This window comes from Phyllobates terribilis, unplaced genomic scaffold (assembly GCF_046119375.1).
Source record: "Phyllobates terribilis strain yellow unplaced genomic scaffold, ASM4611937v1 Scaffold_3__8_contigs__length_932513732, whole genome shotgun sequence".
Lineage (NCBI taxonomy): Eukaryota > Metazoa > Chordata > Amphibia > Anura > Dendrobatidae > Phyllobates > Phyllobates terribilis.
Genome location: NW_027362763.1, coordinates 306,321,261 through 306,393,349, shown reverse-complemented (window position 1 = coordinate 306,393,349; position 72,089 = coordinate 306,321,261). Strand labels below are relative to the sequence as shown.

At 41.1% G+C, this 72,089-nt stretch overlaps 2 protein-coding genes across 2 annotated transcripts; both read right to left on the bottom strand.

The window, feature by feature from the left end:
* Window positions 1-1,828: 1,828 nt before the first annotated feature.
* On the bottom strand, window positions 1,829-24,273 carry LOC141259272 (actin-like protein 6A). The gene is made up of 14 exons (XM_073674959.1): window positions 24,086-24,273; window positions 22,262-22,338; window positions 21,806-21,944; window positions 18,602-18,702; window positions 14,545-14,642; window positions 12,679-12,773; window positions 9,138-9,244; window positions 8,964-9,047; window positions 8,818-8,879; window positions 8,626-8,740; window positions 4,712-4,792; window positions 4,311-4,403; window positions 4,113-4,202; window positions 1,829-1,954 (listed from the first exon to the last, which is right to left on the bottom strand). Exons 1-14 carry the CDS (start codon window positions 24,093-24,095, stop codon window positions 1,877-1,879), a joined length of 1,230 nt encoding a protein of 409 aa, XP_073531060.1. The 5' UTR covers window positions 24,096-24,273; the 3' UTR covers window positions 1,829-1,876.
* A 21,323-nt stretch (window positions 24,274-45,596) lies between these two features.
* On the bottom strand, window positions 45,597-71,713 carry LOC141258080 (actin-like protein 6A). The gene is made up of 14 exons (XM_073673087.1): window positions 71,493-71,713; window positions 67,714-67,790; window positions 65,525-65,699; window positions 63,251-63,351; window positions 63,049-63,146; window positions 61,822-61,916; window positions 58,911-59,017; window positions 58,435-58,524; window positions 58,291-58,352; window positions 57,863-57,977; window positions 57,375-57,455; window positions 56,597-56,692; window positions 55,590-55,676; window positions 45,597-46,096 (listed from the first exon to the last, which is right to left on the bottom strand). The coding sequence occupies exons 1-14, from the start codon at window positions 71,515-71,517 to the stop codon at window positions 46,016-46,018; spliced, it is 1,290 nt and encodes a 429-aa protein (XP_073529188.1). The 5' UTR covers window positions 71,518-71,713; the 3' UTR covers window positions 45,597-46,015.
* Between the last annotated feature and the right edge of the window lie 376 nt (window positions 71,714-72,089).

The following is a 72,089-nucleotide window of genomic DNA, read 5'->3' as shown; positions in this document are numbered from 1 at the left end:
ATTTTCTCTGTGTGACCCATATACCCAGCCAAGTTTGAGACCCCTGTTCTAGAGTGAATTCCCATGTTGCAGGTTTTGTTGCAGAAATGTCTGTTTCTGTGACTGAAAATGAGTTCCATTCATCTGTTTTAGATTGTTTCAGATGAATGGAACCATTGCAGAACTTTCTACAACAAAATCTGCAGTGAAGGAATTCACCCTGAATTTTTTTGGATTGCAGCATGATGTCTAGCTTTTGAGGATCTTTTGGTCTACTTCCCTTTGTCAGGCAGGTCCTATTTAACCCCTTTACAGCCTGGGACGTATTAGTATGCACCAGGCTGTAACCCCCGGTTCAGTGAGGGCTCCGGAGCTGAGCCCGCACCGAACCGGGCACATGTCAGCTGATTATTACAGGTGACATGTGCCCGCAACAGGCGCGGGTGGAATCGCGATCCACCCGTGGCTGTTAACATGTTAAATGCCGCTGTCAATATCTGACAGCGGCATTTCACAGCGCCGTGCTGGAAGCGCGTTACTTTCCTCGCCCATCGGTGACCCCGTCACGTGATCGCGGGTCACCGATGGGTGGTCATGACAACCGTGGGTCTGCAGCAGACTCCAGTGGTTGTCATGAGCTGATCTCTCTGAGCGCCACCTAGTGGTCGGCGCTCGTAGCACAGGAGCATTTCTGCTGCATACAGGGGATCTATTCGTCCTCTGTATGTAACAGAGGCGATCAGACAAGTGCTGCTCCTAGTCTCCTATGGAGACTATAGAAGCAAGCAAAAAGTGAAAAAAAACATGGTTTTAAAAATATAAAAAAAAATATAAAAGTTTAAATCACCCCCCTTTTGCCCATTCAAAATAAAATAATTAAAAAAAAAAAACACATACACATATTTGGTATCGCCGCGCTCAGAATCACCCGATCTATCAATATAAAAAAATAATTAATCCGATAGGTAAACGGCGTAATGAGAAAAAATTCTAAACGGGCGATCAAAGCATCAAATCTACCCCAAAATGGTATCAATAAAAACTTCAGCTCGGCGCGCAAAAAATAAGCCCTCACCCGGCCCCAGATCCTGAAAAATGGAGACGCTACGGGTCTTGGAAAATGGCGCCATATTTTTTTTTTATTTTTTTTTTTTAGCAAACTTTGGATTTTTTTTTCACCACTTAAATAAAAAATAACCTATACATGTTTGGTGTCTACGAACTCGTAATGACCTAGAGAATAATAATGGCAGGTCAGTTTTAGCATTCAGTGAACGGCGTAAAAAAAATCTGTGGTATTGCACTTTTTTTTTGCAATGTCACCACACTGGGAATTTTTTCCCGTTTTCCCGTACACGATATGGTAAAACCAGTAATGTCGTTCAAAAGTACAACTCGTCACGCAAAAAATAAGCCCTCACACGGCCATATTGACCAAAAAATAAAAATGCTATGGCTCTGGGAACAAGGGGAGCAAAAAACGAAAATGCTAAAACGGAAAAGAACGGATTGAGAACAGGTGTGGCTGTAATCAGGCCTGTGTGTGGCTAGGGAAATTGAACTCCGCTTCCCAAAGATGTGATAAACCACAGTAAATTTATGTTTTAAGGGGGAGGGGGGGAATCACTTTTTCGCAAAGGGTCATGTAGGTTTGGATTTCTTTTTCCCTTAATAAAGAATTTAATTTAAAAACTGCATTTTGTGATTACTTGTGTTATCATTGTCTAATATGTAAATTAGTTTTGTGATCTGAAACATTTAAGTGTGACAAACATGCAAAAGAATAAGAAATCAAAAAGGGGGCAAACATGTTTTCACCCCACTGTAACTGGTAAATTACACTACAAAAGAAATTACTAGATCGATTTAATGATTTCTTAAGTTCTCTAATTCCAAGTTAAGGGCATTTGGTCTGCACACATTGTTTTCCTTTTTCTTCATATTCCTTTTTTGATATCCAGCTCTGAAAGGTTCCCTGTAAGAACAGACAATAACCATTACTAGGCTTGTCAGCATTTTACACTATTTCAGTTGGCCAATCTTGGTGTTGGCCAATGTATGTGTCAGCGAAGGCAAAACAGATGTTACAGACCTTGCTTTTTCTATTTATTTTACTTGCTTACAGTTATATGAAAAAGTTTGGGCACCCCTATTAATCTTAAGCTTAATGTTTTATAAAAATTGGTGTTTTTGCAACAGCTATTTCAGTTTGATATATGTAATAACTGTTGGACACAGTAATGTTTCTGCCTTGAAATGAGGTTTATTGTACTAACAGAAAATGTGCAATCTGCATTCAAACAAAATTTGACAGGCGCATAAGTATGGGCACCTCACCAGAAAAGTGACATTAATATTTAGTAGATCCTCCTTTTGCAAAAATAACAGCCTCTAGTCGCTTCCTGTAGCTTTTAATGATTTCCTGGATCCTGGATGAAGGTATTTTTGACCATTCCTCTTTACAAAACAATTCCAGTTCTGTTAAGTTTGATGGTCGCCGAGCATGGACAGCCCTCTTCAAATTATCCCACAGATGTTCAATGATATTCAGGTCTGGGGACTGGGATGGTCATTCCAGAACATTGTAATTGTTCCTCTGCATGAATGCCTGAGTAGATTTGGAGCGGTGTTTTGGATCATTGTCTTGCTGAAAGATCCATCCCCTGCGTAACTTTTACTGTGGGTAGCAAGTGTTTTTCTTGGAATGCTGTGTTTTTTTGCCGCCATGCATAATGCCTTTTTGTATGACCAAACAACTCAATCTTGGTTTCATCAGTCCACAGGACCTTCTTCCAAAAAGAAATTGGCTTCTCCAAATGTGCTTTTGCATACCTCAGCCGACTCTGTTTGTGGCGTGCTTGCAGAAACGGCCTCTTTCGCATCACTCTCCCATACAGCTTCTCCTTGTGCAAAGTGCGTTGTATAGTTGACCGATGCACAGTGACACCATCTGCAGCAAGTTGATGCTGCAGTTCTCTGGAGGTGGTCTGAGGATTGTCCTTGACTGATCTCACCATTCTTCTTCTCTGCCTTTCTGATGTTTTTCTTGGCCTGCCACTTCTGACCTTAACAAGAACTGTCCCTGTGTTCTTCCATTTCCTTACTATGTTCCTCACAGTGGAAACTGACAGGTTAAATCTCTGAGACAGCTTTTTGTATCCTTCCCCTGAACAACTATGTTGAATAATCTTTGTTTTCAGATCATTTGACAGTTGTTTTGAGGAGCCCATGATGCCACTCTTCAGAGGAGATTCAAACAGGAGAACAACTTGCAAGTGGCCACTTTAAGTAGCTTTTCTCATGATTGCATACACCTGGCTATGAAGTTCAAAGCTCAATGAGGTTACAAAACCAAAAAAAGGGCTTTAGTAAGTCAGTAAAAAGTAGGTAAGAGTACTTAAAACAAGAAAATGATAAGGGTGCCCATACTTATGCACCTGTCAAATTTTGTTCGAATGCAGATTGCACATTTTCTGTTAGTTCAATAAACCTCATTTCAAGGAAGAAACATTACTGTGTCCAACAGTTATTACATATATCAAACTGAAATAGCTGTTGCAAAAACACCAATTTTTATAAAACATTAAGCTTAAGATTAATAGGGGTGCCCAAACTTTTTCATATAACTGTATATAGCGCCTAGTCATTGTCCCCATTGGGGCGCACAGTCCTTTCAATATTTTTTTTCCTTGGTGGGATTTGAACCCAGGCCCCCAGTGCTGCAAAGCAACAATGCTAACCACTGAGCCACCTTGCTGCCCCATTGTGTGCCTGCATACAGACTTTAGTAGGGTTTTCTACATGTATACAACTCATTGGCCAGCATTTCCCAAAAAAACTGTGGGTTTTTTTTGGCCAATCTAAGCAAAGGAAATAAAATGATGATAGTGTACATAGGCCAATGACCTTATTATTTTACAGTATTTGTACACGTATTAATTGATTAAAAATAGACATTTTTAACCACGTCCAGTTGGGTAAATATGCAAAAACAATAGATTAAAAAAGCACTTTAGGCAAATAATATAGGTATACATAGACCTAGTCAGACAGTGAGGGCACCAGGCCCTGTGCTTGGCATTTTGATGTAGACTTCATAAATCTTACGATACTTTTAAGTATTTTTCACTCACCAGCGAAGCAAGAGTGGAGCCGCCAAGCCACGAACTGAGCCGCCTCCTCTCTACCACCAGCTCATTAGTGACCAGCTTCAGTTTTATGTTCTGTAATATAAACATTTCATTACGGCTCTCCTCCTATATGGATAATCTGGACAATTAGAAAGGCAATGAGTATCAGAGTCCCAGAAAACGATTATATATCCATGTTACCTTTGTTCTATTTGAGAGTTCTCTTGCGAGTCTGTCAGTAAATCCTGGTAATAAGGAATTTCCGCCTGTGACAATGATGTTGCCATACAATTTCTATGAAATAAAATACATTATTATTTTACATTCCCTGTTAGCGCGGTCAGTAGGCAAAATTACCATTATATTAATAAATAAATGAATGCATGAATGAAAAATTATTATACTATTTAGTTTTAAGTGATAGATCACCAGAGGAACCTCCATGGGAGCAGTGGGTGTTCATGTAATTACCTATGCTAAAATGCACCCATATTACAGCCATCTGAGAGTAACTGCTGTGGCCCCATAGGAAACAGGCATACATTTTTGTTGGCACTTACTGTGCATATTGATAACTTTTTACTTCTCACTTTTATACTTACCGCACTAATTTTACTATCGCACATGTCAATACTTTTCAACACAACTTGGCTAACTCCAAGAGCGGTATCATCAGCCAAGCCCTAAAGAGAGAATATATTGCAATTATTCTTTTATACCCTACATAAAACACAAAAGAGACACATTTACTGGTAATTGTAAGATAAGTGTTACAGATCAATAACCACATAAAGAAAACGGTCTCGAAGTGCATCAGCAGGAAAATGCTGTTTTCATTATGCACCAATTACAACTTCCAAGGAAATCGGTCATAAATGAAAAAAGTGAGGAATGTGATTAAAACACAACGTGCTGAATCCTCTACCATCCCATTACTGTCACCGTAGTGCTCTCCATTGGTCACAATGCTGTATACCAGACATGGCAAGTGCAGGTAATCATTGGCCTCAGCACTATACAGCACAAGACCGCTTACGACAGTCATTAGCTGCAGCTTACACGTGTAGTATAACAGTCCATAAATGAATACCGGTTCTCTCAAGGTAGTAATCCCCAATTACTTCAGCAAAAGGTTGTGCAAACAGTCTGTAAACCATGCATAAAAGAGGAACATTGTTGAGTGTCGCTGTCATAACAATTCCATGACTTTATTTAAAAAAATCTGCATATGCAACACTATAAACCACTGTCAACAGCCGTTTTGCGCTAGGTACGTTCTTTTTCAACTCTAGGTACTCACTTCTTCCTGGTTTAGGTAGATGCATGTACCTAGCGTGAAGTGGCTGTTGTCTGTGTTTTATAGTGCTGCACATGCCTCTCTGCTGTGTTTTTATTTATTTTTTTCAATAAATGTGGGAATTTTTTTTATGACTGGTGAGTGCTGCTACATGGCCCTCCATCCTGTTATATATGGCCCCCCCCATCCTGGTATACATGGCTCTATCACCATCCTGGTATATATGGCCCCCTCAAGCCGCACACATAAAATAATAATGGATTCTACCCACCTTCCCTCTGCTCCAGCGGCGTTCTGTTCTGATTCAAACAGCACATGACATCACTGACATGCGCCCTCACATGCTGAGTTCATCTGCTGGAATATTCACTGCCCCCCACGCCAATAGTCCCTCCCACACTTATGCACTGAAGCCGGCAGTAGGAGGGACTATGGACGTGGGGAGCAGTGAATATTCATGCTCTTTAGTAGAGGGCACACATGATCACCGAGCAGCTGCAGGAGCCGCCTGCTGCGGATAACAGTGTGTCCGCTATTAAGGAAAATGAATATTCACTGCTCCCCACGTTCATAGTCCCTCCTACTGCCGGCTTCAGTGCATAGAGGTTGGAGGGACTATGGGCGTGGGGGGCAGTGAATATTCATTTTCTTTAACAGCGGCACAGTGTTAGCTGCAGCAGGCGGCTCCTGACTCCTGTGACCCAGTCCTCCGCCGCTGCTGCTGTTCCCTCCAACTATCCACAGCCAAACTATAAGTCGCACTCCCCACTTTCCAACAAAATTTTGGAGGCAAAAAGTGTATCTTATAGTCTGAAAAATATGATATTTGTTTTATTACAACTCTCCTTCTAAATTATTTTACAACTCAGAAAACCCTTACCCAACAGGATCCTTGTTAGCTGCCTGCGATAATGACGGGCCAACTACCCACACGTCACCCCTGCCGCTAATCAATGATCTTTTCAGTCATGTGCCAACCATGCTATCATGTCCACTCAGGCCAGTGATGTCTCAGCGGTCATGTGCAGGTAGTTGACACTTCATTGCTGAAGATTTACCAGGTCATTTTATTTTATCAAATTCCTAACTATCCTGTCATATAAAATCCTGAATCTGTAAGCTACAGCAAAATGTTGAGTTTTTCTCCATGAACCATATTCATGGAGATATCAAAAATAACTATTACAAGTTTTTCTGAACTATAGCATTATTCAGATGCACATTATGTTCCCTTTAAGCCCCCTTCACACGTCTGTATAAAACCAGTATACGGAAAAACAGTACCTGTGTCATCAGTGTTTAGGATCAGTGTGCCATCTGTGTTTTTCTGGTACAGCTAAAAAAAAGAAATTACAAAGTTTCTCCTATACTTTGCAATCAGGGCCGGCTCCAGGTTTTGTGGGCCCTGGGCAAAAGAGTCTCAGTGTGCCCCTTTTAACACATACCACGATTCATGATGCACAGATACCGCAGAGAAATCTATATATATATATATAGTACAATGCCAAAGATTTCACTTACTTCTTACATTACATGAGTGATATCGATTGTAAATTCTACAATAGCTCAGAAACCGGCGAATCCTCACAGTGCACAGTGCAGACCGGACAGTATAGTCCTCCATACAGAATGCTGGGCCCCCATATAATGTCCTCCATGCAGAATGCTGGGCCGACCTATAATGTCCTCCATACAGAATGCTGGGCCCCCATATAATGTCCTCCATACAAATGCTGGCACCCATATAATGTCCTCCATGCAGAATGCTGGGCCCCCATATAACGCCCCCGTGCAGAATGCTGGGCCCCCATATAACGCCCCCGTGCAGAATGCTGGGCCCCCATATAACACCCCCATGCAGAATGCTGGGCCCCCATATAACGCCCCCATGCAGAATGCTGGGTCCCCATATAACGCCCCCACGGAGAATGCTGGGCCCCCATATAATGCCCCCATGCTGAATGCTGGCCCCCATATAACGCCCCCATGCTGAATGCTGGGCCCCCATATAACACCCCCATGCAGAATGCTGGCCCCCATATAACACCCCCATGCAGAATGCTGGGCCCCCTTATAACGCCACCACGCAGAATGCTGGGCCCCCATATAACGCCCCCATGCAGAATGCTGGGCCCCCATATAACACCCCCATGCAGAATGCTGGGCCATAAAAAAGTAAAAAAAATCAAATACTTCTTCTCACCTGCTGCCACTGCTCTGCTCTGGACTCCTTAGCCATGTCGCCGTCTTCCCGCTCTGCGCTGTGACTGCTCAGCAGAGGGCACACTGGAAAGACGTCATCGCGCCCTCTGACCTGAGACATCACAGTCAGGAGCCACGGAAAATACAGGACCTGCTGCGGAGGCACGAGGAGGGGTAAGTATTGTGCCGAAGCCCTGAGCAAGCGGTGAGGGACGGGAGGCAGTCGCGGGCGCTGGCATCGGACTTCTCCGCTGAGGGGTCCTATAGTGCGGCAGGGTGCCCAACGGCAAGTGGGCCCCCCTGCCTGCTCAGGACCCTGGCACTTGCCCGGGTGCTGACGTCGGGCCTGTTTGCAATACTTTGCAATGTTAAAGGGTTTGTTCTAGTAGCTGCAGCTGATCTCTGACTTCCTCTTAATGTTCAATTTGTACGACGGCAGGGACAGTGACGCCAGCGCTGATTGGGCACCGGGGTCAAGTTTCATTACCACACAAAAGCCCTGGGACCGCGAGTGCTGACACCACTGCAACGGCACGGAAGGTGAGTATAGGCTTTTTTATTTTATAAGGGCCAAACATTTAGATCAAGAAGGGGGTTGTCTTAGTAGTGGAGAACCCCTTTAGACACGAATGACATATGGTTGCCATCCGTGTGCTTTATGTGTTTTTCATGGACCCATAGGCTTGTATTGGCCCTTGTCATCCGTGCTGCTGGTAAAAAAAACAGACATGTCTCTGTGTGATTTTCACGGACACACAATCTGTGTAAAAACACAGACATGTGCACTGTAGCATAGGGTATAATGAGTACGTGTGGCAAATGTGAAAAAAACAGATACCACATGTACTGCAAACATGGACATGTGAAGGGGGCCTAATACTTATGCCAGGACAAAGGGCATTAACCGTATCATTCTGTTCTAGCTGTAGTTGCATCATTTAGGATTCACAAAATTGGGATATTAGTATGTCTGCTAATTAACAAAATACTCAGCACTAAAAATACACAATAACCGACCTTCACTCCAGAAGTATTAAATAATCCCTCCACAACGCTTAGTCGCTCAACTCCGAACTTGCGGTTATAGCCATTGGGAAATTCATAGTGGACTGTCGGCATCTGGGCTGCTACACTGGAGGAGTGGAAGAGTTTACACTGATTAACTACATATGTGTCCAGTACATGGCCCGACATTACAGACAGACTCACTTCTCATGGTAAGCAGTGCTGGAGACTTGTAGCACAGATTTCTTAAAGTCATGGATTACACTCTGTAAGGAAGTGGTAGAATTGAATTCTTTTCAATCATTAGTTTTCCGGATTCTGTTTGTTTCATACATTAATGTTGTACTTACACCGCACATATGATCATGCCAAGACCGGGTGACGTGAGGCAGCGCTTCCTTTTTCTGCCAGTTTTCTTCCTCAGGTACCACCTCCTGAAATATGCCCCAAAAAGTCATACTATCATTATTAATACTTTAAGACTATTTTAAAACCTCTTCATTTAGCATAAGAAATCTTCTCACCTTAGAAGCAATCATATATGGAGGGATTAGATCCACATTCATCTCTCGCAGTAACTCTCTACACTGCAGAGTAATGAAGTCTCCAGCCAGAGGTGACCTTACAACGCCTGGAAATGGCACACAGTAAAGGTAATCCAAAAGAATTTAGCCAATAAGTATTAATTATGTTATATATCATAGAGAAGATACTGTGTTGTGAATTTCTCTGAGTAAGCTGCAGACAACAATCAAAAGCAAATCTGTGTTCAATTTAATGTGAAGGACCAAGTGGAAAAGAATAAAACAATTGGCAAGCAAAATATACTGTATTTTTTATTCTGGTCCTGCTAATGGACAGTAAAAAATGTTTCGTCGGAGTTGCCGATCGGCACTACTGCTGACATGTCTAGCTTAACACTGTATTCCCATCTCATACATTCATGGCATAGCCACAGGATATGCCACAAATGTATAGTAGATGTAGGTCCCATCAGTGAGACCTATACCTTTCTGAAAACCGGGGCCCTGATGAGCGCCACTGTCAGTAGAGAGATGAGCAAAGAATTTATAAGGGCACCATCCAATAATTGGGATCAGCCTAGCACATACTTAAAACAGTAGTAACAAACAAGGAGAGAAAAACATATGCAAATGCTATGGGATCACCATATAAATGTTTTATTTATTAATAAAATGACACAAAACTAGTGAAATAATACACAAAGAAATGTTTAACCCCTTAAGCCCCGGAGCATTTTCCGTTTTTGCATTTTCGTCTTTGCTCCCCTTGTTCCCAGAGCCATAGCGTTTTTATTTTTTGGTCAATATGGCCATGTGAGGGCTTATTTTTTGCGGGACGAGTTGTACTTTTCAACGCCATTACTAGTTTTACCATATCCTGTAAGGGAAAACGGGAAAAAAATTCCAAGTGCGGTAAAATTGCAAAAAAAGTGCAATACCACAGTTGTTTTTTATTTATTTTTTTTACCACGTTCACTGAATGCTAAAACTGACCTGCCCTTCTTATTCTACAGGTCATTACGAGTTCATAGACACCAAACATGTATAGGTTCTTTTATATTTAAGTGGTGAAAAAAAATTCCAAAATTTGGTAAAAAAATAAATAAAAAAATAGCGCCATTTTCTAAGACCCGTAGCGTCTCCATTTTTCGTGATCTGGGGCTGGTTGATGGCTTATTTTTTGCGCACCGGGCTGACATTTTTATTGATAACATTTGGGGTAGATCCGATGTTTTGATCGCCCGTTATTGCATTTTATTGCAATTTTGCGGCGACCAAAAAACATAATTCTGGCGTTTAGAATTTTTTTCTCGTTACGCCGTTTACCGATCGGATTAATTCTTTTTTTATATTGATAGATCGGGCGATTCTGAACGCGGCGATACCAAATATGTGTATGTGGGGTTTAGTTTTTATTATTTTATTTTGAATGGGGCAAAAGGGGGGCGATTTAAACTTTTATATTTTTTTATTTTTTTTTATATTTTTAAAAACTTTTTTTTTTTACTTTTTGCATGCTTCTATAGTCTCCATAGGAGACTAGAAGCAGCAACTGTCCGATCGCCTCTGCTACATACAGGGGACGAGCAGGTCCCCTGCATGCAGCAGAAATGGTCCTGCGCTATGAGCGCCGACCACTCATGATACAAAATATGTGAGTGAATCCTTCAGAAAAAGGCAATGTCAGTAGAGAAGTGGTCAGAGTTCCAATACGTTTAGTTTACTGGTCTGTAAAAAGCAACCATGCTGTCCTTATATTTTTTTATCTAAAGTAAAGGTTTATAAAACATTTAGAACATAAAATTTGACCTTCATCTTTCACCCCAATTTAACGTGTGTGTCTGGAAATAAATTAAACACTCGAAGATCCATGATAAACCATACATTACATCATGGAGGAGGTATGGGTTTACGGAGCAGGCTCAGGAACTGAGAGTGCGCTACACAAGGCCAATGTCAGCTGTGTTAGGCTTTATTCATACATCAGTATTTTTGATCAGTATTTGTATGCCAAAACCACGAGTGTCTCCAAAACACAGAACAGCTGTCAATCTTTCAATTATAGTTTTTCTTTATAAGTTCCACTGCTAGTTTTGACATACAAACCCTGATACAACATACTGACCTGTGAATAAGCCCTTACACAGCCAGCATCTACCTGTAACAGTCGCAATCGGAGCAGAGCTCCAATCGCTCCTGTTAATATCTTAAATACCTTCTGGTCATCATTTACGGCGGTATTTAAGCCGTGTAATCCAGCTTGTGTGTTAGTTCTACACTTCCATCATTTCCACAGAACCATGGCCTGCTGACAGCCCTGTCACTGCCATGTTGTGTACTTCTACGAAGCACAGCCTGTAGGTTCATGGCTCCTATGGGGACTAAGAAGTGAAAAGCTAAAGAAAAAAATATTTTAAAAGTATTTCAAGAAAAAAACTTACAGTTTCTAAACTTATTTGTTTTCCTCAGTTAATAATAAAGAATTAATAATCATAAAAAATATAAATACAAATATGTAAGAGTCTGATCTATCAAAATAAAAAATTGTTAAACCTGTACGGGAAATGTTGTAAAGAAAAAAAAAATCAAAACACCAAAATTGCCTTTTTTTGGTCAACACCACACCGAAAAAAAAAAAAGCAATAATAAACAATAAAAAAGTAGTATCTACCCAAAAATGATACCAATAAAATCTTCCAAAACAAGTCTTCACAGAGATCTATCGACGGAGGAATGAAAAAAAAAAAGTTATAAGCAAGTTGGAAAACAGCAACACAAGAATTTTTTTAAGCCACTGAAATAGTAAAAACCTATACAGGTTTGGTATGGTTGTACTCATACTGACATGGAAAATCATATTTCCTTGCCATTTTTACTACAAAATGAACATCATGAAAATTATAGTGCAATTATCTTTTTTTAGAATTTCTGGTTACTTTTTTTCCCGTTTTTCAGTACATTGTATGAATGGTGGCAAGCAAAAATACAACTCATCCTGCAAAAAAAAAAAAAAACTATTGTACAGCTATGTCGACTAAAAAGATAGAAAAGTTATAGGTCTTTGAAGAAGAGGAGGAAAAACAAAAATTGGGTGCATCCTGTACACTTATGGCAGATCTTTAGAACACGCACTTCTGACTTGAAACTGGGGTGCTGATGCCGACTGCTAGTAAAGAGGTGGTCGGAATTCTAATATATTGGAAATTCCGACCACCTCTCCTCGTACATAACATAATGGCACCATTCTCGAAAGATTGGAATAATCCTTTACTCTTTAATTTATTTCCAGACCCACATCTTATATGAGGTGAAAGACAAAGGCTACATTTTATGCTCCAAAAGTCTTGCAAAGCTTTGCTTTTGGTGTTGCTTTGACAGAAAGTGCAATAGATAAATAATAATAGAAATATAAGGACAGTATGCCTGCCGTTTACACTCCAGTCCTGAATACTATGTTAGAGCGCTTTTCCCAATACAAAGGGGGCTAGTTATGGTTTATTACTATACAAGTAACATTTCTTATGCCAAAATCTTATTCTACCTTGTTGAATTACTCGTCCATCTAGAACCGGTGTAGCCGTAGTATATGTGGCACCACTATCCAATATCAAAGCAGTAGGTCGCCCATTAGAAAATCTAATTGCAGCAGTCAAGAAGCAAATTTTCTTAAAGAACATTTAGCATTAATGCTTTATAAATGAAAAGTAAGGTCTAATAAAGAAATCTGGCAAACCCGATCTGAGGATGGGCCGTGATTTCTGGACTGACTGCATGTCTCTTGAACAAAACCCAATTGTCTCATAGGCTTATATGAGGCTGTTGCGATCAGGTCAGGAGTCCTGTAGTTCCTGGACATCACGGCGAATACTGGGATTATGTTTAACAGATGTCTGAATTAGGCTATACTCGAAATGGTAAACCTAGGGCTCATTTAAATTAGCCCAAGCACTTTTCAGTATGTAGTACCCCCTTAACAACTTGTATGCTACTTAACTGCTAGTATTACCACTATAAGCTACTAGTACAATAACATAGGGTACCTACTTAACACAATTTTGATCAAAAAGGCATAAAAGCCATCCCACCGCGACAAGGTGTACCCAATCGAGGCAGTCCTATCCTGTCTCTAGTATTAAAACCCCACCTTGTGTCAGCTGACCTCAATGTAGATAAGAGCAAAGCAAGGCAGCGGCAGGTGTCTGAACAGTTGGGACCCTGCCTTGCTTTGCTCTTATCTACATTAAGGTCAGCTGACACAAGGTAAGGTTTTAATATTAGAGGCAGTATAGGACTGTCCTGATTAGGTACACCTTGTCGTGGTGGGATGGCTTTTACACTTTTTTGATCAAAATAGTGTTATCTAAGTACCCTGTGTTATTTACATGTACTATTACTATTTACTTACTACAGGGTACATGCTCATTTTGTTTTATTTTTCCTTTGGTTAAATCAAACCTGTCAGCCAAAAAGAAGCAAACAATATTTTCCTGTAGCCATAGTGAAAACCTGCAAGTAAGTATCATTTTAAAAGTGTGCAGCAATCTAAATGGAACTGCGGCTGCAGGGAGAAAATAAAGTTATAATCTCCCTGCAGCCACATGCATCCAGACATCAGGGCTGCTGGATTACAGCACTGAGCGTGCTGTAATCACTCCCTGCTCCTTGACTGACATCTTGCTCTGCAGGGAGTGATAACAGCGCGCTCAGTGTGTAGAGAGCGATGACTGGTTACTGGCTGTAAGCTGCCTTGATAAAAAGAAACAAGTGGCTGCAGGGGGAATGTAACTTCATTTTTTCCCTGCAGCTGCACTTCCAACTAGACTGCTAAACTGTATTAAAGGGTAATTACCTGCAGATTACCTCTATGTCTGCAGGTAAATACTGTTTTGTTTGTTTCTTGTTTTGCTGATAGGTTCCCATTTACTGTACTCAGTCGCTCTATATTTTTGTTATCAATTGTAATTATGGTATGTTACATTTTCTGTACTTTTCACTCTAGATGTACCCTACTGTCAACAGGCTGTGAACAACTTCATTGTTTGCTTGCAAAATTAAGAAGAAAAAATGCACAAAAAAGTGAACCACGAAAACATTTCAAATTCAGGGAGATCTAAGTGAACGGAGTTGAGTTGCAATATAAAACCTTAACCTTGGACATGTATGCTGCGGATCCTGGAAGAAAGCAGCATTGTTTTTCTAATCATCTACACCCCTACCTCTGATGCCCTGTAAGTGGAGGGGAAACCCAAGCAAACAAGCCTTACTTTTTATTCCTGGAAGCAATCAAGAAAAATAAATTATAAAATCACACACAATTTTGTAATTACAGATCATTAGTAAACATCCTGCACATGTTAATAGTGTAGGACATATAAATTATTCACAATTCAGTACTTAACAAGGATACGTGCTAAGAACTGCAGATTTACAGAGGAAAAATGCTGGAATGTTGTAGTGCTCAAACATCAACTCTGTCAGTCTCTCCCTTTTCTCTCTTGTATTCCACTGCAAAAAAAAAAAGAGGAAAATATTTCACCCAACATACAATCAGTATTTAGAAAATATTTTAACTACTGTCCTGGCTCCATAGAAATCAACATAAGGGTGTTACATAGAAGTCAACATTAGGGTGTGTTCACACTGTGTTTTTTGCTGAGAACAGAATTCTCCAATCAAAACGCATGTTTTTTTAACTGGTTTTTGGAGAGTTTCTGCTGCAAAAAACTGAATACACCCTTAGGGTATGTGCACACGGCATATACCTTCAGGGTGTATTCTGTCCAGAATCCCCCCTGTAAAAGCACACTGATCCACAGAGTTTAATGAAACAAAAATCTGTTTTTCTGTGTGTTTTTAGAACTGACCGATGTGTCCATTCTTTTAAACTCTGTACAAGTCCTATTCGCATTTGTGTTTGTGGATCAGATTCTGCTATTCAAGTATATGGGGATTTGATAAATTGGATGAAAAACAGAAGACATTCATTTTTATTCATTTATAAACTGATTCATTGCTGTGACAACAGAAAATAATAATTTAGGCACTTGATCTCCATCTGCTTTTAAGGAGGAAACAGATAAAAAGAAAGTGAATACAAAATAGAATAAAACAGTTGCCACATGCAAGAAAAACATGCTGAAATAGAAATAGATCTGGGAATGTGCCTTATGTTTGTGGTGACAGCGATGACAGTCTTTAACTGAACTGCTCGATGAAACTTTTCACCTAACTGAAGGCCTGGTCACATCAGCCACCATCAATTACACAGGTCTTGGGTTACAGGCAGAAACACTTTCCTTGCCCTATGGGGAGTGTGATCCTCAGAGGTGTTACATTTTGTCATAGAAATAATCTTTGCTGGGTTTTTTTCTACAATAAATATGGTGAAATGCTGCCCTAGATGATGTCCTTATTGATGTAGTGCTATATATGTGGCCATGTAATTTATTTTATCTAAAAATAAATCTATCCAGGTCCAACATTTTGTACTGATTTCATTTTTATAATATATCTTATCTTACTATTGGTTGGAGCTCACGTTTTCTCTTACAGAGACCTATATCCCTTACTCTTCGCAAAGACAGAGTTACATGACAACTGTTCATCTGTCAACAGACATCATCATAGAGATCTCAGAAGCTTAAAGTGTCTGTCCACTACAATTTATCAGGTTTAAAATAAGCCCATGGTGGTCCTAACATATAAAAAAAAATACATACCCACTGTAGGGTTTCTACTCACTTGGGTGCGTCGGGAAGCAAAACAGGAAGCGTTTCTGTTTTAAATGTCTATGTCGGTTTATTACCCCATAAACCGTCCACAAGCAAAAGGAAAACAAACAGCCTTCAGTGCAGACAAAACAAAGAAAACAGTCCTTTAGGCAAAGTCTCTGGTTAGCCAGTCCTGTGGGAACACAGGCTGGATAGCATCCAGTATATTGGCTCAGTCTGGAGATGATAACACACAGGAGGACTTCTCCCTCCATACACAGACTTGTGTGTCAAACAAAGGACTCTATTTTTAACCTTTTAACCATACCCACAGGTGAGGTATGTGGGCAGCCAGACCTGCCCGTCTCTCAGGCTGCCAGTAAAACCTGGGCCCGGATGCACCAAACAATCCTCTTAGTGCTATGTGCACTAGAGCAACACTCCAGAATTACATCACAGATGACAACCATCTCTGTGATACATACCTCCATCAACTATGTGTCCAAGAGCTATCTTACACCACCTAATGGGCCCCTGTCACTCCTCCATACTTTTGCTGGTGTCTCTGGACAGCCTCCTTGCTTCTTCATCTGACAGGGGGCATTAGGTGACTGCTACAGCCAATCAATGGCCATTGATTGGCTGCAGTGGTCACATTCCATCTGATATGGAAAAAATATAAGAGGTGCCATCTAGAGGGGTGGTTATACGCAAGAGAGGCACCTAGAAACACATGGTGCACTACAGTTGGACTCTGCAGCATTAGATTAAGTATCCCTTTTTCTTTGCTTATCCACCACCCTGGCCAGTCCCTTAATGAACCATGTATAGATACAGAGAGAGACGCATTGTAATTTTTCCTATAGCATACAGATATACTAAAGTGTCCATATACAGCAGACAGGGCATTATCAGGGCAATAGTCATGTTCTGTTGGGAAAGGAGAGAGTTGTACTAGAGTAAAACAGGACTAGAGAAAAAAAAGCCTTCCTTGGAATCTAGGTGGCCACCATTGTGTTTCGAGCCTCCTGCCTCTGATGACTCTGTCTTTAAAGAAGCACTTCCATCAAAATTTTTATCCTCTTAATATATTGCAATCATCATACTATATAGCACTGTGTACTTACAATTGCTAATTTGCCTTTCTACCCAGCTAATTGTTCTATTTTCCATTAGGTCTATGTCATCAATTGATTAAAAAGTGACTAGCTGAATCCTTCTAAGCTCTATGTAGAAACAGGATGTACATTTTTCCTGTATGACTCATGAGTCACTGCAAAAGTGCCTGGCACGTGGGGAGGAGTGAGCAGCTGGGTCAGGAGTTGAAGAGAGGAATGATAAATGCAGGAACAAGAGACTTCCTGTTTCTACACAGAGCAGAGAAAAGAGAAGAATTAACTGGGTAGAAAAGCAAAATGAGCAATTGTAAGTACACATTGTTATATAATATGATGAGTGCAATATATTAAGAGGATAAAAGCTTTGATGAGAGTACTTTTTTAAAGGGAAACTATAATTGGAAAATGACCTTCTGCTTAAATCAGGTTTTTGTGTTACATGTGTTTTACACACACACATACCCCGATTAAAAAAAATTAAGATACACTTTGTAGTAAATAAATAAGTAAATAGTAATAGCACATGTAAATAACATAGGGTACTTAGTTAACATTATTTTGAGCAAAAATCATAATAGCTATCCTACTGTTACAAGGTGTACCCAATCGGGACAATCCTATCCAATCTCTAGTAATAAAACCTTACCTTGTGTCAGCTATATAGGTGAAATGCCCAACTTAAAAAAGCGTAAAAGCCATGCCACCGCGACAAGGTACACCCAATCGGGGCAATTTCTTCTGCTGAATAGTCCTGCGCTGCCCTTATCCACATTGAGGTCAGCTGACACAAAGTAAAGTTTTAATACTAGAGACAGGATAGGACCATCCCGATTGGGTACACCTTGTTGCAGTGGGATGGCTTTTATGCATTTTTGGTCGAAATAGTAGTAACTAGGTGCCGTATGTTATTTACATGTACTATTACTGTTTACTTATTTACTGCATGTTAAATGCTCATTTGGGGTTTTTTTTGTTTTTTTTTTATTTCTTTTTTTTTATTTATTAAGGTTTTTAATGAGATTTGTGGATGTGCCATTTTCCTTCTATCTGCAAAAATTTACCAAGCATTGTACACTTAGCCTTATGTGTTCTTTATCCTTACATACTGTCGTTATGCCCCTGTTAACAAACAAAGCAGCACACTGTAACACTAAGTATGCGAACATGAAATATGTGAAATTTGAATAGCATTACTGCTGTAATGAATGAATTGGCCAATTTATGCGCTAAGATTTCTCATTTATTTCTATTTTCTACAGCAGTAATGCTATTCATATTTAATATTTGCATACTTTGCGTTGCAGTGTGCTGCTTTGTTTGTTAGTTGTATATGGAACTAGCTGCTCCTAATAAGCACCTGTTCACACCTATTTCTTGTTTTGGAAGTGCCGGCCAGTTTTTTCTGCTTCTCTGTATAAGCTTTGACTGAGCACTCCACCCCTGTTAGACCATCACCTCAATAACATAACTGTAACATCTTTTCCAAATGTCCTCATATAACATTTACAAAGCTGGCTTTAATTTGGACTTATGAATTCTATAGGTAACACAGAAAGAGTAATGTTTTGAGCTTATTTATTTCTCGATACATATTAATACTGTTATTACTTTTTGTGATTGAAAAGTAATTACTTACGGCGGGTTCAGACATCATTACCCTATGTAGACTAGATTTGGACTTGATACAGTTTTGATATGTGTGATCTAAAATTGCCTGGAAACCGTCCCAGTCGTCAACTATAGAAAGTAAAGAGAAATTTAGTTTAGATATTAAAATATGCCTTTAAAAAATAATGAACTCACCCCCAGGTAGTTACAATGGATTCTTCCTACTTATATTACTAGAAAAGTCATAAAAGAATTTATAGTAGGTTGTATACATGGTTATCTGTTCAGCGGTTACAGATAAAAATGTAATCCTTCCCAATGGAGGCGTTAGCCGGTCCTAATCCTTCCCATGTAAGAATACAAGTCATATAACCGGTTCAGTAATGCGCCATGCCTGCTATATATGGTAAAAGCTGCAATCTTGATCTTGCAGGAGTCTCATCTATGCCTTAAATGGAGTCTCCCGGCGCAATTTATAACCAGTTGCTAAAAAGTAATTTTACTTTTATGCCCATGAAGTCATTGTTTGTCAGAATGCCACTTGTTTTTTACATTAACTGTTTAAAGCTATGCTCACACGTTGCTTTTTTGCTGCGACCAAAACCTGATATATATATAGATATATATATCTATATATATACAGTATATATACACACACACATACATAAACAACACAATGTAACTCCAAGTCAATAACACCTCTGTGAAATCTACTTGTCCAGTTATGAAGCAAAACTGATTGTGAATCAATTTCTCCTGCTGTTCTGCAAATGGAACAGACAACTGGTAGAAATGATAGGCAATTATATATGTTATATATATCATATATATATGCACACACACATATATAGAAATAGAAAAACTAGGCAGCACTCTAATTTTTACCAAAAGCAAGAGGACTTTAATTAGCCCAGGTGGCGTGGCAACGTTTCGATTCAAGTGAACCTTTCTCAGGCCATATATTATATATGTATATATACAGTTGAAACCAGAAGTTTACATACACTATATAAAAAGACACATATGCATGTTTTTCTCAATATCTGACATGAAGTCAGAATAAACCTTTACCATTTTAGGTCAATTAGGATTACCATAATTTTTAATATTTGCCAAATGTCAGAATAATGCGAGAGAGAGAATGTTTTAAGGCATTTTTATTACTTACTGCAAAGTCAAAAGTTTACATACACTAAGATTACTATGCCTTTAAACAATTCTGGACTGCCCATATGATGATGTAATGTGTTTGGAAGCTTCTGATAGTTTTTTTGGCAAGTTAATTAGAGACACACCTGTGGATGTATTTTAATGCACACCTGAAACACACTGCTTCATTGTGTAGCATCATGGGAAACTCTAAAGAAATTAGCCAAGATATCAGAAAGAGAATTGTGGACTTGTACAAGTCTGGCTCATGCTTGGGACGAATTCAAGATACCTGAAGGTGCCTCGTTCATCTGTACAAACAATTATGCGCAAGTACAAACAAGGTGGGAATGTCCAGCCATCATACCGCTCAGGAAGGAGATGGGTTCTGTGTCCCAGAGATGAACGTGCTTTGGTCCGACGTGTATATCAACCCAAGGACAAAAGCAAAAGACCTTGTGAAGATGATGGCGGAAGCTGGTAAGATTGTGTCAATATCCACAGTGAAACGAGTACTGTATCAACATGGGCTGAAAGGCCTCTCTGCCAGGAAGAAGCCATTACTCCAAAAGAAACATAAAAAAGCCGGATTAATGTTTGCAAATGCACACTGGAACAAAGACCTTAATTTTTGGAGACATGTCCTGTGGTCTGATGAAACTAAAATTGAAATTTTTGGGCATAATGACCATCGTTACATTTTGGAGGAAAAAGGGAGAAGCTTTGACGCCTAAGAACACCATCCCAACTGTGAAACACGGGGGTGGCAGCATCATGTTGTGGCATTTTGCTGCATCAGGGACTGGTGCACTTCACAAAATAGATGGCATCATGAGAAAAGAAGATTATGTGGCAATACTGAAGTAACATCTCAAGACATCAGCCAGGAAGTTAAAGCTTGGGCGGAAATGGGTCTTCCAAATGGACAATGACCCGAAGCATACTGCCAAAATGGTAACAAAGTGACTTAAGGATAACTAAGTCAATGTTTTGGAGTGGCCATCACAAAGCCCTGATCTCAATCCTATTGAAAATTTATGGGCAAAGCTGAAAAGGCAGGTGCGAGCAAGGCGACCTACAAACCTGGATCAGTTACACCAGTTTTGTCAGAGGAATGGGCCCAAATTCTGACCAACTATTGTGAGAAGTTTGTGGAAGGATATCGCAAACGTTTGACCCAAGTCATTCAGTTTAAGGGCAATGGTACCAAATACTAATGAAATGTATGTAAACTTTTGACTTTGCATTAAGCAATAAAAATGCCTTAAACCATTCTCTCTCTCTCATTATTCTCATATGAGAAGATCAGTTCTATTAAAAGGCCCATGATTGTTGGGGGCCCTGTTGGAGATTTTGCCCTGGTGTCCAAAAGCTTCAAATTACACCACTGCCAATGTTTATAAGTACTTTTAATAGAGCGGTTCTTGGAGATTCACATTTTAATAAAAAAATAAGTCACTCATTGGTTGATAAATATCTTTTTTATAAACCTCGTAGAAGGGGTTTGCAGATACTAATAATCGTATTGTTTAAAGGAGCACTATGGCAAATTTTGATTGTCCTTTCTGTTAGCAGTCATTAGTTTATGTGTATGCAGTGTATGCAATTTCAGTGTCACACAACACGTCGTCATGTAGCCCTAAGCTTATGGTAAATCATCTACACATACAGGTAAGGACTGCAACTTCAGGATTGTCTGAACCCAATAGCCTTCGTATGGGTCTTTGAGGCTGGTTAGTTTGGGTCAGAAGACCTATTGTCAGTTTGATAATCATGGTCCGCGCTTGGACCATGATATACAGATGGCTGAATGAGGCCTAAAAAGGCATAACAGGCATGGTTTTTGAAACCCTCAAAAATTTGGAAAATGAGAAGTTACAGACACCTGCTAGTAGATGCATGTCTGTTGAGGTGACTTCATTTTAGTAGTCATCTTGCCAGTAAGCCAGTAACATGGCGCACCTGTTATAGATGTCTTCAGAAACATCTTTTTTATTTCTCAGTATACCTAACATATTACATAAAAATAGGAAAATGTATAATCCGTATAAAATAGAAAACCTTTAAGAGAGAGACCACTTACTCATTGCTTCCTTTATTGGTGCAATGGCTTCCATGTTCTCCAGGGGTATGTCATGAATGTTCGGATCTACGTAATACTTTGATGGTGCGCTCCCATCTTTGGCATAATTTACTGCACCGACTGATGTAGGAAAATCTACCTGCAATAGTTGTGAGGGAATATTTAATAGAATTCTTATCATTTAATGCTCAGTATATTTCATATTTTTAATAACTATACCATTGTTGTCCCATCGGATGTCATATTTATTTTCATATTCTATGTTTAATGTCATTATTTCTCAGTGTTTTGCTAGAACAACATAGTTCTTGCCTTTTATTCTCTCAGCATTGTGTATATGTATTATTGTAGATCTCATTTCCTCATAATAACATGTAAATCATTGTCTTACTATATAACTATGTTATTCGGAATTGTCAACTTGTAGAAATGAAGTGGTTTATACAAATGTCTCACCTCAGGATGGTCCTCTCTCGCATAGCCGACACGTACTGAAAATGAACCAATATCAAAGACCAAGGATCCGACCTCGTCTACAATAAAAATAGAATAATTGCATTAAAACCACACTTGGATCGTATTATGTGTTATGCTTAGATGTATAGCTATGATCGATCCCTGCTTTAAGTTCAAAGAACCATATTTTCCCCAATAATGCCACTCAATCCAAAAGTTTCCTGGATGAGAAAATATGGCAGATCATCTCCATCAATGTGAATGGGGCGGAGGAGCAGGAGTGGAGTGTAGACAGCACTGTTTAGTTTTAGCTAACACCCTCTTCAGCTGTATTCACTTTTGGTTAGTTCACATGATTGTATAAAAAGTTTCCAGTTTTCATCCAGAAAAAAAGCTATTGATTTTTCATCTGAATTGTCACCTGTGTGGCCTCCAATTTTAATTTTCAGTAAACAAAATTTACAAGACCAAAAATAGTTTACTATGTCCTATATTTTTTTTGCACATCCGTAGACATGAATAGGTGAGTTTCATCTGAAATACGTAAGAGAATAGTGCATTGTGAGATTTTTATGCTGAAATTCGGTCTTTGTGAAAAAAACTGTCAACTGAACAGCCCTATTGAATAACATTGGTCCTAGTGCTGTCTCTGCAAAGTTTTTTTTTTTAATACAGACAGCACTCGGACTGAAAATACATTCGTGTGAATGTGGCCTTCGCATCATTAGCATTGTCCAAGTTGAAAGAGGTGAAAGTGATATCTAATGTTCAGCTAACAGTTATCTTCTCCATCTCCCCATCTTTCAGTTATCTTATGTGTATGGCTAGCTTAAATGGGTGGTCTGTCTTACAAAAGAAATGGTCAAAACCCATGGAATTTCATAAAATCACATATGCAAATTGTCTCATCAGAGAGGAAGAGGACTTCAACTCTAGCGCCACCTATTGGAAGTAGCAATTCTACAAGTCAATATGGACCCTTTAACGAGCCTTGCAATATGACTTAGGATATATGTCATATAAATGATAATATGTAAAAGCACGTTCACACACTGTGGCCATTTCACAGACAAAACCCAAGAAAAATACAAAATGACCCTATAGTAAGTAAATAATAATAGTACATGTAAATAACATAGGGTACTTGGTTAACACTATTTGATCAAAAAGCATAAAAGCTATCCTACCACGACAAGATGTACCCAGTCGGGCGGTTCTGTCTCTAGCATTAAAATCTTACCTTGTGTCAATTAACCTCAATGTGAATACCAACTGTGCAGCCACCTGTCTCCCATTCAGCACATCTGGGACGTCATAGGTCGGCAATTGCAAAGGGAGCTGCCAGCAACAGATTTTGATGATTTGTGCTCCAAAAGTGCATTTAGCGTGGCAGAATATTCCTCAGAAAACCATTAATAACCCCTTTTATAGTAGCCAAAACGTGTAAGTACAGGGTTATAGCACTCATTCTCAATTCTGAATAAACTGAGATGTTGTGAACATTTTGTTTCCATTTTCTCATCATTTGCAGATTAGTAACATATCAATCAATGAGTAATTTCCATAATTCCATGACTTCTCCTTCTTGGTGTTGCAATTTCAATGTTGAGAACTGTGTTTTACATTATTTTAGGACATTATTATTATTTTGGTTTGTGTGATAAATGTAGCAGTAGACCTTAATGAACAATCAAATTTCCTTATTAATGGTCATAGCACTAATTCCTCAAAAAAGCCTGCTGATCAGAAGGCTGAATATATCAAACAGTACAGTGGATTATATATCTACCTATAAAGAGAAGCTGCTGCTTCACATTTTCTTACCTCCACTCATCTTTCGCTCTTTAGCCCCTTCCTCCTGTACAGGGTGAGAACAGGTGAGTAGTCTGCATACACCTGTGTATAACCCATTATATATCTCAGGTAGCCCCAGCCCATACGGTTGTGTGATAACACTTTGCCACCGCCCTGCTGTCTCAGACTTAATATGGGAAGTTGTTGAACTAGAAGAGTAAAGGGAGATTCCCGTGACCCCAGGAATACGGTGAACTTAAAAGAGTTTGTCACCAAGAAAAATGACCCTGAACCTTTGTAATTTATTGATAGCTGAAGAAAAACATATTCAACTATGTAATTATTAGCTCTGAACTTCCTATCACTCCCTGCAGTCGGACTATGTTCTGCGTTGTCATGCATGCCCTAAACTTTTAACCTCTTACCGTCAAAGACTGTTTTCACCTTCCTGACCTGGTCAAATTTTTCAATTCTAACAAGTTTCACTTTATGAGGTAATAACTCTGGAACACTTCCACATATTACACTGATTCTGAGAAAGTTTTTTTGTGACCCATTGTGCTTCATATTATTGTTAAATTTAGATCAATGTGATTTCCGTTTATTTGTGAGAAAATGTAACATTTATGAAAATGTAAAAAAAATTCACAATTTTTGAACATTGAAGTTTTATGCCCTTAACCTCTTAGTCACCAAGCTAATTTTGACCTTAATGACCACGCAAAATTTTCGAAATCTGACCAGTGTAACTTTATGTGGAAACAACTCTGGAATGCCTCAACATATCCCAGTGATTCTGAGATTGTTATTTCGTGACATATTGTACTTCATGATAGTGGTAAAATGTGTTCGATATGACTTGCGTTTAGAAATATCGCAATTTTGGTGAAAATTTTGAAAAAAAAATTACAATTTTCAAACTTTCAATCTTTATATACTTAAACCAGTTAGTCATGCTGTACAAAGTAATTAATAAATAACATTTCCCATATGTCTACTTTACATCTGCATCCGATTTGTGTGTGATGGATCAGCACTACATGGTCTAAGTTGGTGAAGTGATAAAAATATAGGCATAAATTAAATTTATGGAATCAAATAACTAAAAATTGGCATGTGCATATGTATTCACCCACTTTGCAATGAAGTGCCTAAAAATTTCTGGTGCAAGCAATTACCTTCATAAGTCACATGTTTAATGAAAGGACATCCACCTGTGTGCAAATCTGTGTCACATAGTCTGTCAGGATATACACACATTTTCTGAAAGGCCACAGAGGCTGCAACACCATTAAGCAAAAGGCACCACTAACCAAACAACACCATGAAGACCAAGGAGTTCTCCAAACAAGTCAGGAACAAAGTTATTGAAAAGTACAAGTCAGGGTTGGGTTATAAAAAAAAAATCCCAATCTCTGATGATCCCCCGAAGCACCATCAAATCCATGATCATCAAATGAAAAGAACATGGTACCACAACAAACCTGCCAAGAGAGGACCACCCACCAAAACTCTCAGCCCTGGCAAGCAGGGCATTAATCAGAGAGGCAACACAGAGACCAAAGGTACCCCTGAAGGAGCTGCAGAGTTCCCAAGCAGAGACTGGAGCATCTGTCCACAATCAACCACAATAAGCCGTACACTCCATAAAAGGTGGCCTTTATGAAAGAGTGGGAAGAAAAAAAAGTCTTTACTTACACACAAAAATTGTAAGGCTCGTTTTGAGTTTGCCAAAAGACATGTGGGAGACTCCCCATTTGTATGGACGAATGTGCTGTGGTCAGATGAGACCAAAATTGAACTTTTTGGCCACCAAGGTAAACGCTATGTCTGGCTCCAAACCAACAAAGCTCATCATCCCAAGAACACCATCCCCACAGTGAAACATGGCAGCGGCAGTATCATGCTGTGGGGATGTTTTTCGGCAGCAGGAACAGAGAAAATGGTCCGAGTTGAGGGGAAGATGGATGGTGCAAAATCTTTTTCAGTCTGTCAGTGATTTGAGACTGGGATTGAGGTTCACCTCCCAACAAGACAATGACCCAAAGCATACTCCTAAAGCAACACTCCAATAGTTCAAGGTGAAACGTGTAACTGTTTTGGAGTGGCCTAGTAAAAGCCCAGACCTTAATCCAATTGAAAATCTGTGGTCAGACTTGAAGATTGCTGTTCCCAGATGAAACCATCTAACTTGAAGAAACTGGAGCAGTTTTGCCTTGAGGAATGGTCAAAAATCCGAGTGGCAAGATGTGGAAAGATCCTAGAGACTTATCTAAAGCTATTTGCAGCTGTAATTTCCACAAAAGGAGGCTCTACAAAGTACTGACTTTAGGGGGTGAATAGTTAAGCACACTGAAGTTTTCAGCTATTTTGTTCTATTTGTTGTTTGAAACATAAATAAAAAGAAAACCAAATGTTCACAATTGCAGATTTGTTCTTTACATGAAAACCCACAAAAAAACTGAAATTCCATGTTGTAAGGTAGCAAAACACAAAAATTGCCAAGGGGAAAAGGTGGTGGTGGTGTGGAGGTAGTGGTGGGGAGGTGAATACTTTCGCAAGCCATTGTATTCAGATTTCAATGGACATTGCAGGGCTTATATATTGGAAACACCCTAAAAGTAATACAATTTTAAAAACCGCACCCCTCAAATACTTAAACTGTCGTCAGAAAATGTTGTAACCCTTCAAGTGCTTCACAGGAATTAATGCAATGCGAAATGAAAAAAAATGTTTTAATTTTACCCCTAAAATGTTGCTTTAGCCCCAATCTTTTCACTTTTGAAAGAGCTAACACCAAAAAGTGGACCCCACGATTTTTTACGAGCATGGTGATACCCCACATGTAGTCAAAAAGTGCTGTTTGGACAAATGGCAGGCCTCGGAATGGAAGGAGAAATACTTTGAATTTTGGAACACAGATTTGGCTGAGGAGATTGTGGGCACCAAGGTGCCCCCTACAAGTGATCCCATTTTGAAAATTACACCCCTCAAGGATTTTATACAGGGGTACAGTGAGCTTTTTGAGCCCACAAGTACTACACAGAATTTGATAACATTAGGTCGTCATATTGAATATGTTGTCATATAGTCATCAATTAGACTAAGCCTAAGACTAACAGCAAAGAATGAAAGAAAGAAAAATTATAAAATAAATAAATTTAATCTGACTAAGGGGATGACTTGGGGGGATAGGGGTTAACAAGGGGTGCACAGCGAGGAACAGCCCAAGTGCTGTCATATTTACTACTTATTGGGCTTTTTGTCACGGTGATAGGATCTATCACACTGATCTAAAGTCAGCAACCAATAGGAAAAATCCCTGCGTTTGCAGGGTGCCGGCCGGCTGATCTCGCCGGGTGCACTGCGCATGCGCCAGCCATTTTGCTTAAGGAGGAGGAGGAGATCCGGTGGCTGGCTTATCCGATACTAAGGTACCTTGGGAGGGATACTTGGGAACACCATTTATCTCTCCTCTGACATGTTATATCATGTCAGAAGAGAGAGAAATTATCTTTACATCGGATTTCACTTTTTTTAATGTGATCAAGGACCGGAAAAACTGTCCCTGATCATTTTCCAGGGTCTCAGCTCTCCCTGGTAGCTGAAACCCCGGAGATTTTCCATTTTCCGACTCTGGGGGTTGCTATTACCATATTCCCTATCAAATATGAGACGATGAGAGAATAAGGCCCCTTAGCGGCCCCCATTTTTATGCGTATCGGTGGTCGTTAAGGGGTTAAAACAGATAGTCATACTAATAAAAATAATCAATAAATAACATTTGCTACATGTATACTTTACATTAGCATAATTTTTTAAACCTTTTTTTTTTTGTTAAAAATGTAGATGTGTTAAAAGGTTTAGCAGCATTTTTTCCAACAAAATTTACAGATATACTCTATTTTTCAGACCATAAGCCGCACTTTTTTCCCCCAAATTTGGGAGGAAAATGGGGGGTGCGTCTTATCGTCTTATGGTCCGAACGTAAGCGCTTACCTGATAGTTGCGGTGGTGGTGGAGAGGGATCGCAGGGCCCTCCGTTTCCTCCCTCCTTCAGGAACCCGGCGGCTGCAGAAGAGGTGAGATGCTGTGGGCCGGTGTCTGGCTGGGGGCCGGTGAGTGGCGTGGCAGAGCGGCGTGTGCGGCTTTCCGGTGTGCGCGGCCATCTTCCTGAAGCGGTGATCTACAGGAAAATGGCCGCTCGAGACAGTGCATGCGCAGACTGGAAGCTCGGGAGGCCATTTTCCTGTAGATCACAGCTTCAGGAAGATGGCCGCACACACCGGAAAGCTGCACACGCCGCTGTGCCACGCTGCTCACCAACCCCCAGCCAGACACTGGCCCTTAGCTAGGCACCGGGACTCAGCCATCTCACCTCTTCTGCCGCAGCTGCCAGGTTCCTGAGGAAGGGAAAGGACGGCCCTGCGATCCTGCTCCACCACCACCACAACTCCCCGCTGCAGCAGCACCGGCTTCCTGAAGGACCCTGCCTTCTGTGACCCTCGCTCCACCGCCCCCCAGGTAAGATACCTATTCAGACTATAAGACAGACCCCCATGTTATAAAAAATATTTTTTTTCCTATATTTCACCCCAAAATTTGGTGTGCGTCTTATGGTCCAGTGCATCTTGTAGTCCGAAAAATACAATATATATTTTTTAGGTTTTGCTACTAACACACACTAGAAAAGCTTTTTTTGCAAAATAAAGTTTTTTCACATCACCATATTTTGAAGCCTATAGTTTTTTTATCTTTCCACTGACAAAGTCATGTTAGGGCTTGTTTTTTGCAAGATGAATTGAAGTTTATATTGGCACCATTTTTGAGCACATAATATTTTTTGATTGCTTTCTCCTCCGCTTTTTGGTAGGCAGAATTAATAGAAAACAGCAATTCAGGAGTTGTTGTTTTTTGTTTGTGTTTTACCCTGTCAGCACTATTACAACGATATCACGTTTGTTTTTCTTTATGTTTTACTGCTTTTACACAATAAAAACAATTTTAAAGGAAAAAAATGTTTTTGCATGGCTTTATTCTGACAGCTATAGCTTTTTTATTTCTCCGCTGATGAAGTTGTATGGGGTGTTTTTTTGTTTTTTTTTTACAGGACAAGATGATGATGTTTTCAGAGATGCCATTTCTATTTACACAAGACTTTTTGATTGCGTTTTATTCCACTTTTTGTGAACTGGATGATGAAAAAACATAGTTTTTGCTAGTTTTTTTTTTATTATTTTTTACAGTGTTAAATAGTGTGACAGTTTTATAGATCAGGTCATTCCGGACATGGCAATGCCTAATACAGTATGCGTCCTTTTTTGCTGTTTTTACTTAAATATGGGTACTTATTGGCATAATTTTCCTTTTTAGATTTTTTTTCATTCTTTATTTTTCTAAATATTTTTACAGGGTTTTATTTACATTTTCACTTAGTCCCCTTATAGAACTTTAACTTTTATTAGTCTGATCACTGGTGTAATTCATTGTAATGGACATGCACTGCAATGCATTATACCAGTGTTATGCTGACAGAACACCTTTTAGACCATGCTCTACCTGGCATACCCATAGGTCATTATTTGACCCGAGTTGTCATGACAACCATCAGCAGCCTGCGATTATGCCGCAGGGTGCCGATCGGGTGGGAGAGAGTGCCTAAATGCTGCGATCACTATCAGTTGCGGCATTTAGAGGGTTAAACAGCCAGTAAGGTGCGGGCACCGGCCTTGGATGTTACAACTGGAGCTCAGCTATCACTTAAGCCGAGCTTCTGGTGGCGATCGTGTGGACACAGCTCTTGTGCCCACGTGATTGCCATGACGAACCAGTACATTCAATTGCGGGAAGTATCGGCAAAAAAGTACCGGCAAAATATGACGTACTGGTGTGTCATATGTCGGGAAGGGGTTAAACAGGTATTCTTGTATACAAAACCTAACTTCTAATAAATGTGTGTGATATAGGAAAGAACCTCAGTATATAGTAACTAAATCTTGTTAGTAGTTTACACATAACCACTGGCCACTGTAAGGCAGTGAGAGGGATCATATGCGAGGGATGGTATGTATTCCCCAGGATGCGTATAGAAGGTTATTGAACCCGCTGGAGTGCATGGCAATCACAGACACAGCTGTGATTGCAGTACAGAGTAACCGCATGTGCACATGTAGTCATGCGGATATTAAGCGATTCAATGCAAGCCAATGGTGGCAATTACACCGCGTTTCCGCAAAAATAATGGACATGCTGCAGATTTTTCCGCAATGATAATCCGCAGCAGAAATTTCCACAGCATGTGCACAGCACATGCGGATTATCATTGGGGGACCATGGGGCATGTATTACCAAGTGTTTTTTAAGCATTTTTGATGCGGAAATTCCCCGGAAAAATCGCTTGAGAAACGCATAGTGGGCACACAGCCTAAAAGTAAAGTTTGAACTTAATCAAGCTATTTGTCTAAGTTGGATTGAAGAAAACCCGGCATGGGCTTTTTTTCTTGGAGTGGATTACAGGATGGTAGTGGGGCAGTCCACTCCCTCCAGCCCGGGTCTTACAAGTGGCTCATGGCCACAGATTTCTTTTAAAAACCTGCAGTAAAGGTTTGGGTGTGTCAGTGTTGGGATTGCTAGGAGCATAGCAGGAAGCTCTGCAAGCTTGTGTCAAGCTGAACAGAGGCCTGTGAAGGCAACGTATCTGACGCACCCTAAGTGACACGGCGCGGCCGTCTCCCACGGCATCAGGTTTACATGGGCTGTATGGATATCCCGGCTGCGATCCGGAGGACAGCCTTTTCTTTTGAGTTGTGAGTTTTGCCAAATGAAGTCGTTTAAGTTGAACTTTCCTTGGGTCACTGCCTCATTACTGCACAGTGTTAACGCCGCTGCACTACACTACTTATTGGTCCAAAATGTGATTTCAAGGTTGCGTCATTGGGGACACAGGAACCATGGGTTAATATGATGCCACCTGGTGGCTGACACTAATAATACATCTTAGAAAAAAAAGCTGACTCCTCCCCACCAGGATACACCTGGACAGCCTAGTTATTAAGTTTAGCTTAGTATTATTTACAGACATGGGTCTGAGTAGCAGACCTGTCTTAGCCTTGATTAGGCAGGTTAGGAACTAACCTTTTTCTCTTAGTTTTTCAGGTGACGTTGACTGTAGCCCGAATATTTCATAGAATGAGTAATAGAGCGTGAATGAGACCTGCACCCCATGGAGCGAGGGAGAGTGTAGCCTGTACTGTTCAGCCTGCATCCTCTCTTGTCGGTAAGGTAGGACGGTGTACCTTGACGCAGTCAGCGATCAGTTACCTGGGACAGTTGGTACTTTTGTCTTTGTCTTTTGCCTGTACTCCTACTATAGCACAGTGTGTTTGCATGGAGCGGAAGATGAAGCTCAGCTTTCTCTATGCCAATCTAAAGAATCAAGCTCTTCAGGACAGTTAAGCAAGTTCCTTTCTTTCTCCTGGCATTACGCCAGGTGTTGGGTCATTTTTCGGTGGCATCCCGGCATTGGTGTCCTATCCTGGCACCCATTGTCTCCCTCCCTGGCTGTGCAACTGCCAGCGTTTTACTGTTTGGTTCCCATACCTCCACTCCTCTGGTACTTTTTTTCTGTGGGGTTCTTGGTGTTGCTGTGTTTTCCAAGAGGTCTAGAGCTTGCAGATGTGGCCTGGTTAGCCTTGTAGCCTTATTTTCATTTTTTATTCTAATTCTAGAGGCAGGGGTGGCTGTCTCACTCAGCTAGTCATATTTACTTTGCAGTGTGGGATGCTGTCGGTTTACACTCATACGGGCTTCTTCAGCTAGTAGGAGTCATTTGTTCATGGCATCTTAGACCATTGATCAGATACACCGGGATTGACACTTCCTGAGCCGTAGAGTCGAGTCACCCCGTCTCACCTTAACAGTCTGACCTTCTTGCCAGTAGCCTTCATTTTTTTGTGGTGTCCCTTGGAATCTCTTCTTTTCTGAAGGGATTGTTCCTAAGTAGGGCACCTCTTAGATGCAGTGAGTGGCTATTAAAGCATCCTTTTGAGGCGCCTAGTTCAGTACTTTATTCTATCTTGGTCTCCAAGGCGGTCTCCATCTTACACTAGACTTTTTCACCTATAGTACTTGATGGCTGGGTTAAATGATACTAGCAGTGTTTCCATCTTTTCACCTTCTAGATGAGCACTGGCCATGTCCGTTGCATTCAGGTGTTAAGCAGGTCATTCAGACAATCGACTTTTGTTGTCTTGCCGTTCTTTGTTGCAGATGCCCCCGGGCACCACCCATAGCATCCAGATAGACCTTTCACAATCGCTTGGTCATTTAATTTATCGTCAGGACTGTTGGGTCAGCAGTTCAGAAGGCTTTGGGCCTTTCAGGTTAGTTTTTTTCGGACTAAGATTAGGGAACAAGAACTTTAGATATCATATTTCTACCATTACATTTAGAAAGCGTCTTGTTCTTAGGCGAGAACCCATCGGCAGCGCTCCTATGGCAATATCCTGCTTTTCAATTTTTGCATGCCCATCTTGAACCAGGGTTGACTCCCAAGGGCTAGATTCCTGCCATGGCAGTTCTGGCCCAGCAGAACTTGACTTGCAGGTAATAGGCCAGGACTGGCAGCCGGGGCAGGGAAGACCTCTATCTGGTCTTGGACATCCTTTAGTTTCAGTCCTCTCCTTTCGATCTGATCAGAGACACCTCTCCATTTCAACTTTTCAGTGATCCCTTCCATCAGACGAGGTTCCAAAGATTCTCTAACCGGTTTCTTGTTCTCCAGGCCAGAGTGGTCTGGCATTTGGCTCCCTCCTTTCACCTTAATGAGGAGATTGCTCTCCTTCTTTTAGCTACTTCACCTCTCATCTCCCGAAGAGGTTCTTACACAGTTTGATGTGGTCAGTCCTCTCCATGTCTCACAGCTCCATTCAGACGTTTGGTTGCCTTGTGGATAATCCTGGTTTGCTCTGGCAGAGGTCAGACTGCCTCCTGGGCTACCATTGCTCACTGGTTTCAATCCAGTAAGGCAGAAGACTGGGCTAAGCTAGGGTTCCCCTGCCAGGGCCCTGCTACGCCCCCCCTCCCATGGGGGTGGAAGCCTCCTGGTCTTACACTTCCAGATGTCTATTCTTCTATCCCATAGGATCGCTAGTCTTCTGTCCACAGTATTGTGGAGCTCTTACCTTTGCATCTAGTAATGCAAGTCTTTGTAGAATGGTACTACAAGCAGCAGTTGCTAGAGTAGTAACAGAGATTGCTATTCTTCCTTCTGCAGTGCTGGTATTATTTTTCCCACCCCAGGGAAAGGTTTAGGACACCCATGGTTACTGTGTCCCTCAGTGAAGCAACTGAATAATAGAAGATGTTTGGTACTTACTATAAAATCTCTCTCTCGTAGTCTTCATTGGGGAAAACAACACCCTCTGAATAACTGGGTGTAATTTGCCCTGGTGTAGTCTGGTGGGGAGGAGTAAAGTTTTTTTTCTAAAATATATTCTTAGTGTTAGCGTCCAGGTGGCAGCATATAAACCCATGATTCCTGTGTTCCCCAATTAAAGGCTATGAGTAATAGATTTTATGGTGAGTCCCAAAAAATGTTTATATTATTTATAGCATAGTGCCTAGGGTTACAATTTACAGTTTCACTTCACTTTGTTGGTCGAGCATGCTCAGTTCCAACACTAGGGATTCGAGGAGGCTGGAATTGGCAACGAACGTGAGAGCCACAGCAGTAAGAGAGCACAATATGAAATGCACAAAGAGGGAGGGAGGCTTGCTTTCTTTCAGCCTCAAAAGCAGAAAGGGAAAACAGCCTGGAATAAGTAGTCCGCTACCTCATGACCTCCTGAGACCAAGCCAACTCTTCAGGAAAGAGCATATAAGGAACAAATATGACAAAGACAAGGTAATTAATCTTGATTAATGCGTTGCTGTACAGCTTCCTTTTTAAAGGGGATATTAACTTTATTATTAGAATTGTGTTGAAAATCTGACTTCATGGCACTTACTAACCTATCAGTAGTACAAATCTCTTTGGCCCTGATTCATCAAGACCAGCGATTTTCTCGCCGGTCTTGATGAAGGGGAGTGGTGGAGTCAGACGTTCATGACACCTCTGTGCGCCACGCCAGAAATCTTACTCCGCTCAGAAACCGGAGTGGGATTTCTGGCATAAAGAATGCCACAGCTCATCATAAACTAGACGAGTTGTGACATCACGCCCCCATCCTAGCTCCACCCATTTTGGAGGCGCTAGAAGAAACTGGCTTAAAAAGGGCAATAGTAGCAAAATTTTTGCGCAACTCCGAGTTGTGCAAAGATTTTGAGACTTTTCAAAGCAATTTATGCCATAATTCCAGTCCTTACTAGGACTCCTAAATGCTTTATTACGATACAGATCATGTGCCGTTTGTGGAGGTTACTGCAGGAGATTGAGGCTGCATTCGCACGCAAGCAGCGCAAAGCCACTGGGATCTGTTAACTGCTCCTCTCCACAATAACTTAATTTTGCAGGGAAAGAGCTTTTTGACAATCAGGACCGCGTGGCCGTTAATAGTAGTTGCAGGTGATCAGCAGTTTCCCTAGAAATTAAGTGATTATATAAACGGAAAGAGTTCAAAGATACAGACTTAAATGCAGTTTTTATCTCATCAGATTTTTACAATATTATAGCAGTTCATGGCTGTTTTTCATGGTGACAGGTTCTCCCTAAGGATTTGTTCTCTACCTTGATTCAAAATAGGATACTTCCAACACATTGTGATAAGCAATATTTGATGAATTTCCAAGCTCTCCAGCATTTTTCAGAATTGTCAAAGTTAATAAGGATCTTGAGTGGGTGTGAAGCGAATCCTGAAACTTTGCGTATGTAGGTTCAAATTTGTGTATAGGTAGAGAAGAAGCCTGTAATACAGTATCAGATGCAATTATCCACTGTCTTTTTCAAAATGGCTTTGGATCATCCTTAAGGAGTACATTTCACTGGATTTTTTTATTTTTATTATTTAAATCAGAGTACCTCCTCTATTTGGTGCTGCTCAATTGATTCTGGAATCATCTGGGCCATCTATTTGGTGTTGCTCTATTCCAAAATTATGTCCCACAATAATAAAGATGCCAATTTTTCCTTCAACCCACGCCATAATTTTTCTGTAAGCATTTGGCCATTGCAATAATAGAAGAAAAAAAACAAAATCAAAACAAAACTGCGTCATAGAGGGGAAAAAAGCAAATCCCCATAGAGGTCACAACTGCAGCCTGGATTCGGGTATTCTCATTCTGCGGTCACCCCGTCCCTTCCTGCTGTTGGAGTGCTAGAGCACAAAAGCAGCAACACCATGCTTGATTGTGTTATAGGCGATGCTGCTCTCCTGTGCTCAAATAGCAGGAAGGGACACAGCAACCATGCAGTTCTCAACATGATCACAAGACAGATCTGATCTCAGGAAAAGATGCTGAGCCAGGCTGCGGCTGTGACCTCTGTGGGCGTTTGCCTTTTCCACTCTATGACACAGCTGTGATTTGATTGCCCAGTGTCAAAAAAGGAGAAAAAGGAAATGCTCAGAAGTTCTGTGGTACACGCCCAGTTGTTGTAGGGATAATGAATCTTTAGAATGGAGGGACACAGAAAAAGAAACTCCAGAATCAGTGAGGCAGCAAGAATTGTAGGAGATACCTAGTTTAAATTAAAAAATCCAGTGAATCACTAAAAGTGAGTCACTATAAATGTGTAATTTTTGGGTCCAACTTTGTTGATGATTCAAGTTCTAATATATATATTTTTTACTAGTTGGAGAAATACTGATCTCCAAATCCTCTATATAAACATGGAATTATAAGAGAATATTACTTGAGAGCATGGGAGCAGGCGCATACTGTCTATTATCTAATTCAAATATGAGGGTAGCAGACATTTTTCCCGTAGTGCCAACCAGTGTGAGATCCAGTTCAGATTTCCTGTGACAGATTTTTATATTCAATCTGTTTTTATAGAAAGTAAGATTTTCACAAATATAAGAACTAGCAATAATAAAGATATTACATAAATGAACAAGTTGGTCACCCAGGACCATAATAAAATAGCAAAAGCCATAGAGAGGAAAAATAAAACCATAAGCAGCATTTTCAAACTGAAATGTTATTGCTAATGAATATAACAACTGCTAGAATTATTTCACTTTTAGTAGTCAATGAGATAAACCTTAGAACAATTATCAGCGAAAAGTGTGGGGGGGGGTGGAGAAGAGGGAGGCATGTTATAGGGAACTTTCTACGGAAAATTCCTCCATCCAGTATAGATTTGCCATTTTTGTATACCATTCAGCTATAGTAGGAATCGAATGCCAATATCGCGGAATCACTGAACACTCTGCCGCTACACAAAGGCAAAGTACAGGTGCATCTCACTAAATTAGAATATCATCAAAAAGTTAATTTATTTCAGTACTTCAATACAAAAAGTGAAACTCATATTATATAGAGTCATTACAAACAGAGTGATCTATTTCAAGTGTTTATTTCTATTAATGTTGATTATTATGGCTTACAGCCAATGAAAACACAAAAGTCATTATCTCAGTAAATTAGAATACTTTATAACAACAGCTTGGAAAATGTTTTTAAAATCCGAAATGTTGGCCTACTGAAATGTATGTTCAGTAAATGCACTCAATACTTGGTTGGGGCTCCTTTGGCATCAATTACTGCATCAATGCGGCGTGGCATGGAGGCGATCAGCCTGTGGCACTGCTGAGGTGTTATGGAAGCCCAGGTTGCTTTGATAGCAGCCTTCAGCTCGTCTGCATTGTCGGGTCTGGTGTCTCTCATCTTCCTCTTAACAATACCCCATAGATTCTCTATGGGGTTAAGTTCAGGCGAGTTTGCTGGCCAATCAAGCACAGTGATACTGTTGTTTATAAACCAGGTATTGGTACTTTTAGCAGTGTGGACAGGTGCCAAGTCCTGCTGGAGAATGACATTTCCATCTCCAAAAAGCTTGTCGGCAGAGGGAAACATTTAGTGCTCTAAAATTTCCTGGTAGACGGCTGCGCTGACTTTGGTCTTGATAAAACACAGTGGACCTACACCAGCAGATGACATGGCTCCCCAAACCATCACTAATTGTGGAAACTTCACACTAGACCTCCAGCAGCTTGGATTGTGGCCTCTCCACGCTTCCTCCAGACTCTGGGACCTTGATTGCCAAATGAAATGCAAAATTTACTTTGCATTTACTTAGTGTCAGTGACTGCCTTCTGGACATCTGTCAGGTCAGCAGTCTTCCCGATGATTGTGGAGCCTACTGAAACAGACTAAGGGACCTTTTTAAACACATAGGAAACCTTTTCAGGTGTTTTTTGTTAATTATTCTAATTTACTGAGTTAATGATTTTCGTGTTTTCATTGGCTGTAAGCCATAATCATCAACATTAACAGAAATAAACACTTGAAATAGATCACTCTGTTTGTAATGACGCTATATAATATATGAGTTTCACTCTTTGTATTGAAGAATTGAAATAAATTAACTTTTTGATGATCTTCTAATTTAGTGAGATGCACCTGGCTGTATATCTTTCTTTTGATAGCTTATTGATGACGGTACAAAACAAAATCTGCACACTCATGTTCAGAAATGAGGAATATTTTATTCAGTAATGTAATCCCAACAAAGTAGTAACGTTTTGGTCATTTACTTTGACCTTCATCAGACTGTGATATACAATAGAAGACAAAAAAAATTAAAATGTCTCATGTCAAAGAAATAATAGTAACAATAACAATATATTAATCCGTAAGTTGGTGAAAAACCGCTGTTTATACGTGATTATTTTTCTGAAATCTTTAATGTGTAACAAGTATTTCATGAACAGCGTATCGATCAAGCTACTCAAAAAATGTCAGTTGGAGGTTTGTAAATTGGAACTACAGCTGTGTGCATAAATTTAGCACAGTATAACGATAAAGTTATTAAATAACAATTGAGTAACATTTTGAGTAGCTTGATCGATGCGCTGTTCATGACATACTTGTTACACATTAAAGATTTTAGAAAAATAATCACTAACAGCTGTTTTTCACCTCCTTATAGGTTAATATATTTGTTATTATTATGTCTGCTATTGCATATTACAATCTGATGAAGGGCAAAGTAAATGACCGAAACGTTACTACGTTGTTGGGATTGGTTTACTGAATAAAATATTCCTCATTTCTGAATACAAGAGTGCCAGATTTTGTCTTCTACATGATTTAGGAGTGGTATCCTATCTGAGCACCTTATTAATACGGAGTGACGTGCATCTTCATTCATCTTATTGATGAGGGTAATATGGATAAAAGAGCTATCTGAGGAATGTTTATAACCCTACACCCAGTGATTTGATGGTATGTTGAAAAAAAACGTTCTCCCAGAAGGGTTTAATCTTACTACATCCCCACTAAATGGGAAGCATCATGCCCTTATCCTGTTCACAATGCCAGGATGTGCCAGGGACAGAGGGGAAAAATGGCATGTCAATGGGTAATGGAACCATCTTGATAGAATTTTGTAATTCTTCCCCTGAGCATGGCAAGCTTTTTGTGTGTGAATAAAAGCGCTTTCATACAATCAGATAAAGGAATGACCACCCCTAATTCCCATTCTCAAGCCCATTAAAAACCTAACTCGCCCATGTTTCCCTCTCTAATCAGAAAGTTATAGAACAGAGAGATGGCATGACCAGACGGGGACTCCTGCAAAAATACATTTTCAAAAGTAGGTGTGGACTGAAGAGAGCACTCCATTCCCTCAAAGTTTAAAAAGGAATGTAACTGAGTATTCAAACCACAAAAGTTTCTTGGTCGGAAATCAATCCTTTAGGGAATTATATGAACATAAGCTATAGCCATTAAGTACATGTTGTAAGCGGGTGTCCTCCATAGCTCTCCTGCCGAAAAAAGATTCCCTTATGTATTCCGGTTGAAAAGAAGGATTGCCGAAAAGTGGTATTAAGGGATCAAGAATCTTGGAGAGAAAGTTTCTTTTCAGTGGGGTGTGCTATATTTTTTGAATGCTGCCTTGTTTATGCTAGTTTGGGGTCCCAATAGAGAAACATCAGCTGGGAAAAAAACAGGGAGATGCCTCAAAGGTATAGGTACCCTTTCTTGTTCAAGCATCACCCATTGTTTAGTTGAAGTATGAAAGCGCCAATCTAAGAAATGGATAAGAATGGAAGCCTGGTAATAGGCTTTGAAATCAGGAAGTCTTGCTCCTCCCATAGATTTGGGACAAACCATTGTTTGTGTGCCTATTCTAGGCCTTTATCTACCCCACACAAACCTAACCAAAGCAGAGCGAAGTTTTTAAAAAAAGCTGTAAGGGGGAAAAATGGGGCAGTTTGAAAAATATACAGAAAATTAGGTAATATATCCATTTTGATGGTGTTCATCCTTTCGAATCAAGATAGTTTCCTCTGGCCATAAGTCATGAGGTCTTTAAGAGTTGGGTCATTAAGGGTAAATAATTTAGTGGAATCTGAAGAAATGGACCCTTCCAAATATTGGTGTGACACTGAGTCACTACTTGCGGACAAGCCGTGAGACAGGGTAATCAGGATGTTTGAGATCAGATACCAGGATGGCTCGTAGTACAGAAGGGCAAGACAAGGGTGTGGTAAAACCACAGTCCGGAGTCAAATGCCAAGAGGATACGTCAAGATAAAGGGATAATGGAAACGGATAGTCAGAGGTCAAGTCCAGGGTCAGGTACCTGAGGTCAGACAGAGTCAAGCTGTAAAAGGATAATACACAAATCGTTAAGACAAATCCAAGGCCCAGCAAAAAGGACAAGGAAATCAGACACAGAGCACTGAGCACACACCCCATTGAGCAAAGCTACAACTGACAGTGGTTTGCTTATAACTAGTCAGTTAAATAGCTAGTGAATTATCAGGAACGGGAGACACCTGGAGGAAAGCCCGCAGGCTAGGCCAGATTGACAGCCCTGCTGCTCAATCGAAATACTGAAAGCCCAACACGCCCCAGCCTCAGATTGGACGACTGGGCTGTCACTCACCATACTTACAGTCCAGCACACTCCAGATACTATAGGGCGGCAGAGCATCACAATGGGTGATGAAACTAACAATTGGATTGTGTCCATTTGCCATCTAAAGGGGAAATCACATGGTAGCCCTCCTCGTGAGGTAATCGTTAGAGCCTCTGTTTTGAGTACTTTATTTTGAAATTGCTTAAAAGGCCAAACGTATCTAGCTTAAAGAAGGTAGAGAAATTTGCGGTTGTGGGATATATAAGAGGTCTTCAGCAGATAAAGCGGTTTTGTAATTTACAGAACCTATTTTTATACCATTTATGTTGGCGTTAGCCAAATGTTCCATTACTATGACGTGTAACGGGAGAAAGTGGGCAACCCTGTCTAGTCCCATTTCGGAATCACAATGGGAGAAGGTAATGATCCATTAACTCCAAAAACGTGCTGTGGGACTTGTGTATATGGAAAAGATCATTTGTAGGAAACATGGTCCAATGCCTATTTGTCATAGAGCTTTTCTCATGAACCCCTCCGCCCCCCATGTACACTGTCAAAGGATTTTTCTACGTTGACAGATGAAAGGCAAAAGGGTCTTAGATTTAGAAATTATAAGCATTGACTTGATAGTATTATCTTGAGTCTCTCGTTCTTTTACAAACCCCGCCTAGTCAGTGTTGACAAAAGGAGGGAAGAAGAGGTGCGAATCTGTCTGCCAAGATTTTGGAGAATAGTTTGATTTTGACATTCAACAAGGATATAGGTCTATAGTTAGCGGTGACTGATAGCGTGATTCCTGCAGCAGAAAAAGATCTAAATATGCGCCTTTAGTGATTGGAGGACAAATAATGTTTTCATCAAGTGAGTTAAAAGTCTTAGCGATTTAAGTGGCCAATTGTGTTTTACAATGTTTAGAAAACCCTGGGCAAAATTTGTCCGGTCCAGGGCATTTACCAGAGGTTGTAGATTGAATTGCAGTATTAATTTCGACCTGTGAGATATTGTCCTCCAGTGCATCAGACATGATGATCCAGGCATGGTAATGAAGTTTCTTTAATATATTTCGCAATACAGTCTGTCAGATCCGAAGGGTAAAGATCTGAATATTATCCCTCAATGTAGTACAACTTGTCACAGTATGCATGAAATATATCAATGATTTCATCAGGGTTATGAGAATCTTTACCATCATGTCTCTTAATGTACGGGATATATGTCGCAGAGGCACGTTGGTGAAGAAGTCGTTAACCCTGCTGTTCTGTTCGGTCAAAAATGACAGAATTTGAAATTTTATATTTTTTCAAATATTCATTAGGCGGTTCTGAAACTTAATTGACTTTTCCTCATTTGAGGGGTTCTTACTATGGGTATATATAGATTTTTTTTTGTTTACACTTGTACTGTTTGGTCAAAAATGACCAGTAGCCTTTTATACTAATCTTTAGCCATTTTTTGAGTAAAATAAAGGAGTTAATTTCATTTTGGACTATATATTGCATCTACTACTATTTATCAATTTATCTAGGTCCTTTTGGTCCGTGCAGATTTACACATACATTTTCAAATTACGGTACAGCAGATGGATTCGCTTCCAGTATAGTTATGGGCAAAAAATGTTCACATCATACCAACTGGGGCAGATGTTGCTGAAAAGAAAAATGACCGTGCTGGGTACTGTTAGAAAAAGTAAGCCAGAACTGCCATAAGGTATCCTCAGTAAGAGACGTTTATAGTTCTGTTTTATTTTTACTAAGGATACAACAGTAGTTTCTTACTTTCCCAAAAAACACAAACCGGTCATTCTGATGACGACAATGGACCATGATAGTGCAATCAGTAATTGAGACGACAGAAAGCCGGGCATGATTTTACATTACAATGCCACAAAAGGCGCAGTCGTTACTCTAGATCAACTCATAGGCACTTACATCTGTAAACGCAAAGCAAATCGCTGGCCAATGGTTGTTTTTTTACAACATTCTTGATGTGTCGGCATACAATGCATTCGTGTTATGGCGTGAAATACACCCAAATTGGAGCAAAAATAAACTATATAAAAGAAGAATTTTTATAGAGGAGTTGGGAAAATCACTGGTTAGCCCATATATCGAAGAAAGAAAAGTAACACCCAGAGATGAAGGCGCGGTGGCCATTGTCCACAGGATCCAACAGCATGCTAAAGAAAGTGAACCAATGGCTTCCACCGGCACTGCTACGATACCCACGGCCTCCACCAGCAACGCAACCAGCCTAAAACTGAAACGATGCGCCTGTCCAACATCAAGTAATCACAAAACAAAGTGATATGTTGCAGTTGTGCGAAGTACTTATGCAAAAGACATGTAAATTATAATTGTGACAAATGCAAACAGTAAGTTTACCGTGAACCTTATTTACCATTTTATAGAGAAAAAACTGAACTAATGTTTGCAAATGTGCAATATGCAAGAATATTGCAATAAGGCCATGTAACATTTTTTTGATACAAAAAAAATTAAAATTAAGTTTTTGATTTCATTTTTCATTTGTTTATGAACAACCATGTTCACATACAGTATAATAATGAGACAGGTATTCAAATAAAACACTTAAATTAGCTAAAAATCAAGACTTTAATAGGTCCAGTCAAAAATGACCAGAACCTTATAAGTGTATAGTAGACCCAAACAGAACAGGGTTAAAGAGGTCACCCACATTTATCAGGGATTTATCTAAAGATAGAAAGAGGAAGAAAAAGAAAAGGTCCAAGCTGATGTAATTAGGAGTTTTCCCCTGGCCCCAAATGGGTTTCTAGGACCAATAGACCCCTCTGGCCTAAAAAAGGAAGCTGGAGTGAGTTATATTCTACACGTGACTCACAGACTGTAGATCCCCTAGAAGGAGGCGGACTTTCTATTGAGGGTTACTCCCCCCCCCCCCCACCACCCCAGACCAAGAACCCCTAGCCTTTTTATAAGAATATATGAGCATGTTATCTATATTAATGCATGAACAATGATTCTATTAACAAAAACTACCATAGAAACTGAATATCTTGGATAACAATAAAACAGCATTATACTTTTGTTTCAGCCTTTCAGACTTGTGAAATAAACTGAGGGAAAGAAAAAGAGGTCAGTCTGGGGGAGAGAGAAATATCCCCATCATTCTGTCTTCTGAATTCTCCTCTGGGTCTCTAGCAAGGTTCTCTGTGTTTGGGAAATATTATCCAGGAAGACCCAGCCAGTTCATAGGTGAAATGTAGTAATGACCGAACATGCTCGGACAACGTCTTATCCGGGTATCTTGGGCGTGCTCTGATAATACGTTTGAGTCCGTGCAGCTGCATGGTTTGCGGCGGCAGACAGCCACAACACATGCGGGGATTGCCTAACAAACAGGCAATCCCCGCATGTATTGCGGCTGTTTACCGCCGCAAACATGCATCCACAGGGAATCAAACGTATTATCAGAGCACGCCCAAGATACCCGGATAACACGACATCTGAGCACGTTCGCTCATCACAAGTGAAATGGAAATGGTTGGGATCCCCAGTGCTGAGGTGAGAACTAGTATGACACCAGGGCTTTGGAGAACATGCAAAGTTCCAGACTGTCGTACTTGCAGGCGAAAAGAAAACCCCTAGGAGTATAGTATGTTTCGTTGTCTTAAGGCCTCCAGTAATGGTCTCAGTGGCCTCCATTTTTGAAGCACGTGACATAAGTCAGGCATTAGTTCGACTGAGACATCTTGGTAAAGAATAGAGTTCATCTACCAAGTCTTATTTAGGATGCGCTCTGTTTAGATCTGTGGATCCGGCTTATTACATCACACGGTTTTGTTGCATCTGTTAGTTGAGGACCTACAAATATGCGAGCTCTGTCAGGTTCCAACATGGTATCAAGGGGTAATCCCAGAATTTTGTTGAACAGGTGATGTAGGACCTCATCCAGGTCATGTTGCTCTACAGTTTCAGGGAGTCCCCTGACTTTGATGTGGTTACTTCTTCCTCTATTTTCAATGTCAGATATGCCAGCTGATAGGAGTCGGAGGAAATAGCCTGTTCGTATGCATTTAGTTGTAGAGTAATCGTGACAGTACGCGATTCTGTAGAGATTATTCTCTGTTAACTGTTGCACTTCACCCCTTATGGAGGCCATTTCTGCCTAATAAGAGAATTCTAGACTGGAGACCTAATGTTCCATGTCTTCCCTAGTTGGTATAGCTTGTATGCGGGCTCATACTCCTGTTGAGAAAGGTCTTCTTGTATACTACCGTCTGACTGGCCAGGAGAGGAAGAGAGAGAGGGCCCCCTTCGGGAAAATTTAAAAAGTCAGATCTTCAGGTGGGGATAAATTCCAGGCAGCATGGTGATAAAGATGATTATGTAAATGATACCGGAGCCGAGAGAGCTTGGAACTGGAGTCCATCCTATCCACTGGAGCAACACTCCCTTTCAGGCGCAAGCTGCACGAGTCTCCTGTCTACCGGCTTCCAAAGTGGCAATTTGTCCTGTGTAGTACGTAGGTCGCCATGGATAATCTGAACCTCAACAGAATGCCAGTCCATCTCCGATAGTGGAGGCTGCCCTTTCCCTGCGGAAGAAGTACATCCATGCACTCACTCCCCCCGCCAGGTGCTGGAGAACGATGTATTTAGCATGTGCCCATAAGCGTTTTTGTAATTACCTTTAATAGTATGTATTGCCTGTGGGCGGCGCTATAGCTGGCTGCTCACAGGCATCACGTGACCCCCGGCTGCAGCCGGCTCTGACATCAGCTGATGTCACGTCAAATTCCAGATGCAGCCGGGTGTGACTCAGTGCTGCGTTCCACGGTGGATGCCAGGGTGTGGGTGGGGTTACCCCGCAGCACACCCAGCATCCACCGCGCGCTTTCCCTCTCCTCATTCATTGGGAAAGCGTGCAGTGAATGCTGTGTGTGACGCGTGGGGTAACCCCGCCAACAACCTAGCAGCCACCGCGGGGACCAAGTCACTGATGTCACGCCTCACTTGACGTGACATCAGTGGAAGAAAAAGCCGGCTGCCACCGGGGGTCAAGTAATGCCTGTGAGCGGCAAGCAATAGCGCCGCTCACAGGCAATAAAGACAACTAAAGGTAATTACAAAAACACTTATGGGCACGTGCTAAATACATTGGGGCAATTGAAAAAAGTACTGGACAACTTCTTTAAAGCGAGCCATGACATATTTGCTGATATTGAGCTCTTCTTCCTCTTCACCAGCATTGGCGGTAGTTTAGAAAGGCTGTCAGACTAGGGAGGCTGTAGAACAGGTCCAGGGATGTGAGCAGTGTAGCGTGCAACTACTCCTCCGGGCCACCGGGTCTTTCTGCCTACTCCACCGTTACCATACGGAGCCTCTCACCCCCTGACAAATTCCAGCAAGTGAAGGAAACTCATATTATGGTAATTCAGGCTTTATTCTATACAATATATCAGGAGCTCGGCTCTATTTTCTGAGATGCTTTCTGAGAGTCATTTTTGGTTGGAAACAGTAAAAAGAAACAGAAGTTATATGTATTTAGGCAGTAACTTTAATATTGAACCATTCATCAGTTTGCTCAACAAAAATGCTAAATATATTTAACAAAAAAAAAAAAAACTGCTGTAAAGTTACCTTAAATATAAAAAAATGCAGTGTCTAACAAATCATGTTTGTAGATCCTGATGCCTTTTCTGTATATCACATTGCCAGAAACTGCACTTACGAAGGAGTCTTGGTGAAAGGGAAATCTCCACGGGAGGATTATAAAATCGGTGGTTATTGCTTGGAAACAGATGCTGTGTGCAAATGCTCGCTACCCAGATTTCTATTGAGGAGTAGAACGTCTATAGGAGGCCGTTAGCTACAAAAGAAGTCCATTGGATTCCTGAGTGCGCTAAAGCTATTTCAGAAAAGGGCACAAGACGAGGCAGTGGCCTGAAAAGGACTAAGGGCATTTTCTTTCTACGCACTGTTTCCCTCCTTCTTCATATTCTTGTTTAGAAATCCACATCTGTTGGAATGTACCCTGCAAGAAAGACCATGTAGATTGAGAAGTCGTAAGGTCACATTATTTATATCAGCATTTAGTCTTCCCCATGCCCAAAAGTCCTCAAAAATGAAGAAGTTCATGTGGTACATGGCAGAACTAATTCTACGTTTCACATTCTGTACAGATATCGCTTTGCACATCACAATTAGGTGACGTGTTCGTGGACAAATCTAATTCCAGACCAATAACCTCTCTTTCACTTCAGAGCTGTTGGCCAAAAGATATTTTGTCTATCAATTGTAATGAAAAACATCTTTACAATATATCAAATCATCAATAGATATTCACAGGCCGTACGATGTAGAAATGCAATCATTAGTTATATAAGCTACTAAAGGTAAATAGGCCAACATTCCCCGGCCACGCTACTATAGGAAAGAAGTGGTGGACACAGCAAGTCATTATAGGTTACTTCGTAAAATGTTACCCGGGGCACGCGTGCATGTACTAAGAAGGGTCCAGTGCTCAGGCACCACTTATAATAAGAGAAAGATCATCTCTGAATGGCACAGGTCAGGAAGAAATGAGCGAGGTCGACTATTCAGCATAACCACAGACATGACTGTAATAGCAGTAATAATGCTGCCATTCATCTATAAAGGCCATTGTTGGTCTATGCATGTTCCGTTAAGTGGAGCTTGTTAAGCGCACAATAGAAACATGCCAGAAATGTGCTAGAAGTGAACAGAAGATAAGGGCTAAAAAGTATTGCTAACTGCACATTTTCCTAAAATTACTTTTCCACTCTGCTTGCACAGGTCCTTAAAATTATTGCTGCACCAATCTCTAGTCTCCTTCGCTATCCCCAAACTCCATCACCCACCAAATATTTAATCTTTCCTTACTACTGCCCCCCCCCCCCCCCCCACACTCCCTCAATGTGACCACATCTGCTGACCTGCTCCTATACCTCAGATCTCTCCTTTTAAAAACCGAAAACAAGCCATGCACTCTCTCCCACCTGCTCTCCCGTTCTCCGCTTCTCCTCACTGCTGGTGATCTATCTCCCAATCCTGTCCCTTCGTAGATAAACCTAACATTTTTCATTTCTATCACTACCCAGCAGCTGGGAATCTCTCCAACCAAAAACTCATTCACTTGACCCCCCCCCCCCACCGCTCCACCACCCCATCTCTCTGCAGCATTATGGAACGGCAGCTCCATTTGTACTAAGCACATTGTTATTCACAGCCTCTTTACTTTTCCCAATACATCCTTTTTCGGCCTCCCTGAAACAAGGCTAGAACCTTTTGACACAGACTCCACTGCTACATTGAATTATGGTGGCTTTCGCTTAACCCACACTCCTTGCCCTGATAATAAACAAGGTGGAGGAGTTGGCCTTCTCCTTTCTAACAACTGCACCTTTAACCCAATCCCACCTCTACCCTCCCTTATTTTGAAGTGCACTCTGTCCATATCCACTCTCCTTCCAAGTTCCAAAAGGCTGTCATATACAAACCTCCATCCCTGCCACCGTGTTTATCAACCACTTTCTCTCTATTGACATGTCCCCCATCATCCCCATTGACATCCACCAGTAAGCAGCTTCCAAGCTCATCACTCACTTCATTCTTTGGTCTCACAAAATGTTCTTCCACATCCACCCAAACAGATTGACACACACTAGACCTCATCTTTAGCTCCCTCAGTTCCATATCTAACCTCACCTCTCCCCCTATGACCTTCTACTCACTTTCTCATCACCATCCTCTTCACCTGCCCCCAGTCCAGCAGCTAACACACCGTCGCAGAAACCTTTAAACACCTAGAAATGCACAAACACTCTCCTACTGCTATCCACCATATCCTCACTCCACAACAAACAGTCATAAATTTCTATAATCCCACACTCGCATCAGCTATTGGCACAGTCACACCTCTCGTGCATAGAAGAGGGCGACAAATCAAGACAACCCTGGCACACCAACCTCACAAAAAAGCTTTGAAAAGTGTCAAGGGTTGTGAAGCAATAAAAGGCACTAACAGGAACACTTTACCACATTCAAATAAGCAATTTTCACATTCAAACCGGCCCCCGCATCTGCTCAACAGGACTATTTCACAAGGCTCATAACTTTGCCATCATACAGTGGGTATGGAAAGTATTCAGACCCCTTTAAATTTTTCACTCTCTTTGTTTCATTGCAGCCATTTGGTAAATTCTAAAAAAGTTAATTTTTTTTTCTCATTAATGTACACTCTGCACCCCATCTTGACTGAAAAAAAAAAAAAAACAAATGTAGAAATTTTTGCAAATTTATTAAAAAAGAAAAACTGAAATTACATGGTCATAAGTATTCAGACCCTTTGCCCACTCATATTTAAGTCACATGGTGTCCATTTCCTTGTAATCCTCCTTGAGATGGTTCTACTCCTTCTTTGGAGTCCAGCTGTGTTTAATTAAACTGATAGGACTTGATTTGGAAAGGCACACACCAGTCTATATAAGACCTCACAGCTCACAGTGCATGTCAGACCAAATGAGAATCATGAGCTCAAAGGAACGGCCCAAGGAGCTCAGAGACAGAATTGTGGCAAGGCACAGATCTGGCCAAGGTTACAAAAGAATTTCTGCATTACTCAAGGTTCCTAAGAGCACAGTGGCCTCCAAAATCCTTAAATGGAAGAAGTTTTGGACCACCAGAAGTCTTCCTAGACCTGGCTGTCCAGCCAAACTGAGCAATCGTGGGAGAAGAGCCTTGGTGAGAGAGGTAAAGAAGAACCCCAAATCACTGTGACTGAGCTCCAGAGATGCAGTAGGGAGATAGGAGAAAGTTCCACAAAGTCAACTATCACTGCAGCTCTCCAACAGTTGGGCCTTTATGGCAGAGTGGCCCGACGGAAGACTCTCCTCAGTGCAAGACATATGAAAGCCTGCATAGAGTTTGCTCAAAAACACATGAAGGACTCCCAGACTCTGAGAAATAAGATTCTCTGGTCTGGTGAGAAGATGATAGAACTTTTTGGTGATAATTCTAAGCGGTATGTGTGGAGAAAACCAGGCACTGCTCATCACCTGCCCAATACAATCCCAACAGTGAAACTCGGTGGTGGCAGCATCATGCTATGGGGGTGTTTTTCAGCTGCAGGGACAGGACGACTGGTTGCAAATGAAGGAAACATGAATGCGGCTAAGTACAGAGATATCCTGGATGAAAACCTCTTCCAGAGTGCTTTAGACCTCAGACTTGGCGGAAGGTTCACCTTCCAACAAGACAATGACCCTAAGCACACAGCTAAAATAACAAAGGAGTGGCTTCAAAACAACTCTGTGACCATGCTTGACTGGCCCAGACAGAGCCCTGACTTCAACCCAATTGAGCATCTCTGGAGAGACTTGAAAATGGCTGTCCACCAACATTCAACATCCAACCTGAGGGAACTGGAGAGGATCTGCAAGGAAGAATGGCAGAGGATCCCCAAATCCAGGTGTGAAAAAATTGTTGCATCATTCCCAAAAAGACTCATGGCTATACTAGCTCAAAAGGTTGCTTCTACTCAATACTAAGGGTCTGAATACTTATGACCATGTGATATTTCAGTGTGGTTTTTTTTTTAAGAAATTTGCAAAAATTTCTACATTTATGTTTTTTTTTTCAGTCAAGATGGGGTGCATAGTGTACTTTAATGAAAAAAAAAAGAGCTTTTTAGAATTTACCAAATGGTTGCAATGAAACAGTGTGAAAATTTTAAAGGGGTCTGAATACTTTCCGTACCCACTGTATAACTCAAAGATATTTAACACTTAGCTCCCTCCTCAGTTCATAATTGCACCCTACGACCTCCCTCAGTTCTTCAGACGACTTTGCCGCACATTTCAAAAAAATAAGATCGACCAAATCAGACAATTCTTTACTGTTCAATCACCACAACCCTTCACATAACAGACTAATAACCTTCATTCCCACCATGACTAAAGGAAAACTTACTCATTCTCTCCAAATCACACTTTACCAATTGTGCACTTAACCCTATCCCATCCCGCCCTAACCCATCTCTTAAACGTATTAACTTATGGTGTCTTCCCTTCTGCTTTCATACATAACAATCCTATCCTGAAGAAGCCATCTCTTGACCCAACCTCTACACACGTGGTCAAAATTGTTGGTACCCCTCGTTTAATGAAAGAAAAACCCACAATGGTCACAGAAATAACTTGAATCTGACAAAAGTAATAAATTAAAAATCTATGAAAATGAAAGTCAGTTATTGCTTTTCAACCCTGCTTCCACAGAATTTAAAAAAAAAAATTAAACTCATGAAATAGTCCTGGACAGAAATGATGGTTCTTCTTAACTTAATATTTTGTTGAACAACCTTTTGAGGCAATCACTGCAATCAAACGATTCCTGTAACTGTCAATGAGACTTCTGCACCTCTCGACAGGTATTTTGGCCCACTCCTCATGAGCAAACTGCTCCAGTTGTCTCGTGTTTGAAGGTTGCCTTTTCCAGACGGCATGTTTCTGCTCTTTCCAAAGATGCTCAAAAGGATTTAGGTCAGGGCTCACAGAAGGCCACTTCAGAATAGTCCAAGGTTTTCTGCTTAGCCATTCTTGGGTGTTTTTAGCTGTGTGTTTTGGGTCATTATCCTGTTGAAAGACCTGCGACTGAGACCAAGCTTTCTGACACTGGGCAGCACATTTCTCTCTAGAATCCCTTGATAGTCTTGCGATTTCATTATACCCTGCACAGATTCAAGACACCCTGAGCCAGATGCAGCAAAGTGGCCCCAGAACATAACAGAGCCTCCTCCATGTTTCACAGTAGGGACAGTGTTCTTTTCTTGATATGCTTCATTTTTCCGTCTGTGAACATAGAGCTGACATGCCTTGCCAAAAACTTCCATTTTTGTCTCATCTGTCCATAGGACATTCTCCCAGAAGCTTTGTGGCTTGTCAACATGTAGTTTGGCAAATCCCAGTCTGGCTTTTTTATGATTTTTTTTTCTACAATGGTGTTCTCCTTGGTCGTCTCCCATGAAGACCACTTTGGATCAAACAACGACGGATGGTACGATCTGACACTGATGTTCCTTGAGCTTGAAATTCACCTTTAATCTCTTTAGAAGTTATCCTGGGCTCTTTTGTTACCATTCGTATTATCAGTTTTTTTGATTTGTCATCAATTTTCCTCCTGCGGCCACATCCAGGGGAGGTTGGCTACAGTCCCATGGATCTTAAATTTCTGAATAATATGTGCAACTGTAGTCACAGGAACATCAAGCTGCTTGGAGATGGTCTTATAACCTTTACCTTTAACATGCTTGTCTATAATTTTCTTTCTAATCTCTTAAGACAACTCTTTCCTTTGCTTGCTCTGGTCCATGTTGAGTGTGGTACACACCATGTCACCAAACAGCACAGTGAGTATCTGTAGCCCTATATACAGGCCCACTGACTGATTACAAGATTGTAGACGCCTGTGATGTTAAATTGTGGACACAACTTGATTAAACATGTCCCTTTTGTCACATTATTTTCAGGGGTACCATCATTTCTGTCCAGGCATATTTCATTAGTTTAATTTTTTTTTAAATTCTGTGGAAGCAGGGTTGAAAAGCAATGACTGACTTTCATTTTCATAGATTTTTAATTTATTATTACTTTTGTCAGATTCAAGTTATTTCTGTGACCATTGTGGGTTTTTCTTTCATTAAACAAGGGGTACCAACAATTTTCACCACGTGTGTATGTCCATCTATCGCACAATATCGTTACTCCCATTTGCCTCCAAACTCCTTGAATAACACATCCACATTGAACTTTCCTCCCACCTCACTGACAACCTAAAATCCAGCTTCCGACACCAATAATCCACAAACTGCCCTAATTAATTTACTAACGATTTACTTACTGACAAAGCTAACAGGCAATACTCTGTACTCCTCCTCCTTGACCACTTCTTACTACTAGATACTCTCTTCTACTGGTATCAAAGATATTGCCTGGATCTCCTAATACTCAATCTGCACGTTTATCGTCTCCCACTCTCATATTACTTCCTCATGCCGCCCTCTCTGTCTGTGTCCCTCAAGGTTCTGTCCTGGTACCACTACTCTTTTCCATTTTTACCTCTGAACTGGGACAACTCAAAATCCCATAGCTTCCAGTAGAACTCAAATCTCACTCTCTGGTATTCTGGACAGCAGAGAGTTGACATCCAGGCCAGAGTGTCTATCAGCTATGCCCTCAGGCTTTCCAAAACTCAATGTGGACAAAACAAAACTAATCATCTTTTCTCCATCTCACTTTTCCCAGTACCACAAATCCACTGCCTTGGAGTATTCCTTGACTCCGCCCTATTCTTCAAAACACACATCCACGGCGTTACCACCTCCAAATCAAAAATATTTCCAGAATTAGTCTTTCATACATATCCAAACTAATCTCCAGATATCTTCCCACATGCAATCTCCAGTCCTCAAAAAACCTTCCTCTGTGTTTTTTTGGGTGTCTAATAACCGTGAAACATGCGGAGCAGGGACTCGAGCATGTCACTTGAGCACACGCTGTACATGGTGCATACCTGAGTACCCGATGCAAACTCAAGTAGCGAGCACTTGCGCTCAAGACTAATGACAACTTATTCAATATGATGACCTAATGTTAGCAAATTCTGTGTCGTACCTCTGGGTTCAAAATGTTCACTATACCCCTTAATAAAATCCTTGAGGGGTATAGTTTCCAAAATGGGGTCACTTGTGGGGGAGCTCCACTGTTTAGGCACATCAGGGGCTCTCCAAACGCGACATGGTGTCCGCTAACAAATTGAATGGAAAATCGGCTCAAATTGTTAGCGGACGCCATGTTGCGTTTGGAGAGCCCCTGCGTGCCTAAACATTGGAGCTCCCCCACAAGTGACCCCATTTTGGAAACTAGACCCCCCAAGGCACCTATCTAGATGCATAGTGAGCACTTGGAACCCCCAGGTGCTTCACAAATTGATTCGTAAAAATGGAAAAGTATTTTTTTTTTTTCGGCCGGCTTTTTTAACCCCTTAACCCCCGAGGGTGGTTGGCTCGTTAATGACCAGGCCAATTTTTACAATTCTGACCACTGTCATTTTATGAGGTAATTACTCTGGAACGCTTCAACGGATCCCCCTGATTCGGAGATTGTTTTTTCGTGACATATTGTACTTCATGATTGTGGAAAAATTTCTTCGATATCACTTGCGTTTATTTGTGAAAAAAACGGAAATTTGGCGAAAATTTTGCAATTTTCAAACTTTGAATTTTTATGCCCTTAAATCAGAGAGATATGTCACACAAAATAGTTAATAAATAACATTTCCCACATGTCTACTTTACATCAGCACAATTTTGGAACCAAAATTTTTTTTTGTTAGGGAGCTAAAAGGGTTAAAAGTTGACCAGCGATTTCTCATTTTTCCAACAAAATTTACAAAACCATTTTTTTTAGGGACCACATCACATTTGAAGTCACTTTGAGAGGTCTTTATGACAGAAAATACCCAAAAGTGACACCATTCTAAAAACTGCACCCCTCAAGGTGCTCAAAACCACATTCAATGAAATAATGAAAAAAAAAATAAATACGTGGGGCTTCGCTCTATTTTTGTGTCCAGCCAGGTACAACTAGGCAGCTGGGGGCTGGAATCTGCAGCGCAGGGAGAACCCAAGCTTTCTGGGCCCCCCCCCCGCTGCAAATTGCAGTCCGCAGCCACCCCGGAAAATGGCGCGTTTGTAGAAGCGCCATCTTCTGGCGCTGTACCCAACTCATCCAGGGCCCTGATGTGGTGGCTCACTGGGTAATAAAGGGGTTAGGGCCAGCTTGGCATTATCAGCTGGCCCTAAGCCCGAAATTCATGGGGTCACGCCAATATTAGACATGACCACCATGAATTTCTAGTAAAGTATTTTTTTTAACTTTCACTATGGGGTTAGTAATGGGGGTGTCTTATAGACGCCTCTCCATTACTAACCTGGGCTTGATGTCAGCTGGCATTATAAGTTGACATCAACCCCAGCCCTGTTACCCCACTGCCACCGCTACAGGGCAGTGGGAAGAGCGAGGCTAAGTGCCAGAATTGGCGCATCCTATGGATGCGCCATTTCTGGGGCGGCTGACAGCTGGTGTTTCTAGCCTGGGAGGGGGCCAATATTCATGGCACCCTTCCTGGGCTATTAATATCAGCCCCCAGCAGTCTGCCTAGCCTTTGCTAGCTATTAAAATAGGGGGGACCCCACGTCATTTTTTTTGGGGTCCCCCATTTTAATAGCTAGTAAATGCTAGGTATTCATCTGGGGGCTGATATTAGTAGCCTAGGAAGCTCCGTGGGTATTACCCCCTTCCCAGGCTTCAAACATCTGCCCCAGCCGTCTTCTTAACCTCCGCTAGAGACTAAAATTACGGGGAACCCCATGCCAATTTTTTTTTTAATAAATCCTTTATTTTAACACTAAATGACAAGTACAGTAACCAACACTGTCACTGTACTTATTATATATGTGACTGACATGTTTCTATCAATCTAATCTATGTGTGATGCTCTATTCTTTCTGTTATAAATTGTCGGGTACCGATGCTGAATTGCCGGCCGGCTTTTTTAAAGAGACGGTGCATGAAAACACTAATATTTTTTTAAATAAATCCTTTAACACTACATGACAAGTATAGTAACCAACACTGTCACTGTACTTCTTATATATGTGACTGACATGTTTCTTTCTATCTGATCTATGTGTGAAGTTCTATTCTTTCTGTTCTAAATTGTCGGGTACCGGTATATGCAGCTGATGAATTGCCGGCTTTTCATGTTTCACTGTGAGCACTGTTCCCATCGATTTGGGCAACCACTGTAATGCCACAACCACCATGGCTGTGGCATTAACGTCTTAAAAAAATATTAATTAATTCCTGCTATTCCATTTAATTGTAATGTAAGGGAGATAATGTAATGTCAGCGCTTGAGCAGGAGAATTCTCTCACGCTGGGATGGCATTCTGATGACAGGCTGGATCGCAGCTGAGCGCTGCCATCCAGCTTGTCATCCTTCAGAGACGCTGCAGAGCGCAGGCATTATGTGAACTTCTGATTCCAGTATTCGATATTGTAAAAGTATCGGAACTCCGATACTGAAATATCGGGTATCGACCGATATTCGCAGTATCGGAATGCTCCACACTACTCAACACATCTGACTGTCTCCCACTTTCAGAACCTTTAGACAGAACTTGAAAACAACTCCACACAAAAACATTCAGCTTGCAATCAAACTACTGTCACCTTACTATCATCAGAGCTGCTGTAACGCCCCCGACCTACTGTCTCCTTCCCCATTACCTGGAAGCCCGCAAGGGCAGAGTCCTCTCCCTCTCGCTCTCTTTACTTCTTTGTCACCATTTGTTCATTATAATTTTAGATTTGTATATAAACCTTTCTCACAAGTACAGCACCTAGGAATCAAAGGTGATTATAAAAAATTATTAATTGTTCACTTACCAGAGAGGCAAGGATAGAACCACCAATCCAAGAACTAAACCTTCGTTCTACTGTTGTGTTATTCGCAATCAGCTTTAACCTCATGCTCTGAAAAAGAAGAAAAAAATTAAGTTATAACAATATTCTTTCATCTTAAAGGCCTTTAAGGGCTGCCAAGCAGTGGAGACTTCGATGCATGTGATGGAATATTGTCCTACAAAACAAAACAAAAAAAAAAAAACACGGTTTTCTTAAAAGATATTTTTTCCTGCACCACTGCTTGAAGAAACTGTCTTCTAAAAACTGGCAGTAGGTTTGGGAGATGATTTTGAATCCACTTTCAACTAGCTCATTTTTAACCACTTCACGTCATGGTAATTTTCTGTTATTTTCCTCCCCTTCTTCCAAGAGCCTTCTGCAGACCCCTGACTGTAATGACAACCCATCACCACCCCCCGATCACATGACAGGGGTGACGATGGGAGGGATTTGTGATGTGCTTCCAGAGATTGACAGCGGGATTTAACTGTTTAACAGACATGTTAAAGGCACTGTTACCAGGCACATAACAGCTGATTAAATCAGGAAAAAGATGCAGGCTCAGCGCTGGAGCCCGCATCAAAGTCCAGGACACGACATATGACGCAAATATGTCGTGAAGGGGTTAATAATACCAGCCCATAGCATTACCCCACCTTGCTGGTGTCTGAGTCGAGGGGGAGGAATATGTGGCACTACGCAAGCATAGCGTATTAGACTGTGTGGGGGGGGGTAAACCACATGTAGTAGGTTTACACGGCTCTTATCCAGCAGCCAAAAATACTACTGACGTAGCTTGCACATCTGTTTGCTCAACTCTAAATATATGCAATGTTTTACAAAAATTGACAACATAAAAAAATACATATATTTATTTCCAAATACTAATAGTTAGACCTTTAAGGCATATTACATTCTTCCATAAAATTGCATTTGCCATCATACTCCCATTTGCAGTGAACCAGTCACTAAAAGGACAAAACACGTACCGGTGGGGTCTTCTGTGAGAGTTCTCGTGTCAACCTGTCCGTAAAGCCTTGTAACAAAGTATTCCCTCCAGCAACGATCACACTGCCATACAGTCCCTAAAACGAGAACAAATAAGTCAATAAAAGCAAACAACCACTGTCTACTTAACTATAGGTTTGTGGGACCCAAGAGATTGTGCCGTGTGAGCACTGGCAGAACGGTATTAGTATTCATATCCTGAGCTGGGATACATAAGGTTAGCCTTCACATAAGTCAAAGTATTAGGCTATGTTCACATGTGGTGTTTTTGCAGTGGTTTTTTATGCGGTTTTTATGCATATTTTCAGCTGTGTTTTACAGTAGCAGCAAAGTCTATGAGATTTCAGAAATCTCATGTACACACCTTGGTTTTTCTTTCCTGACTGTTTGGTCTAAGAGCGGCATTTTCGCAAAATACAGCATGTCACTTCTTTCAGCGTTTTTCACCCATAGAAAGCAATGGGTAGTGCAAAAACACTGCAGAAAACGCAGGTATTAGGTTTTGCAGCGTTTTTGGTGCCAAAACCTGATGAAGTTGAACTAGGTTATTTTTTTCTGCAATCAACGTTATCAGCATACACAAGAGACAAATGAACAGTGACAAAACCACAGTAAAAAAAAAACGCAGCAAAACCTGCTTTTTTGAAGTTTCTTCTTTACTGCCAAAAGAGAGGGTTTTGGCTGCGGGAAAAAATGCATCAAAAAAGCAACATGTGAACATAGCGTTAAGCTGACTAATAAGCCATTAGTAGCACTTACCGGTCTGATGTCAATGTCACACATCCCAACGCTTGTAGTTACTACATGACTGACCCCAAGCATAGTATTCCCGGACAAACCCTGGAGACAAAAATACAGCTTTAGTATATGTCACATGATCAATCCACTTTCATAGACAGTTGAAGGTAGAAATCTAATCATTGAATAAAAATGTTTAACCCCTTAACATTCCACAACATCTTATAACATGTCTGGGTGTTTGGAGCGGGCTCTGCTCCTGAGCCCCTTTTACACAGGACAGATGGCAGCTTTTCTATACAGCCAGCATCTGCCTTTAACAGTGGAGATCAGCAAAGGGATATTTTTATTACACTGAACAAAAAGTATACATTTGAGAAGATGCACAATTTTGGGGGACATAGCTGCAGTCATTTTAATTTCACATTTAACATGGAAACCACTAAATTTAGCAAGAAAAAAAAGCAACATAAAAGACAAATATTAAAAAAAAAAAAAAACACACTCACTTTAACATTTGAGGGATCAAACAATCCTTCAGGAATCTTCAGACGCTCAGCTCCAAAATCACAGTTGTAACCGTTTGGAAACTCGTAGTGAACAGTAGGCATCTGGGCTGCCACCCTGAAGAAATGTGACAGAATAGGTCTAATAAATGCTCTACACATTGCTATGGGCACATGGGAAAGGTTTCTGCTACAAAGAATCAGTAAAATCACTGCCTGTTGCGCTATAATATTTTGGAATGGATAAAATCTGCAGTGAAAATCCACAAGAGACATTGACATGATATGGATTAATAAAAAAAAATTCCACTGCAAGTCAATTTTCGCACAGAAAAGATCTGCAAGATATTGATAAAATCTCATCCACTAGTCTGCTACAGTAACCTGCTGTGGGTTTTCTCTGCACGCGTATGCAAACCTTGAAGACTTACTGCTCATCGTAAGTGGAATCCGACACTTGAAGAACGGACGCTTGAAAATCCTGTATTACAGACTGGTGAACAAAAGAAGGGAAGAATAAGTAATGCAAAAGGAAGATAAAAAGATATGTGCAACAAAAGTAACCTTGTACTTACACTACACATATAGTTGTGCCAAGAGCGAGTGACTTGAGGTAGCTTCTCTTTTCTCTTCCAATTAGCTGGAGCTCCCTCCCGTACGGCTTCCTGTAATGCCCAAACATGGGATCCCATCACAGAACAGTCATACCTTACACCTTTATTATATGTATTAATGAGGGATGAGCAGATCAGGGCACATTTAAACTTATGCCTTTGTTTCCTGGGAAAACCGATTTGCACAAAAGTTATTTTCTGCCAATGTAATGTCCTTTATTAGGATTTTGCAAGAAGGATTTTTATTTTTTTTTATCCAGGAAAGGCTATGAAAAAGTATAGAGGCCAACAGCTGCCACATTGCTGAATCTGGACAGAAGTGAATTACAAAAAAATAAAAATAATCCATATTTTGGCAATTTCAGATTTTTGTAAAGTTCAAAAATTCAATTCTACTCAAATTTATTCGCTCATCTTTAGTATTAAATATTTCTTACCTTTGAAGCAATCATATATGGAGGAATCAAGTCCACGCTCATTTCTTGAAATAACTCTCTACACTGCATAGTGATAAAGTCCCCAGCAAGAGGAGATTTTACAATACCTACAAAAACAAAGAATCAAAAGTTAAAAACAAGGTATTTGTCAAAGTCCATTTTGGAGGAGTCGTTCTCAAATGGACCGACTCCTAAAATAAAAATAGAAAATGTTAAAAAAAGTACATGATAAGCATAAGTGTCACAGCCCCAGGTGGGGATAGAACTGGGCAGACGCGTTACAGAAATCATTGCAATCATTTGATTTGGAGAGGATTTTTTTCCACTAATGTGAAGAAAATAGGCTTCTGCCTAAGGGATTTCTTACCCATCTCTGAATCAGCAGAATAGGCTGAAATGGACACACTTACATTTTTTTTTTAGGTTATAAAGTATGTAATTTGACAGTTCTCCAATCTGACAACTGCAACCAACAGAATATTATCTGGGAAAAGTGGTTTGAATTTGAAAGGCTGCGACTAGAAATCACAATGCCGACATAGCACTACTGTATTAAAGGGACTGTCAGCACAGAATGACTGTTCAAACCAAATACAGGCGCTCTGTGTATCATAGTGTGGCCAATAAATGTAAGGCTATGTGTCCACGTAGCAGATTTGATGCAGAGCGTTTTTGCCTCTCTCTGGCAGAAAAAACGCATGCAGATTTACATATGTTTTTTCTGCTAGAGAGAAGCGTTTTTTCAGCGTTTTTACATGCATTTTCGCATGCGTTTTTTCAAGCACTTTTCCAAGCGATTTTGAGCATCACGTGGAAAAGTGCTTGACAAGTTGATCACACAATATAAATTCATGCAACCGGCATGGATTTACAATGTGTGAACAACTTAGATGCTTTAAATGCTGCATCTATAGTAAAAAAAAAAAAAAAAGAATTAAAACGTTAAAAAAAAAACAAAAAAAAAAAAACCTGTATATTCACCTCTCCGGCGGCCCCCGGTCAGCTCCCGGCCGCGTCTTCTCTCTTCAGCGTCCCGCAGTGTACCGTCAGGACCTGCGGTGACGTCACGCGACCATCACCTGACCGCCGAAGTCAGCAGTCGCGTGACCATCAGGTGACTAAATGACGTCACCGCAGGTCCTCGCAGTACACTGCGGGACGCTGAAGAGAGAAGACGTGGCCGGGAGCAGACCGGAGGCCGCCGGAGAGGTGAATATACAGGTTTTGTTTGTTTTTAACTTTTTTATTTCTTTTTTTCACCGCGTGGTAGCCGGGATGAAGAGGAGATGTAGTCTCCTCTTCATCCCAGGTACCACACGCACCACGATTACGCTGCAGCGTAATCGCGGTAGAATTGGTCATGCTGCGTTTTGCTAACCAATGCGAATTTGGCGCGCAAATTAGCGCATCATGTGCACAGCACATCCGAATTCACATTGCTTTGCATTGCATGGCTTAAATAAGCCGCAAAAACGCTACGTGGGCACATAGCCTTAGTGTGCCTTCCCACCAGTTTTATTCCCCTCTAACCTCTTCCCTATAATCCTCTTCCTTGATTGACAGCTCTGGATTCATAGAACCAGAAAAGGGTGGATATAGAAGGAAACCAAGCAGGTGGGAAGGTGTATATAAATGTTTGTCCATGCTATGGTGCACCGAGCGCCTGTACTTGGTTTGAACAGTCATTCTGTGCTGACATTCCCTTAAAATGCAGTATTTCATAAAGTGTGTTAAAATATGTGAAAAAAATTATATATATGTACAAATGTTTAGTAATGTTATAATATAAATAATTTAGCTACTATTATTTTATTTAACTGTTCTTTTCTGACAATGTATTACATGCCTTTCTTTTCTCTCAGGGGGGAGGCGAGGTGGGGGGGGGTCTCCCTTACAGTCACCAGATTTCCTGTATGACAAACCAATATGGACTGTACAAAATGCCTTTCCCACATGATTGTGTTTGGGGTAGTGAATGTGGGAGAGGAGGAGACAGAAAATACTATCATCAATACTGATGATTATTAGACAGCTACAGTAACAGTTACGCCCCATATACACTTTAGATAGTTGTTGGCAGAATGATGGTTGGGCCAATCGTTCTGCCGGCAGCGATCTCACCTGACTCCCATACACAGGACTGCTCGCTCTGCCTAGCACTTCTGTGTTATCTCTAGGAGAGGACTGCTGCTAGACATCTCTGATGTCGTCTTGTTTCAGGGAGAACAAAGATTGGCAGTCTAAAATCAGACATGCTGGATCCTTATCTCCTTCGATATCATCTTTTACAGGCCCCTGTACACAGACTATCTGCCGAAACAGTCTATATCAGCTGGCATTAGTCTAATGTGTGTGTGGCGAGCTGGAGGGGGGTTTTGAGAGCTTCAGGCTGGGTTCAAACAGGTGTACTGCACAGTCTGACCATGGGTGTCCCGAACCAAACTTACAACCCAATATATGTCTATGAGGCTTTAAGTTCAAGTTGGGAGACCCACAGTCAGTCTGGGCATTATACTCCCATGTAAGAACCGTGAAATACACTCATATGAACCCGAACTTGAAATGTAAAACATCATAGTTCAGCCTACTTCACTGTATATTAATAATTTTCTATTCTTTCTTTTAGAAGAATATAGAGGGAAGAATAATCACACAGTTGCCACAGCAGGTAGAAAAGATACATGGTTTAGCTGCCCATGTCATGTTGTACCGGGGATATGTAGAGCCCAGAGGGGGAAAAAACTAATTTCTGAAGTTCAAGGTGGAGTCTGGAACAGATCACCTGTCTAGTTTTTCTTCAGAGGGACAAGAAAGAAAGAGCCAGAGTGCTTATTTAAATCACATCATTCCAATGGAGAATATGTGGTAGTCTCTTGTGTATGAGGCTTTGCTATTATGGAGGTTGTTTTACCTTGTTGAAGTACATATCCATCATGTACTGGAATGGCTGTAGTGTGTGTGGAACCACTATCCAAAATCAGACCCGTAGATCGACCATTAGCAAAGCTAATCCAAGGAGTGAAGGAATCATTTAACTCTCAGAAAGAAGTCTACAAAGGGGGTGTTCTGTATTCAGTTAAAAGTTTGTAATCACTGCATGAATTAATGGTCATAAAATTTTATTATATAACATTTTAACTCTTTACCATTTTCAAGATATTAGTTTGTGGTCAGTGATGGAATGCGCTGTTTTTCAATAAGTAACTAAACCCTTACAAATAAAAAAAAATGTAGATTTATTTTTCGTCTCTTTGAATTCCCTTCAGATTGGTGGGGAACTGGGTTCTGAGAACCCCACCAATCACTCTAAAGATCTCTGAGGAGCGCCCGCCCAGCTCCTGGACCCGTCAGGAGCACCCGCCCAGCTCCTGGACCCGTCAGGAGCGCCCGCCCAGCTCCTGGACCCGTCAGGAGCGCCCGCCCAGCTCCTGGACCCGTCAGGAGCGCCCGCCCAGCTCCTGGACCCGTCAGGAGCGCCCGCCCAGCTCCTGGACCCGTCAGGAGCGCCCGCCCAGCTCCTGGACCCGTCAGGAGCGCCCGCCCAGCTCCTGGACCCGTCAGGAGCGCCCGCCCAGCTCCTGGACCCGTCAGGAGCGCCCGCCCAGCTCCTGGACCCGTCAGGAGCGCCCGCCCAGCTCCTGGACCCGTCAGGAGCGCCCGCCCAGCTCCTGGACCCGTCAGGAGCGCCCGCCCAGCTCCTGGACCGTCAGGAGAGCGCGCCCAGCTCCTGAACCGTCAGGAGAGCGCGCCCAGCTCCTGAACCGTCAGGAGAGCGCGCCCAGCGCAGAGTACAGATTCAATAGAAAGTATATGATTTTCTATTAACTGAACATGTAATTTCTCTTACTAATGGAAACCACAACTTAGAGCAGAGCACACGTTAATATGCAGCAATCCACTTTAAAACTCAACTGGCTGACTTTGTAGCAGAGTAATATGATGTACCCTTAGATAATAGGTATAAAATCACTTCATCTTTGCATATTTTATATTCGTATTTTAAAGTCAAAGTCAGCATGAGGTCCAAAGAATAATTCTCTTGCGAATCTCTACTTCTGGGTTTGGCTTAAAAATACTGATGCAAAATACATAAGTGTAAATGAGGACCATCTTGTAGTGGTATAACTAAAAAGGATACGCGGTGAGAACTGCAGTTTTGCAGAGGAAAAATGCTGGAATATTATAGTGCTCAAACATCAGTTCTGTTAATTTTTCTCTCTTCGCTCTCGTATTCCACTGAAAAGGAAAGCAACAAGAGTAATACATTATAAGGCCACACATTAAAGTCCTCCATGAATGTTTCCTTTGCAAACTTATAAATAAAGAATAATGGTACTTACAGCAGCCTCAGACATCAGAACCGGATGCAAGCTTGCTTCTGACTTGATGTGCATTTTGTAAGTGTGATCTAATATGGCTTGAAAGCTGTCCCAATCTTCAACTATTAAAGCAGCAAAAATTATATTATATTACCAACAAAAATCAACCATTCACGATTCTTTAGAACGCACTTCAAAATTACAAAATAATTAAAAAGAGGCATAAATCATATGGATGGATTGTAACTCTAATTAGCTATGTAGTTGGATGTAGTTTTTTTAAGAAGCAATGTAAAACCTAGGAAGTTCCAAATGTTAGATCCAGAATACAGGCAGGTACCATACACTGTCTCGAGGTGAACTAGGCAACGTTTACACAAGGTTTCTTTTTCCAGGTAGATTTTGAAAAGGTCTGCTCCAAAAACTGCCTGAAAAATCCCTCAGAAACCCCTCCAAAGAATCTTCATATTCATTTTTATGTAAAAACATCATGCCGTTCATATGTTCAGGCCATGCAGTTAAAAGTATTTAGCTGACAATTCATCATGCGCTTTCTGGTGGAAGATACGTCATACTTTACAATAGAAATTAATGCGGATAAAGAACAAGAAAAAGATCAGAAGACACCTTGGCATCCTTATGAGAATTTTTGTGAGCGCTTCTGCCAAAGGGGAAAAAGAAAAAAACAACTTGTATTTTACTCATTTCTTGTCAGTAGGATCAAACCTCCTAAGCCATCTGTATGAGAATGTAGGTCATAGGAAGATGCATTAAATGATACCTTGATATCTGCGATCAGATTCTGTTATATGTAAATGAGGTGTTCCAGGCTATGGGCCACACACTGATCTGCAGGAGAATCTGCCTCCAGAGGTGATTTTATGTGAAAAGGAAATGACCAGTGTGAGACATGTAGATCAGGAGAGCAGACGGTCAGTCATTACATGTCTCACCCTGGTAACACTCCATTAATTTAAAATAAGCTCTGGCGGCAGATTGTCAGGGAGATCTCTGTTCAGTTCATAGATGTTAACAGCTCACTTACATAATAAAAACATGGATTTCTCTGGAACAAGACTTCAGATGGCAGATATCAAGGTATCATGTTATTTAGCTTCCTATGACCCACGTGCCCATATAGACTGCTTAGGAGGGTTCATCCTACTGACAGATTCCCTTTAAATGCACTTCAAAAGGAACAAACAGCTACAGCTTCAGGAATTACCCAGAAAAAATGCGCAAAAAAAACTCAAGGAGAAAAGAAAAAAAAACCTGAGATTTTTCTTAAAACCTGAGATTTTAAGAAAATCTCATCCTGATCTGCGGTTAAGTTAGCTGGCAAGTATTGCATGGAGGGGAACACTGGACCACGCACCGGGACTGTGGAGTCAGTAAGCCAAACCTCCGACTCCTCAGCCCTGCCTCACTACTGAACATTTAGACAAAGTCATTGGCAAAGTACAGAAGGGGATATATGGTTCACTGAGGCTATTAACTTCAGTGAGTTGAAACCTAGAAGTTTGCTCCAGCACACTATGTGTCTAGGGGTTAACCTGCCATTTTTAATGGGCTAGGATTTTATGTGAACAGCTGTAGAGCAGGCGGGAGGCTGTTCACCACATCTCCACTACAGGGTGTGGCCTGGGCTATAAATAGCCGGCCTTTTGAATCATTCAGTGTTCAGTAGGGCTGGAAAGAGGAACTCCAGAGCTGTGTGTCCTGCCAAGGAAAAGCTGAACCGTTTGTTTGCTAAACTCTGAGCGGGTGGATACCAGCTACCACAAGGACTGTGCTTTGTACTACCCCTTAGCTTTGTTCTCCTGTTTTTGCCGAAAGGGCAGTGTTTATTTTTACTTCACCACGGTTTATACTGCCTGTATAATAAACCTGGGAAGAATTTAAAGAGACAGTGTTCCCATGCCTACCTCAGTGTGCTGTCGAGTGAGCCGGTCTACCGGTCAACTATAAAACTATAAGCAGAGATCCTTAGATCAGGAACAGAACAGACATTTATAGGACATTTCAGAACTTTCCCAAATTCTTATGAAAACATTTACAGCACATCCAGCATTGTACTAATGAACCAAATTTATTATATATTTTAAAAGTCTGTCCATTTTATACCGACTCCACCAAAATGGGCATAGACTCTGACTTCATCGGTCAATCAAAATTTGTTTAGTATTTATTTACAGTATAGTATTTAATTATAGTATAGGATGGCTAAGCTTGACCAGAACATGATGAAATTGAGTCCAATAACAGTTTTCAATTAGTGCAGTCAAGGGATCTTACTCATTCCGTTTTTGAGCGGTGAGAAAGCCTCCATGTTCTCCCGTGGTACCCTGAGTGAGTTGGTATCTATGTAGTATGTAGGCCCTCTGGCTTTACTTTGATCACCATCTGTCTCCATCGGAGTGCTTCCATCTTCCCTGTCCAGTACTACACCAATTGTTGTAGGAAAATCTACCTGTAAAAATGAATACAAATAAAACAAATTGAAAACTACTTATTTCTGTTTTTATAAATTACAATTATTTATTGTTTCTATGAAAATGTAAACTTTACAATGTTTGTTGCATTAAAGTGTACCTCCACCCCCTTCTGATCAAACATTGATGAGACGCTATTGCATATCAGGCAGTAGTGTAATTGTGTTGTATCTACAGTATTTTGCAATGATTCCTATTAATTAGAATAGGACCGCTGATCATTCCCCAAAAATAAATGTTCTAGATGTGCAGATATAATACACAGCAGAGGACAGTAATAGGCAGTGGGATTTCCTCCAAATCAGTCCTTACTACATCAATCTGATCACTTCTGGCACTGGAGTACTGCTATATGTGCACGAGGTCCTCTCAATCCTTGCAATATACAGTATATTACAGCCCATAGGCAGTTTACACTGCAATAACAGAATGTGCTAAAAATACTTCATATTCACGCCATACATTTAGTAAAATGGCAATAAATACAAGATATACGTCCCACTGTATTGAGCTCAATTTTCTTGCCTTGTAGTCGCTGATGTTTTCATGCCAACAGTTCATGAATTTGGTGCGAAAATCAAAAATGCTCTTTACTTTGGTTTTTTACTAGTTTGTTGCCACTTTTTAGTTAAAGTCACAATCAATTAAAAAAGTAATATCTCTGCCAAATTGAAAATTCTGTCACAAACATAACTCCAGGCAGGGAAAAATACACAAAAAATTGCGACATTTTAAAAAAAGTTACACTTAATGAACCAGTCTAAAAACATTTGGATAAGCAATGGGGGGGGGGGGATAACTTAAAAGAGAAAGACAACTTAAAAGAATGGTGCAAAACTTATAAAGAAAAAGGCACAAATACTAAAACAACAATAATAATAATAAAAAACATTAATTAACATAGTAACTAGTGATGAGCGAGCATGCTCATTTAACACTTTCTCGGGTGCTTTCCGAGTACCTTCGGCGTGCTCGTATATTAGGTTTGAGTCCCTGCGTCTGCATGATTTATGACTGTTAGACAGCCTGACACAAGCAGAGATTGCCAGTTTGTTAGGGAATCCTTACATGTGTTGAGGCTGACTAGCAACCATAAATCATACAGCTGCAGGGACTCGAACTTAATATACGAGCATGCCGAAGATACTCGGAAAGCACCCGAGTGTACTCGGCGAAAGGGTTAAATGCGCACGCTCCCTCATCACTAATAGTAATGTAGGTTGAATAAAGACCTAGCTCCATCAAGTTCGACAGTTATTCCAGAAAAGTGGAAAACCAACAATGATGAATCAGGGACACAGTAGCCATATATTCACCAAGCTCGGGGGTGGGGAGACTCATTTGCCAGGGCTGCAGCGAAGGTTCACAACGTGCAAGACGCTGCTCAGAATGGAGCTAGCACTGACAAACACAGATGGATATTTTGGGGGGACAACTCTCTTCTTCACAACAAGGCATCTCAGACATTGTGAACTTTGGCTGAAACCTTGGTAAATGAACACACACAAACTGGCATCTTTCATGCCAGCGTGCACAAACGGATTTCCCGAATGGTATTTGATAAAATGGCTCCTGGGGCGATGCATGCAAAGAATGAGATTTCAGCTCAAGGATATTTTTTTTTTCAGAGATGTCATGGAGATATAAAAGAGGACATTGAGTTGAGATCTCAATCTGTCCGTGTGCTGCCCCCAGAGCCAATTTACTGTTGACCACTCGGGAAATCAGGCTGTGCACACGCCGTCTGTGGTAATGATGGCGCCATCGCAAAAAAGCAGTGACCTGTATTCATACAGTGATTGGTGAGAGTGCCAAGACTACATCCCTCACTGGTCTGAGATTGATGGCCTACAACAAGGCTAGACCATCAATATCAGAGTCTTTGAAAACCCCTTTAACCAAATAAGCCAACAGTATACATACATACATACATACATACATAAAGCACTTGATTTGCCCAAAGATGCCAGTATAAAACCACCAGTTGCTCACCTTAGGGCAGTCCTCTCCTGCATAGCCAGCACGTACCGAAAAGGAGCCAATATCAAAGACCAATGCTCCCACCTCATCTACAAGAGTAAAAAAATAAATTTTTGTTAAAATGAAAGCAAACAAATGTATAAAGGTTTAAACATATCAACTGTCAACATTAGACAAGTCTAAGTACAAAACTTATCCAAGCCTACATTGCCAAGACCTTTATTAAACGGTCTGTGACTTTCCCCAAAAAATCTGAAAAGGCTGGAAATGTGATTGAATTATGAAAAAAAAAGTATAGTCAAAGAGCTGTAACCATGTTGCCTCAATTTAGGGGGCTCCTGTGGTCTCTGACAGTACAGGAATCACATTTTCACCTGAAAGTCGATTGGCTACCCAGTCATTGGATGGGCCTCAGAAGAGGTCTCAAGTACCCCGAGAACTGCAGCCAGGTGCTAAAAGAATGGGACATCATCACTTCCTGTCTTGGAGCAATAGGGGTCAAAGACTTGATTCATCAAGACTAGCATTGCTTAGGTTAGTCTTCATGAGGAGATGGGCTAAAGTCAGACGATTCCAGCTCATGAAGAGGAGTACGCCTATTTAGGAAATCGGGAGCACCAGACGTGTGTTCAACCTGTTTGCATCTCACCTCACCTCACCAGAGTTGAATAAAAAGATTTGCAGGACTCTGGTCAAGTTGTCACCTTAATGTCCCAAACTTCCTAATTAATGGCACCCCCTGCTTTTTTTTGTTTTAAATTAGTAGGCCAGGCAGATTATTTTACGCAACTCTATCTTACACATAATGGAACTTCTATAGAAGAGCAGGTGTCCTCTCGTGTACCCTGGATTTCACATGAAGGAGCCATAACGAGATTTTATCAAATTCCATAAGGAAAATATAAACAGTTGTTTCATTTGAAGCTGCTTGTACAGTCTCTCTCCTAAGGGAAAATATTGGTGTCCAGTCTTTGCCAAAAGTTGAGACTGACACAAATTTTGGTTTTCACAAACTTTTGCTGCTTCAGTGTTTTTTAGATCTTTTAGTTTGACGTTTCTGTGGTTTCTGAAGTACAATTATCAGCATTTCATAAGTATTTACACTTTTGAGAAATACATCACGTTTATGCCAAAACTCATTATTTACAGTGTTGACCCTTATTCATCAAGACTTCAGCATTTCGCCCTGGCAGCTGGATATCAGCTACTGGGCCAAATCCTGAATGATGACAGCCCTTCCTTGCCTAATTAGTGCTTGGAATATATCACAACCTTTCTGTATTTTTCTTTATCTGCCCAATTTTTGAGAACTGACCACAGGTTCTTAATAAGAATGACATCTGAGAGTTTCTTGGCCATGGACCCAAAAAGTCAATATTTTGGTCACCAAACCACTTCGTTATCTCTCTTGTGACATGGTCTCCATCATGCTGAAAAAAAGCATTGTTCATCACCACATTGTTCTTGGATCGTTAAGAGAAGTTATTTTGGAGGATGTTTAGTGGAAGTGTTCTTAGGTAAAATTTAAAATGAAAAGCTCCCACACATGAATAGGCTCATTCTTCTAGATGTTAAAAACGGTCTGAAGGGGGCTTCATCAGAGAAAATGACTTTACCAGTCCTCTGCAGTCCAATCCCCGTACTTCCAGCTGAATTCAAGTCTGCTGGATACTTTTCTTAGATAGAAGTTGCTTCTTTGCTGTCCTTCTTGACACCACGCCAACCTTCAAAAGCGTTCTCACTGTGCATGCAGATGTACTCACATTTGCCTGATGGCATTTGTGAGCAAGCTCTGCACCGACGTTTGGCCAATCCCATAGCAGAATCCTCTTTAGGAGACAATCCTGGTACTTGCAGGACTTTCTTGGATGCCCTGAAGCCTTCTTCACAGCAATTGAACCTCTCTTTTTGAAGTTCTTGATGATCTGAAAAATGGTTGGTTTGGGGACAATCTGGGAAGTAGTAAAGTCCTTGCCTGTACAGCCCTTTTGATGCAAAGGAATAATGACTGCATGTGATTCCTTAAAAGGTAACCACAGTTAACAATTGCAGACAATGATTATCAATGATTGATTTTACGTTACAAGGCCGTGCACACGTCCGATATTTACCTTGGACAGTCTGTTCGAGGGTGAAAAAAAATTGCTGCATGTCAGAGTTAGATTCGATCCTCGGATTGCACTCGGCCATGCTAGTCAATGAGTGAGTGGAAAACATTGGACTGAACATGAATGACATTGAGTGCAGCCTGATTTTGCAGACTGACAGAATGGAGAATTTTTTTCATCTATCCTCTACACTCTGATCACACACTCTAGGATGAGAGAATACACGCTCATCTGCACTTGCCCTGAATATCACTGATTGCTGTGGAAACATTTCTTACATTCCCTTAAAGGGTTAGTCCGATACCCAAAAGTAAATTTCAATCAATAAATCTTTAAAAACTAATAACTTTCGTAATAAGTCATGGTAAAATCCCCCCCCCCCACACTCACTCCGTACTGCAGCTTAGGGTTCTGTTTATTTCACCCACTTCCTATGACAATTAGTTTGAGAATCTCCAGTGCATGACGGGAAACTCAAATGAATGGTCATCTGCTGGCTGACACTGCTGTCACTCCCTTTACTGCACTGAAAAATAGTCATGAAGGGAGGGGGGAGCTGGGACATCCTGACACTCCACTTGCCTCGTTTGCCACCCTGAAACGAAGTGCCATCAGCAGGCGGTAACGCATTTGTTCTTTTGGCCCATGAAAAGAGAGGTCATCACGGACATACATTGCATAGGCTGTGCTGTGCATTTTCTACTGTGTACACGTTGCAAGTGCACAGAAGTGGGAATGCAGAGGGAAGTAATGGGGGCTATGATGACGTCTCGTTTCATGGGTCAAGAGAACAAATGCGTTACCGCCCCCGATTACGCTTCGTGGAGTGACAGCAGTGTCAACCAGCAGATGACAAAGAGTTTCCCATCATGCACTGGGATTCTCAAACGAATCGTCATAGGAAGGGGTAATATAGACAGAACCCTAAGCTGCAGTACAGAGTGAATGGTGGGAATTTTACCAGGACTTGAATTACAAAAGTTATTAGTTTTTAAAGATTTATTAATTTAAATTTACTTTTGGGCATCGGACTAACCCTTTAACTTCTGTTCTGCAGCAGGACGGCTCTTATCAATAAATCTGCCGTGATCACACCCAGCTGACATGTTTCTTCTTAGGGGCCATCAGTCTGTATAGCCCGGATATACACCAGGACGTCTCCGGTCACTGACTCCAGGAGACCATAAACTGAGACCTGGAGACATTGATGCTGCTCACACCCAGGCACATCGGGGGTGAGAGATCCTGTGCCCAAACCCCCAAACTAGAGACCGGGCGTGTTCGTGTCAATAAGCTACCAGGTACCTGCAGCACCTCTTTACACTTACAGATACAGCATCAGGTGACGTGTCCATGACAACCAGTGTGTGAATTAGGCTGTGGCCAGCAATCACACCAGGTCTGTGCCCATCTCTGTGCACGTGATGCTGCAGCTCGGAGAAATATACGTATCCACACTCCCTCTGACGTCACTGGTTCTGTATACTCTGCAGGACACCATCCTGGATCCCCTGACTACAGCGGGCACTGCTGTGCTGCACACCACCCAATACCCTACACGGACCGGCCGCCGCCCCGGTCACACCCTGCGGTACCGTACACACAAACGTGTCATTTGCATGCAGCGGTTCCAGTTAATACGGCTTCCTTCACTTGCGCCATATCTGCACGGCCCTCACATACCTCCGCCGTACACTCCTCCGCTCATCTCCAGCTTTGCACAATTGCACCACGGTACCGATTTACACAACTGAGGGCTGGAGCCGGGAGAAACACGCTGCGCGCCAACAATGGAGCACTCTCGCCGCACGGTAAACACGTCACCGCCGGTATGGACGAATCGAATGCGAGGTGCGAGGACGCATGGAGGCCCCGCCTACCAACTGCATAAAGGCCCCGCCTACCAACTGCACTGAGGCCCCGCCTACCAACTGCACGGAGGCCTGGCAAGAGCAGAAAGCAGTTGATCGAGCGTTCTGAAAACTGCGCATGTGCGAGGGGCTTCCATATTGGTACTCACTAATAAATATTCATTTTTGTAGGGCAGGGCCGAGAATTCTGTGGTGAATTCTACGTGGGGTGTACCAAGATGGCGGTGCGCAGACTTCCGCTATGGAATGGAAAAAGGCAGCGCTAGGAAATGGCAGACTAAATGTGTAGTTAGTGCCGTGTCCTGTGTAGCTGATTGGCTTCAGAGAGGGCCTTGTTCACCCCTTTATGGAAACGTATCAGTAGTCAGTATACTAGTAACGTGACTATATGTGGGACAAACATTGTACC

Excerpts from the sequence above, each read along its gene's own strand:
- LOC141259272 (XM_073674959.1), bottom strand. Across the intron at positions 9,048-9,137 it reads CATATATGATTGCTTCTAAG|GAGGTGGTACCTGAGGAAGA; the intron begins GTGAGAAGATTT and ends GGCATATTTCAG. Across the intron at positions 4,404-4,711 it reads GCGATAGTAAAATTAGTGCG|AAATTGTATGGCAACATCAT; the intron begins GTAAGTATAAAA and ends TTTATTTCATAG.
- LOC141258080 (XM_073673087.1), bottom strand. The coding sequence starts at position 71,517 with ATGAGCGGAGGAGTGTACGGCGGAG. Across the intron at positions 57,978-58,290 it reads GATTCCACTTACGATGAGCA|GGTGGCAGCCCAGATGCCTA; the intron begins GTAAGTCTTCAA and ends ACATTTCTTCAG. Across the intron at positions 55,677-56,596 it reads TCTCACAGAAGACCCCACCG|AGCATGAGGTTAAAGCTGAT; the intron begins GTACGTGTTTTG and ends CTTCTTTTTCAG.